This window comes from Euphorbia lathyris, chromosome 1 (genome assembly GCF_963576675.1).
Source record: "Euphorbia lathyris chromosome 1, ddEupLath1.1, whole genome shotgun sequence".
In the NCBI taxonomy this organism is placed as follows: Eukaryota; Viridiplantae; Streptophyta; class Magnoliopsida; order Malpighiales; family Euphorbiaceae; genus Euphorbia; species Euphorbia lathyris.
This window is the reverse complement of record NC_088910.1, coordinates 96,613,725-96,685,813: the sequence shown is the minus strand read 5'-3', so window position 1 is coordinate 96,685,813 and position 72,089 is coordinate 96,613,725. Positions and strand designations below refer to the sequence as shown.

Genomic DNA, 72,089 nt, shown 5'->3' with positions numbered 1-72,089 from the left:
TTTAAAATGGTTTTAAAACGATTTTCAGAAAATAGGAAAAACTATCATAGATTTTCCGTTTTATCTTTTAGAATAAATAAAACTGATTTTATTCATCTAACCATAAAGCTAATAGATTTTGTTATAATGATTATCAACCGAAATTATTAGGAACATGTGCACAATTTATTTTAATTAATAATTAATTAAAACTTATTTATCTTTTAGAACTAATTAATCAAAACAGTTTTGTTAATTAATCAAACTATAAATATTTATTCAATCTGATTGAAAAACTTCTAAATTTTCATATATGAAATAACGGATTTAACGATGGCTCTGATACCAATGTTGGAAAAATAGGCTAACGTATAGCAGCGGAAATATAAAAATTTTAACCTATTTCCATAAACCACAAGATCCGTTAACCGTTATTTCATATAAAGATGGATAAGCAGAAATACTTTTAGATGTTCTATCTACCGTTGCAAACGAAGTAACCACAACTCTTACTTCGAGTTCCCGAGCACAGAACAAAACAAATATAAAATCAAGTTAGAATCAACCGTTGAGTAGCAACCAAAATAGATTGCCTCTAATTAATCAACACAAGATCAAGGATAAAGAAAGAAAGATGAAAATCAATTGAACGGAAGAAAGCGGTAGAAAATCTTGTCCTCGGGCTAGGGGGGTTCAAAATTCTCTCTCTCTCTCTCTTAGTGTGGAATTTGGAATTCGAAATTCTCAAGGGTTGGATTTTGAAAATCCCTTAGGGGTATTTATAATCTTCCTTGTATCTAATCCTTACTTAGATAGAATTAGGTTATTGAATAAGAATTCAATTCGGAATAGAACTCTTAATTATTATCTATTAATATATCTAAATATAAAAGATAATAACAATAACCTTATTGGATAATAATGGGAGTAATTTAATCTAATTAAAACTCCTAACTTAGTTATCCTTTAATTAATTTAATTCATAATCCTAATCTAATTAGAATAGATAAAATCAAATTAATTATTTATGTATTTATTATACATAAATTTCGACCCCTACAGTCACTGGGCCTTATTGGGCTCAGTTGAGCTTCCGTCAATTAATTAACATCTGTCTCTCTTCTGGGTTCCAAGTCTTATGTGTGACCCATTAGGTTCTTATTGCTTCTAGCCGTATGCAACTTATTAAAATTAATTTTCAAAGAATTATATTTTAATCTTTGCATAACGGAATGATGTACAGAGTATGTGATTAGCAAGTCCGTAATCATTCCCCTAGAGCTATAAGAAGACAGGTTGATTCTGTTGTTGACCTTTCAGTATTAGTTACGGTATAATTCGATCCTTTATCAACTACGTCCTTGAACTGAATCTTATGACTATGGGTAATGTCAAGTCACATATAGCGAGACGTTCGTTTTACTTGTTCTTGGCCGAGTCAACTCCAATTAGATAGGTTAAGAGAAATCTAATTTCATTCTTAAGCTATCACCTTGCAAGGATTTAGAGTCAATACTTCCACAAGCGATCCATGGACATATCTCCCATTTATCGGGAGTGATAAATGCTCAATCCAATATATAATGATCCCGCAATCACTTCCTGTGATACCCAACCTCTGCTGTTCACACCCCAGAGTCATCTCTGTTAAGGATCGTGTTACAATAGGATCAAAGCGTCACATTCCGTAATCCAGAATAGCAATTAACATTCCTTTGAGTCTGAGGATTATTTATACCTATTAATACTAATGAGATGAACAGGTGACAAGGATGAATCTACCCATCCAGTTATCTCAAGTTGGGTCCCCAATCCTAATGAACTACTTTTCATCGGATCCATGTAACTGTCCAAATATCTATATATATGAAGTTTGTGAGATCAGCTTTCTGTCGGACAGAAGACATTGTTACATGCAAGTCTTAGCAGTGATATGTCAATCCTAAACATATTACTTGACTTGAGGTGGTTTTAAGTTTATTAGTTTATTATAAAGTTTTGTCTCACTTCATGCTTGTATGAACACTTTATAATCACTTTAAAACAAACTTACGGATTTCCTTTTATTAGACTTTAGTTAGTGCTTAAAAGGGATTGCCTTTATATAGTTATAAAACATATATCTCATTAAAACAAATGATATAAAGAACACTTCATTTACATTAAGTTTGTATCCTAGAACAATTGTCTATAGGACACTAAACCCCAACAAAGATCTCCTTAACCACAACCATTTCCTCAAAAGAAGCTTTGAAAAAAAATAAGAGAGTCATCTGCAAAGAATAAATGAGTAATAATCACAGGACCACCAGGACCCGGAACAATCCCATGCAAACATCTGTCAACTACTGCTTTCTTATCAAAGATGAAAACACTTCCACACACAACACAAAAAAATAAGGTGAAATAGGATCTCCTTGACGAAGACCCCGACTAGGCCTAACAAAACCTTTAGGCACCCCATTTATAAGAAAAGAAAAAGAAGTAGTAGAGACACATCTTAGCACAAGATCCACAAATCCACTTGGAAACCCCATCCTCCTCATCACAATTTCCACAAAAGACCATTCAACCCGATCATACGCCTTACTCATATCAAGCTTTAATGCACAATAACCCTTTCTCCCATGGCATTTATATTTCATAGTATGCAATTCAAAGGCAATAAGTGCGTTATCAGAAATCAGCCTTCCAGAAACAAACGCACACTGAGTGTGACTAATAAGACCATACAACAACCCTTTTAACTGATTAGCCACCACCTTAGAAACAAGTTTATATATCATATTACATAAGCTAATTGGACGAAGATCTTTCATAGAACCCGGAGACTAAACTTTGGGAATTAAAGTAATAAATGTATGATTGAAATTAGGAGGAAAATCAGAACCATTGAGATTACTCATGACAGCCTCAGATACATCCCCCCCAATAATGTCCCAATATGAAGAATAAAACAAAGCCAACATACCATCAGGACCAGGGGCTTTAGTCGGTTGCATTTAATCTAAAGCAACTTTAATCTCCTCATTCAAGAAAGGGGCAGCCAATATATCCACATCCGCCACAGAGAGCCTAGAATCAATAGCCTCACAAACCCGATTTGGACATACAGGATCAGTCGAAGTAAAAAGTTGTTGATAGTAAGAAGTAACAATATTTTCAATTCCAGCCTCAAACTCACACCAATTACCATCCTCATCTTTAAGCTTAAGCAAAGAATTACAACGACGCCTATTATTAGCTTTACCATGAAAAAAATCGTTATTGCGATCCCCCTCTGCCAACGAATCCACCCTATAACGTTTTTTCCATAAGTCTTCCTCTTTACCAAGCAAATCCCCCAATCTAACAGAAAATCCGTCTAATTTCCTCATCAACCTCCACCGACCCCCTCCGCATCTGAAGAAGACCCAAAGTCTCAGTTAAATCTTTAATACGCTTGCCCAAATGACCCACGAAATCTCTATTCCACACTCTAAGGTTATTACTACAATGTAAAATTTTGGCCATCACCCCAACATTAGCGTGTGCACCATTCTCCCCCTAACTATCAGCATTAATAGCTCTACAACCCGACTCTTTTACCCAAAATTTCTCAAATCTGGATAGCCTTCTTCCAGAATTAATCAAACCAGCCGTATCAAGCAGAATGGGCGCATGATCAGAACACGCCCGAGCTAAATGATATACACAAGCATTCAGAAACAGAAAATCCCAACCAACAGTCCTAAAAAATCGATCCAACCGCTCCTGAATACGACCTCCGCTACATCGGCCATTCGACCACATATAAGTTGCCCCTTTATAACCCAAGTCAAACAACTCACAGTCATCAAGAAATTCCCGAAAAACAAGTTGCTCTCGATTATTCCCCACCCGTGCTCCATCCTTTTCAAAAGAAAAAAGGATCTCATTAAAATCTCCAAAATATAACCATGGAGCATCCTCCTTATTATATAACTCCCGCATCATATTCCATGTACGATGTTTATTATTCCCTTCTTGCCAACCATACACCCCCGTGCCCCTCCAAATAATCCCACCAAGACTATAAAAAATGCCAAAAGGAATGCAATGATCAGAGAAGCCAAGAATCTGTACACAAATTTTTTTTCCCAATAAAGAATCAACCCACATGATCTTCCAACAACAAGAACAACAAAAAAGAAAAAATCCGTAAATCTCTTTCTTAACCCATCCACCTCATTCTGATTCAGTCTTGTTTCCATCAAAAATACAAGATCTGGGCAGTAACGGCTTAAGAGTCGCGCAAGCGCACGAACTGTCCAAGGGTTACCCAGCCCCTGGACATTCCAACTTAAAGTTTTCATAACACCAGGCGGGGCTGAACACCAGCCTCCGCCAAACCTTCAACACCATCAATCACCATAAGGTCCATCTTGGCCTTCTTATTCTCAGTCATACGCCCAAATTCGAGCCAATTATCACCATCATTCTGATCAATAACTTATTTCCTTTTAGAGCCCCCTCCTCCCCGATTCACCATCAGAACAATATCTCTATCACCTTTAGGAACCCCAACCAAATTCCTCTTTCCTCTAGCCAACTTTTTAATATTCAACCGACCACTAGACTCCGCACCTAGTGAGCTTACACAATTCACATGTCCCTTATTTATTCCCCCATTACACGCCATACCTATCTTACCGCCCAAATCCTTCACTTCAGGCACACACTCAATCACCCCACTCTTACCAGTTTTAGAAGCAACAATTTTAGACTCCCCCAAGCCTCCATCTTCTTTACCATTTCCACCAACTGATTCTGAACTTCAGAATGGCCCGGTAGAATTATCGAATCTTTCCCCTATTCCAGAATCTCCAACTCAACACCATCCATCACTTGGTTTTCAGAACAGCCCATCCCAGACTTATGCACACCATGATCATCAACATCAGCCAAAAGATTTCTAACCACCCGACTTCTTCCTACAACAACATCAATAATTACCTTGGATGCACACTCCACCTTAACAACTCTAGCCTTCAAAGGAGATGCACGCAATTAAGGTCCAAAAGGCCAATTTAATCCAACTTCCTCCTCAGGCCATTCCGCACAATCATCAAATCTGTGACCTAATCTTCCACACCAATAGCAAAAATTTGGAAGTCGTTCATACCTGAAAGATACCCAAATACGATCACCTTTACTATTCTTCACCACAACACCTCGCGTGAGGGGCTTGAGCACATCCATATAAACCATTGCCCTCACACTACTACTCCAGGAGCCAATATCATTCTCATCAATAGCCACAACTCTCCCAATCCGAGAAGCCACAGCCTGAATCGAATCCACATCTCTCATGTTTAGAGGAAGGTTCTGAATTCGTACCGAAAATTCACAAGAATCCAACATCTACTCTGTTGGTTGCTCATGACCTTTCACCTCTCTAAAAATAACCAATTGACGTTCAAAGTGCCATGGTCCATCCTTCAAAACGTTATCCATGTCTCTCTTGCACCCAAATTCACACAAAAACATATGATCTCCAAATTCTTTTAACTCAAAGGATTGAATTCTCCAAGCAATACTAAAAGCACTAGCCATTCCTTTGAGATTAAGAGGTTTATGAGATAAAATTCTGCCAATCAAACCAAACTTAGAAGCCAACTCACATGTACCCTGCGATTTTTGCAAATCCAGTATCTCACCTTCGACCTCAGACAAACTAATATTCTGCAAAAACTTGTCAATTTGATCATCCATATCCCATCAAATACCACAAGCAATCGAACAGAATTGAAGACAAAAAAAATAGAGAGGAAAAGCAAAAACCAGAAAAAACCCCAAAGTCGAACGGACTTGCAAGAAATCGACGAGAATTGAAATCAACAAGAAAAAGGAAGATAAAAAACCAATGAAATCGATCGGAATTGAAAAGAATAAGAGAGAGGAAAAGCAAAAAAACCCAGAGAAATCGGTAGAAACACCCTCACCCCCACAAGCCCTAGCAGAGAAGAGAAAAAAAACCACAAGGGTATTTTTCAGCTACGAGGAGAATATTTTACATTATATAATTAAGGATCTAATATTAATAAATGAATTAATTATGGACATCATAAAAAGTACAAATATTTCAATCTTATATTACCCGATTACATATCAGTTAGTTCAAAAATAAAGAATTTTACATTTTTTTTATGATTTAGGAATAGATTTGGAGATGAAATACTTTTAAACTTAACAGACTATTTAAATTTTTATTTTCATTTTTCACTTGTTAATATTATAACATCTTAAAATCACATATATCCTGGGATTTATTAGAAACGTGAGTTCGAGACACAAAGATAAAAAAATTGGGGAATGAATATTAATCCTTCAAAAAGAAAAAGAAAAAATGATATTAAAAGTTAAAATCCGAGTTCCAAATAATTCATAATTATTTAGGACCATATTGAAATTGCCAATATTTCTATAGGCAAGTCAATAATGAATTATTTGGAAGTGGGATTTTAACTTTTAATATCACTTTAATTAACTATCTTGCCTATTTAGGTATGTAATTGTTGGTGAAAATAAGCATATCTCCAGCTAAGCATAATCAAAATTGTTGATGATTCTTAATTAATGTTGCTTGACGTGCTATGCTTTTTTCTTTTTTTTCGTTCAAATTGTTTGTCAAATTTAATTGTGAACAACTTAATTAAGATTCCTACGCCACTTAAATACCACTTTAAGCCACTTTTTTTTTTTTTTTTTTTTGAGTCTAATAGTGTAGCTTAAACAAACATATAGAAAATATTGAAAGTAATTTTTTTTTTTAAACAAACAACGAACTATATAGAATCAGAAGCGATTACAGTAGAAAGAAATTGGGGTGGACTATCAATCCACTCCAGACGACCAGGCTGAGAGCCAGCTGCCCGGACTAACAAGTGGGCAGCATGGTTCACTGACCGACGCACGTAAAGTACGAAAAGTAATTAGTAGGTTAAAAAACTCTAAGATTTTTGTATTTATTCCTAATTCTTATATTTTTAAGGGATAATGTGCAAAAATATCTCTAACGTTTTCATCCAGGAGCAATTTTATCTATAACATCTAAAATGGTGCAATTTTACCCATAACATTGACAAATTAGATTAATTTCAAAAATTATTATAAATGCAGATATTTTATTTCTTATTCTGCACCAATTGCACGTGTGTTGATTCTAAAAAAAAGATTTCATAAATTTTTTATGATTTAATAATAGAATTGAAAATTAAAATTTTTAAATTCGGTGAAATATTTGAATATTTTTGTCCCTCTCGTACAAAATGCAGCATATTTTTTAATTTTTTTAATTTTTTCCGTTTAATCATATGTTTGTGACTTGTTACTAATTAGTGATAAAAACGATGCACACGTACGAACTGTAGATGACAAGATTCATGACCAAGAAATATAATTTGATGAATTATTTCTCAAATTGACTCTACTTATCAACATCAGGGGTAACATTGTTTTTGACTGCCAACATTAGGGGTAAAATTACACCATTTTAGATGTTAGGGTTAAAATGCTCCCAGCAGTAAATATTATGAGTATTTTTGCACATTATCCCTATTTTTAAAAGGCTTAATACATCATTTGCCCCATGAATTTGTCTAAAAAGTTTGATTGACCTCCTGAACCTTTTCAAATAGCTCACTCAACTTGCATAAAATGTCCAAATAGCCCTCTCAACTTGCATAAACTTTAATCATTTAATTACTCAATTGCAAAAAAGTAAGTTACATACATAAGGCGTGTTGCATGCGCCTTAAAATATTATTACATAATTCACATAATAGATTAAAACATATTAAAAAGGAAGTTCTTAATTGTTCAAATGTAAAACTTGTCTTCTTGAATATTAGAACCGCATACCTTATGCATATAACCTGGTTTTTTTTGCAACCGAGTAATTCAATGATTACATTGTACACAAGTTGTGAGGGGACTATTTGGATATTTTATACAAATCGATGAGGCTATTGGGATACTTTAAAAGTTGAAGAGGTCAATCAAACTTTTTGATAGTCTCTCATATTTTATTTTATCAACTCTTTAACCCTTATATTTGTGTCAACTATCAAATTAAACTAAATAAAGTTTAAAATATTAAAATTATACCCTTTACTCTTTGTTTTAATTATTAAACATCTATTTTTTATATTTGATTTTTTTTACATAATCATAATCTCTTCAAGTAATTGATTTATTAAATTTTATATATTTACAAAATTTTAATTTGATAGTATAAAACTTATATTTATTGAAAAAATGAAAAAGTGACTTAAAAATGATCAAAATAGGAACATAACTATATAAAATTATAGAAGTGAATTTTTTTTATCTCTAATAAACTTTATGAACGAAATAAATAAATAAATAATTTTAAATAATTTTATCAGAAAAATTTAATAATATTTAATATTTTTTAGAAGAGAAAACAATTGTCTTTAAGAATTTACACAAAGTAGCCTCAAGCCAAAGAGCAGCAATAAAAGAAATAAATAAAGCAACATTAGCTTAACGAGCAATACATTGCATCGCTCCATTAGCTAATCTACAAGCGAATGACACTTTAAAGTCCAATTTTTGTTGTAGTATTCCTTTATAATCTTGAGCAATACTTCCATACTCTGTCAAGTTCACGCGAAACGAAAATAAGCTATCCACAACCACTTTCGCATGCATTTCGACCAAAACATTAGAAAGATTAAGAGATTGTAACCATATCAAGTTATATCGCAAATTCAAAGCCTCAATCACCTTAGGGTCAAACGTACCTACTAACAAACTCACTCTGGACCGCAAATATAGAGCCATTCGGTTTATGGATAACAGCTCCTAATCTACTATAGTCTTCCCTATTAAACCAAGCACCGTCAATATCACACTTTAAAAACCCAGCTGGTGGCTTATCCCAGCGAACTAAACCACGAGCAACAGTCGAAGATGATGAACTGGTGTTTGTACCCCACTTGTATTGCGCATTGCTCCATCCCTTAATGAATAGAATCGACCAAGAAACAACAACTGGTGAATAAGCAGTATTGCATCGAATTAAGTCATTCCGTTGTGTCCAAATCGACCACAAAACAACAAAATTGATCAAAGGGAATCAGTCATTTCATGCTTTGCAACATTGAAGCACCTAATCTCTCAAAAATTCCATGTTAGGATTAGACGGTTCCATGTTCAATTTCGTTCAGCATTGAAAAAATAATAATATTTAATGTTAATAATAAGATAAAAAAAATGAAGAAAAATGATAAAACTTCAAGAGAATAAATAATAGAATTGTTTTTAATTAATACATACAAGTCTAGGAATTTCCATGTATATATATATAACACGTACACAAACTTTATTAAAACTATTTTGATTAAATTTGAAAACTAAAATATAGTTTTTTATTTATTTATATAACTTGGGATAATTTTGTATTTTTATAAAATAAAATAAAAATAAAGAGTTGATTAAGATAAAATTTATGAACCTCATAATAACACGATAGACCTATTAACATAACACAAGAATTTGTAATTGTTTAGCCTGCCTAAATAGTACTATGGGTATCTTAATTATCTAGTCATATTCTAGCTAGCTAGCACTGACTATATATATACATGAATTATATATGTGTACTGCTAAGAATTTTTGCAAAATATGGCTTATTCTTTACGAGTACACAAATTATTTATCGGTATATTTGGAAATTTTAATTATTTGATAACTTAAACTTCTAATTAACTAAATTGGAAGTTTTATCTTGATCTCCATAGATTAATTGCACTTAATTTCTAAATATTGATGGAACTTATATAGTGACAGTCAACATTTTTCTATATATAAAGAGGAACTCCCTTATATTGCTTCTTTATTCTTTCTGATTATGCTTTGTGAAAAATAGTGACATGGTTATTTAATCTTGAGCACAGTTCAATCAAGGACATAATAAAAGCAAATATCTTGAACATTAATTGAGATAATTAAAAATCATCCATCATAAAATTAGAATTACTATTTTATTTATAAAAAAAAAACCACATGTAACTATGTTTAACTAAAAATTCATACTTAAATTTGATAAAACCATAAGAATCTGCATACCAAAGATGAGATAACTGCATAATCTGAAAGAATTAAAAGTTGATTTTCCCATTAGATTGTTATCCTTTCAAATTTCATTAATTGAATTCTTATACTTCTTTTCTTTTTTTCTTTTTTGAATAGTGTTCCTAGATTTTTTTTTTTTTTTATTTAATTGGATCATATACTTATTTTCTTTAAAATTTTCATGTGGGCTGATTTTCGAGTAACTTAATTGCTATCTTTGTCACATAGATCACATCAAAATTTCATTCTTGAAATAATGACTAATTAGATTCCTATGTTATTTTATATCAACGGATTGTATCTCAGTTAGTACCATAAGATAAGTCTATGGGAAGAGATTTCAATTTCGATTCTCATTAATAGATGAGTAATCTTAACTATCACTAAGCCCCAAATAAGATTATCTTAATGAAGATACTCATAGTTTAGACTAAAAAGATCCATATGTTTTCTTCAAAAATAAAAAAAATTCATACGTCATTACATGTTTAATGCATTAGAAAGGATCTAAATAAACCATAAAATATAAATTTCAAGTGATCAATTCAAAAGAAAAATAATACTATATAAAAACATAATAAGTTCAAAAAATTCATAGGCTCAAAGGTGTATTTTACCAAATTGGTGTCCGTTCAGTTGTTAAAGACGAGCTCCGAGATGTGTTCGTTGGTTTGTTGCTAGCTTGGTGTACATGTCTTAAGAAGGTGGTTCTTAAGATGGACAATCAGCTTGGTTTAATTCTTACAAAGAAACTTCGGGACTATCCTATAATATTCTATGTAGCATTCTGCTACTGTTACAGAATTTGAAAGATTGGAAAACAAAAACACAACTTCACTTCTGGTTCGCGATTCCCTTATGGCTCAAGATGTTAGATCTATATCGGTTAGGAATTTGGAGGTGGAACTTGTACATATTCCTAGAAAGGGGAATCATTGTGCCGATTGGTTAGTTAATTATGTTAAGGTCTATGTGTTGGATTTTCTCTCTTTAGATCATCCTTCTCATTTGTTTACCAACTTATGTCTTGTGATATTCTGGATGATACATGGTTAGCTCCAGTATTTCAAAGGTCCTAGGTTTAACTTTCATTTTTTTATAAATTTAAATTTAATAAATAATAAAAATTAATTAATTTTTAGCTGGATCAAGAAGAAATAAATAAAGACCAAACCTTTGACACAATTTGTAGACAACGAAACAATTAGCTATATTATTATTAAGGTAAAGTAAAAAAAAATTGTAGAAAAGAAAGAGCCTAGAATAAAACGATCTCCATGTTTTCGAATCCTAACCTTATCTCCCCTTATCCACTGCCGGCGATGCAAAAGGTACATGAACCTTCTGACCCCATGGACGTTCTTTCCTCCTCTCTCAAGCAATTTTCCCAAATCATATCATGATACGATGGATAGTGATGAAGAAATTGAAGAACACCACCCAACAATCGTCCTACACACTGAAGGACTGATTGCGATCAATTTTGCAGATAATCTTCGGCTTGAACCTTGAATTGCACTCATTGTTTGTCCCTAATAAGCCATATTAATTTTAAAGGGGGGAGTGAATAGAACTATTGATTAAATTAATCATTTAAAAACTTTTCTTACTCAAGTCAATAAAATACAAAGAGCAATTTTTGGAATTAGAGGCAAATTTAGTCTACTGACCTTTTTCAGCGCTTCAATCTACTGAGATTGCTTAAGCTTCTGATAATTCCACTCAAAGTACAACTTTTTAACAGAGGCTCTGAAGAACTTAAGGCAAATGATGTTTAAGTTATGCACAGAATATTCAGAGTGTTAATGTGAGATAAATATATGAACATGCAATATTCAGTAGAAGTAAAAGGCAATAAAAGGGAAATAAGCTACTCAGCAGATTTATACTGGTTCGGCCTTCTCCCTACGTCCAGTCCTCAGAATATCTTCTTCTGAGTTTTAATCTACTACTGAACTCTTTCAAAGTAGATCACAAACCTTTTACAAAATAGTCTAAACTTGAGTAAAGTATCTCCCTTTACTACAACACTCAAGTAAATCACTCTTTGTTGCCTATAACCGAAGCAACAAAAACGCTACTGATTTTACAATCGAAAGGATTACAATTTCAGATTAAAGATGTGTTTGAACTAATTTCTCTCAAATTGATTACACATATATAAACTTGCTTTGTGTTTTTGCTCTTTGCTCTGCTTTTCACTTTCAAATATATCTCATGTATGTTTGATAATCAATTATGAAACTTGAGGTTGGACTTGGATTTTATAGGCGGAGCATTCAAACTAGTCGTTTGAATCAAAAGATGGCCGTTGAGAAGAAACAACTTCTGATCTTCTCTGGAGCTTCTAACTGTTGCACCCATTTTGCCATTTAAGGAAACTAGTCGTTTCTTCCTTCAGAATACCGTTGAGAACTTCGTCCAATGAGCTTTTTCTGAATTCTGAATCTGCAGACTATGTGTTTCTATATCGGTGATAACAGAAAGAGATAGGTTTCTGACAAAGTCTTCTGTCTTCTGAATTTTTGCCAGATTGGGAAAGTCTTCTGTCAAACTTTCAACATGGGCTTCTAGTTTCGATTTTGGGCTTTTCGGCTGGGCCTTTAATTTTTTTAAGGACTTTTGGCTATCTTTTTTATTTAGCCTTTAATGCCTTATTCAATATAAATCACTTAGATAAAAAATTGTTAGTACACAAGGACATTATATTTATTCTGAATTTTAATTACCTGGGGGATCTAATTCCCTAATTGTAATTTTTGTCATAATCAAAACTGTTGGTCCCGTGTGATTAGTTCCAAGGGGGGGTTAGGAACTAATGTAACTTTTTCGCTAATTAATCTTGCTGACTTAATAATTTTGGTGAGTTTATTAACTCAGCTTTGGTCAGCTTGGCCGATCTTAGTGTAAGACAGCTTTAGTCAGATGTTGACTAAGACTGTTTCACTTGTGAGTTGGGAATTTACACGTTAGTGGTCAGCTTCCAACTCAGCACTTTAATTTACTCAGTGTCAGCTTGAAACAGTTTATATGCTGAGTAAATATAACAAGCAACACATGCATATATATATATATATATATATATATATATATATATATATATATATATATATGTATATATTAAGAGAGTTGGAAATTACTCAGTATCACTTATCCTGGTTCGGCCTCTCCGCCTACATCCAGTCCCCAGACTTCTCTGGGCTTTTAGAATCCAATACTGAGCTCTTTAAAGGTAGAGCACAAACCGGTTACAAGGCAGTTGAATATGCAAGAGTACCTCCCTCTATTCGTCTACTCAACTTCTACTAAGTGCTCCAACCCAGCACCTAGATTTCTCTACCAGTGAGTATTTACAACCAAATACTCAGCACAATACTCTCAATTCACAATTGTTACAATTTGCTCTTTTTCAGCTAAAGAACACTTTAGATGATTACAAAACAATCAATATAGCATTTACACAGGAATAGAAAGTTGGTGTAAGATTTCTTTCTTGTTTTTGAGTGCTTTGAGCTTGTATTTTTCTCTCTTGTATATTCTGTAATTCAGTAATGATCCAAGAGGATTGCTTGTCCTTTTATAGTTGTATTTTGAGGATCAGATGATTTGAATTTGATTTGTCCATTGAATCCAAAACGGCTCTTTTAGGGGACAGCCTTCTAGTCAGCTTCAGATGTGCAGGCTAATCTTGTTTTCTGTTTTCTTCAGATGTCAGGCTTGTCTTCTTCCTACAGGCTTTGTCTTCTTGCGGCAGTTTGTCTTATAGCAATGAACAGTTGACCCATGCATCTCGAAATTTGGCCTTTGCGTAATTCCAAGGCTTCAATTATTGGTGCAGACAGTTGTCGGATTTGTCTTTTAGCTAACGGATCATTCATGATGTCATGAAGATCACTCAGCTTCACTTCGCTAGTCATTGTCTTTGATTGTCACCAATTCTCATACTGAGTTCTTTTTCACTCAGCTTCCATGGTCAGCTTCGTTCTGCAAGATCTAGTTCTGAAGCAGACTTCTTTTATGCTGAGTTCCGTTCCACTCAGCTTCTTTGATCAGCTTCATTCTTAAGCTGTTGTTTTGAAGATGACTTATCTTCTCTTGTGCTTAGTTGCTCTTCACTCAGCTTGTGTTGTGTTCTCATGCTGACTTTGTCGTGTCTTAATTTTTATTTCCTTTTGCATTTGTGTTTATACTCAATATTGAACAAACGGATTAGTACAATTAAATCAAAGCACTTAAATTTAAATGTCTCTTAATCATGGATTAAACTTAAATGATTTTATCAAATCAAAATTTTGTGGAAACGTGTTTCAACAAACTCCCCCATTTTGATGTTGGGAAATATTTAATTTATGGAACTCAGTATTGAAATTCCCCATGATTGAATTACATTTTATTCTTCTGAAATTACTCCCCCATAAGGGTTGCATATATTGTCTTAACTTAACTCTAAACCTTCTAAGATTTAATTGAGTAATAAGGGAAGACATGTTTATACTGACTTAGTTCAATCCTAGACTTTCTAAGATCTAATTCAGATGAACCAAGGTCGGCTTTCAGAAGAGTTCAATGTTTTACTCAGTTTGATACATGAATAGGTTTGGTATCAGAGTTTATGTGTGGATGTATCAGAGTTAATGTGTACTGAGTATATTTTTAATTTGCATTTATTTGTTTGTTCAATTTTAGACAGATCAGCATATAGCATAATAGTAAACATCACTTATGAACAAAGAAATGTGAATGAAAAGATGCTTAAAATGATATAAATGGTTAGCATACAAAATACACAAGTCAATCTTAAAGCTAATCTATTTTCTATTGACTTGAACTATCCCTTTGCCTTTGTCTTTCCTCTTTTTCTGACTGCTTGAAGTTTCTCCTGCCTTTGGCTGAGTTCCATCAGCTGGTTCTTTCTCCCCCGTTTTGCCACCATCAGGCGGAGGAGGGATGAAGGTTTCATTGAGAGCAGCACGAGTTAGCTTGACCGAATACGCCTTGAGACGTTTCGTGCTTTCAAATAATCCATCAAGTACTGGGACACCATCATCTAGAACTGAACCGGGGACTCGAACAGATGCGCTGATCATGCTGAGGATGTATTCCTGTGATTTAGTTAGCCATGATATTGCGTCAGTTAGCTGGGCATAAGATTGATGATACATTCGAAGTACATCCTTGTCGTAAATGTCACGCTGAGCGTTTGTGTGACGCAAATGACGAAATAAGCTTTGAGTAGTGTGTAGGATAGTATTAGTTTTGACCAGGTCAGTTTCCATTTCCTCTTTACTCAGGTTTAGAAGACGGACAGCTTCGCTAATTTCATCCATCGAACATTGGGAAGATGAGGAGAGAAGTTCACGAGTGTCAATCAGCTCAGAAGTCAACTTGGTAAAATAATGACTTAACTCAGTAGAGGTAGCATAGCCCATGTTGACTATAGGTAGAGCATTGATTTGGCCCTGAAGTGAATTCATATGATTCACCATCATCAATATTAGTTCAGTCAGCTTGACAAATGATTCTTGCTTGGGTTGCTGTGTTTGGACCGTGGTCATGACACTTACTAGATCTTTGAGATTTTTGATCTCATTGAGAAGCTGAGTGATAGACGAGAATTCTTGTGATTCAGCATTGGCAGACCCAGCAACATCGGCATGAGAAGTGTTTAAATCCTGGAGAAGATTTTGAGCCGAGTCAATGATGCGACGTCCAGACTCAGTTGTATGAAGATATGCAAATTGTGCCTCAGGATTTAACTCAGTGGCCAGGATTCTAGTAGCACCTGATTGAGGAGGGGTTTGGTGCTGTCCTTGATTGGAAGTGCCAGTATGGTCAGCAGCTGGACTTTGATTGGGATTAGCAGCAGGAACTGACTGCTCAATATTCTGCGAAATGTGATGGGAAGGAGGTGGATCTGCAGAGATATTTACCTGCTCAACATGGACTTGAGTTGGTGCAGGAAGAGGCACCTCAGGTTGAGCAGGATTTTCCTTAGCTTGCTTGTCTCCTTGAGCAGCTAGGACCTCGAGCTCTTGCTCGGCTTGGTTTGGATTTTTTGGAGTCTTGGCGTGTTGCTCAGTATGAGTAACAGAGGCTTGTTTTTCCTGTGTAGATGACTCAGGATGCGTTGAGAAGAACTTAAATTGAGTATCCATGAGGTCAGTGATTTGATCCCTCAGAGGCGAATCATCCAGGAGGTCAATGATTGGAGATTTGTAGGCCTTTTTTTAAGCCTTTTCAACTTTTTGGTCTTTGGAGGAGAAGGGTCAGCAGGAATGGAATCAAGAGATGACTCTACCCCGAGATCAGTGTTGAGGCCTTCCATCACCATTTCTTGCTCTGTGAGCTCAGCATCAACTGTCTTACTCTTTACAGCTGGACTTTCAACTTGCTCAATATTCCCTGTTTGTTCTTGCTCGGCATGAGCTTATTGATGTTGCTCAACATCCTCATCATTATCGTGCTGACCTTCATTGTTGCTTAGTTCTTCTGCTTCTTGATCAGCAGGAATTTGCTCAAGGTCCATCTTTTGGCTTCTGATGAAGTGGGAATCATCAGGAACTGCAAAGCCAAGAGGGACAGCATCAACTGGACTCAGATCCAAAGTTCTCTTCTTCTTCTTCAGAGGGGTTTCCTCACTTTCCAGTTCATCAGGCTCATCTTGCCTCTTTCTTTTCTCAGCTGACTTACCCTGCTCAACATCAACTTTCTTTCCCTTACAGACAATCCGAATTTTCTTCGAAACAACATCACCATCTTTTGAGCTGGTTTGGATTGCTTTGCGTTTCTTTTCTCGCTTGGTTTGGTCAGCAGTTTCGGCTATAGCGATGTTCTCTTCCTGAGGTTGTTCATCATCAACTTCCTCCTGAGCTTCCTCGATGACCCCTTTTCCCTTCTTGGGCTTGATGGGTTGGTCATATACTAACCCAAACAACAAAGCAGCCGTGATTTCAGTTCCTAAGGTTTCTGTTTTATTAATCAAATCGATTTGATGATCTTCGAGGATTCTAGTTATAAGGGAACCCAACCTGAGCTTGATAGTACTCCGTTGAAGTGCTCCTACCAGAAACACGGGCATATTGAGAGGGATGTAGGTCAGCATGTGCCAAATGAAGCACTGCTCGAAATTTGAGGCTGATGATGCTGAGTTGATTTTTGGGAAAATGAAGTTAGTGAGGAGATAGTGAGCCATCTTTTGATTTTGGCCATGCATGTACTGGGTATTTCCCCTTTGTGTTTCGCGGGTTTACAGAACGTTGCAATGTGGTCAAGATTTTCCTTAGTAGTTCTGAATTTCGTTCCGGTGTTTGGCAGATTTAGTAAGGTTGCGAGATAGGATGGGGTAATCGTTAGCTTCTTACCTTTAACGTGGGTTACCAGATGGTCAGCATCATTTCCATCAACACAGAGGTTGGAGTAAAATTCCCGTACTAACCTAGGGTAGGTTCTACCAGGAAGTGAAAAGAGCCCAGCCCATTCATTTTTCTCAATCCATTCGCAGAACGGTTGCTCATCTGTTATGAAGCTCGGAGAGAACCATCGACATCTAAGAACCTCATGATTCTTTACGCTCGGGTACACTTTAACGAAGAATTTTTCATTGGGCTGCTTGTCCTTCTTTTTCTTCTTCTTCTTTGAAGAGGTTGCGAGGTCAGCTTTAGGGTTTTTGCTGGGTGTTTGGTCATGCTGACCTTGTTCTTTAGTGGGAGTCTCGCTATGCTCCTACCGAGGAGGAGACTTAGGGTTTTCGTCGGTGTGGTCGTCGTTGTAACCACCACCGAAGAGATTTTGGGAATTCGTCATGATTACGAATTCTTTGAGAGGATTTTGGGTTTTTGAGAGAGAGAAATTTGAATGCCAAGAGTTTTGAGTGTAAAGAGTTCTAAGTGGGAATTCTTCCACTATTTATAGAGGTGCGATTTGATCCTATTCGTTGAACTAGCCGTTTTACCTCGAGATGATCAACCAACAGAGATTCTGGCATTTATGACACGTTTGGCGCATGGGCTTTCTAATTATTGTTTACGTTATCCTAGGTGGCTATTTAATACGTGTGCTAGCATTTAATGTTTTAAATGAGTTTTACTCAGCATTGAGAATATCAAACGTTTGAGATTCTGAGTAGTCAGTTTTACGTAAGATAGTTGTTTGTGGGACTAGTAACTTATCTTAGGATAATCGCTCAGCATGTATGTCTACTAAGCATAGGGTGATTTCATGTCAATTTTAACTCAGCATGCAACATTTACTAATTTATCACAAATCACTCAGCATGGTAATCACTCAACATTCAATTAAGCACATAGAATTATTGAAGAGGATTAGATATACTGATAGCTTCCCTTAATATGTTAAATTGCTCACGAGCCAAGGGCTTCATAAAGATATCCACAAACTGTTCATTTGTTGATACGTAGGTCAGCTTGATCTCACCCTTGAGTACATGATCTCTGATGAAGTGATGTCTTATGCTGACATGCTTCATCCTGCTGTGTTGGATTGGATTCTTAGATAAGTCAATGGCACTCTTGTTGTCACATTTGACCTCTATTGTTTCTGTTTTGACACCATAATCATCAAGCTATTGCTTAATCCTTAGGACTTGGGCCACACAGCTTCCAGCAGCAACGTACTCAGCTTCAGTTGTAGACAAGGCCACTGATGACTGCTTCTTACTAAACCACGAAACCAGACAGCTTCCTAGGAAATGACATCCTCCTGAAGTGCTTTTTCGTTCTAACTTATCTCGCCCATAGTCAGCATCAATATATCCAATCAGTGTGAAGTCATTTGTATTTGGATACCATAAACCTGCATTAACTGAGCTCTGTAAATATTTGAAAATTATTTTTACAGCTATTAGGTGAGATTCCCTGGGGTCAACTTGATATCTTGCACAATAACATACTGAGTACTGAATGTCAAGTCTACTAGCAGTAAGATAGAGTAGAGAGCTTATCATACCTCGATATAATTTGCTATCTACAGACTTACTTTTTTCGTCAGCACAAAGAACAATGTCAGTACCCATTGGGGTTGATATGGGTTTACATTCTTCCATATCAAACTTCTTTAGCATTTCTTTGGCGTACTTAGACTGATTAATGAAGATGCCATTCTTACCTTGCTTGATTTGAAGTCCAAGGAAGAAGTTGAGTTCACCCATCATAGACATTTCGAACTCAGTTTGCATCTGTTTACTAAACTCTTTGCACATAGAATCGTCAGTAGCACCAAAAATTATGTCATCTACGTAAATTTGTGCAAGTAGGGTATTTTTACCCTTTTTCTTAATGAACAAGGTTGTGTCAGCTTTGCCTCTGACATAATTCCTGGTCAGCAGGAAGTTGGTCAACCTCTCATACCAAGCTCTTGGAGCTTGCTTTAGGCCATATAGGGCCTTTTTGAGTTTATAAACGTGGTTTGGAAATTTTGGATCTTCAAACCCTGGAGGCTGACTAACATATACCTCTTCATTTATAAAGCCATTAAGAAATGCACTCTTAACATCCATTTGATATAATTTAAAGTCCATAAAACTAGCATAGGCACACATTATACCTATAGCTTCTAACCTAGCAACGGGTGCAAAGGTTTCACCATAGTCAATGCCCTCTTGCTGACTATAGCCTTGGGCTACAAGTCGGGCTTTATTTCTAACAATGTTGCCTTGCTCATCTAGTTTATTTCTAAAGACCCACTTGGTTCCTATGGTCTTTTGATTCCTAGGTTTAGGTACTAAATCCCATACCTCATTTCTTGTGAATTGCTCAAGCTCTTCTTGCATATTGTTGATCCAATATTCATCGTGCTCAACATCAGCGAAATTCTTTGGCTCATGCATTGAGATGAAAGCAACATTGCTGAGATACTTCCTAAGCTGATCTCTTGTCATCAGCTTGTTGTCAGCAGCATCAAGAATGGACTTCTCCGAATGTCCTCTTGGAATTTTTATTTCTTTGGGCAATGTTGAGTTGTTTGGAATAGGTGTTTCTACAATCTCTGCAGGAATAGATTGGTCAGCAAAGGTTATTTCAATTTCTTGCTTACCTTTGGTCAGCCCTTGTATTGATGACTCAGAGGCTCCATTTTGATCAGCGGAAGCTGAGCTTGGTTCATCTTCATTAAGCTGAGTTGACTTTCCTGCAGGGTCAGCTTCATCGAACTCAATATGGACAGACTCTTCTACAACCTGAGTTCGTTTATTATACACCCTATATGCTTTGCTGTTAGTTGAGTACCCTAAAAAGATCGCTTCGTCAGCTTTGGCATCAAATTTTGCAAGATTATCTTTTGTGTTGAGTATAAAACATTTACACCCAAAGGCACGAAAGTAGCCAATGTTGGGCTTTCGTCCTTTCCAAAGTTCATATGGGGTTTTCTTAAAAATAGGTCTAACTAAAGCCCTATTGAGAATGTAGCATGCTTTGTGGACAGCTTCACCCCAGAAATACTTTGGAAGCCTATTTTCACTCAGCATTGTCCTAGCTATTTCGACAATTGTTCTGTTCTTCCTTTCAACAACCCCATTCTGTTGAGGTGTTCTAGGAGCAGAAAAATTGTGGTCAATACCACTAGCTTCACAGAATTCATCAAACTGTTGGTTTTTGAATTCTCCACCATTGTCACTTCTAATATGAGCTACTTTTAGGTCTTTGTCATTTTCAAGTTTCTTAATCAATGTTGTGAACATCTCAAATGTTTCATCCTTGCTACTCAGCAAGATGATCCAAGTGTACCGAGAGAAATCGTCTATAATGACTAAGGAAAATTTCTTACCTCCCAAGCTGAGTGGCTGGACAGGTCCGAAAAGATCCAAGTGTAGTAATTCCAATGGTCTCTTGGTTGAGACAATATTTTTACTTTGAAATGACTTCTTAGTTTGTTTACCTTGCTGACAAGCATTACACAATTGATCTTTTTCGAATTTAAGTTTGGGCAATCCCTCAACTAGTTGCTTTCTAGCTAATTTGGCAAGAAGGTCCATGCTTACATGAGCAAGTCTTCTATGTCATAGCCAGGAGTTATCCTCTTTAGACACTAAGCATATATTTTTAGAAAACTGTTTTTCTAAACTCAACATGTATACATTGTCTACACGAGGGGCAGTTAAAATCAATTCGTTTGTTTTTCCCTCGAGTATTTGACACTGAGTATCATCAAATACAACTTTTCTGCCGCTCTTGCAAAGCTGAGCTACACTTAGCATATTGTATTTAAGACCTTTAACTAAGGAGACTGACTCAATAGTAGGGTTACCTCCGATAGTACTTGAGCCGACTATCTTACCCTTCTTATTGTCTCCAAAGCTTACACTTCCACCTCGTTTAAGCTGTAGTGTGATGAATTGAGTTTCATCACCAGTCATGTGCCTCGAGTATGCGCTGTTTATATACCACAGTTTTGATTTCTCCACGCATCTCAGGCTCACCTGCATTTTAGACTATTCATCTTTAGGTACCCAATTCTTTTTGGGTCCTCGTTTGTTAGCATAAACAGGTGCAATGTCATATTTTAATTTATGACGACATACTTTTATAGTGTGACCACTTTTGCCACAGAAGTCACAGTGAATTTCCCTTTGAGGGTGATGTTGAGTGTGGTCAGCATTATTGTGCTGAGCATGCCAACATACCTTAGTGGTATGTCCTTTCTTTCCGCAGAAGTCACATTGGACGATCCGCTTATTGTACCAACACATTTCTCTTGTGTGCCCCTTTTTCCCGCAACAGTCACACTGTGTGAACTGTTTATGCTGACTAGTACTTGAGTAATCGGCATGGGATTTATTTTTATTTGAGCCTCTTATTTGGCTCTGTAGGGTAGTGATATCCTTTTTCAGTTTCTTTGAATCTGATTGGACCTCCGAGACAAACTTATGCATAACTTCTATGTTACTGTGCAAAGTTGAGTTGTCTTGGAGAAGATATCGGAGGTCACTCAGCTTGACCTCTTCAATCTCATCACACCGCCTGCTGAGTGCCTTTACTTTCTTATTGCAATTTTTAGTTAGCGCATATAAATCACTCAGGGCATTTATCATCTCATTTCTAAGCAAAAGTAAGGATGTTACCTCATTATTGTGTTCCTCCTGGTCAGTTTCATCAGAGAGGTCAGCTTGCTCAGAATAAGTGTGGTCAGCATCATCGGCCATGAAGCATATATTTGCTGTTTCATTTGCATCAGCTTCTGATGAGGTTGACTCATCACTATCACTCCATGTGGCTACCATAGCCTTTCTATTGCCCTTCTTGTCTTTCTTCAGCATGGGACATCTTGACTTGATGTGCCCAGTTTGGTGGCACTCGAAGCATGTGACAGACTTTGAGCTGTCCTTCTTATATTTGTTGTCGCTGGGCTCAGCTTTGTATTTGTCATTTCTTCTGAATGACCTTTTGCTGTTCCTATCATTCTTCCTGAACAGCTTCTTCATTTTCTTGGTGAACATTGCCATTTCCTCATCATCAGATGAGTCAGCTTCGGTGGAGTCAGCTTTCATGACAAGTGATTTTTGTTTCTTGTCTTCTGACTTCTCTTTTTCTTCAAAGTTTTTCATTGATATCTCATGAGTCAGCAACGATCCGATCAGCTCATCGTACTTATACGTAGTCAGGTCCTGAGCTTCCTCCACTGCAGTCTTTTTGGCCTGCAGCTTTTGGGAAGACTTCTCAAGATCTTCTTCACATGTTCTTCCTCGGTGAAGTTCTTTCCAAGTCTTTTCAGCTCATTTATAATGTTGGTAAATCTAGCGTTCATTCCCGAGATGTCCTCATTATCATTCATCTCGAACAACTCGTATAATCTCATATGCTGATTTACTTTTGATTCCTTGACCTTGCTTGTGCCTTCGTAGGTTACTTCAAGCTTTTTCCAAATCCCCTGTGCTGACTCGCAACCTGAAATCTTATTGTATTCTGCAACATCTAAAGCACAATGAAGCATATTGATAGCCGAAGCATTGTTTTGAAGTTTTCTAAGGTCATCTTCTGACCACTCAGTTTCACTCTTAACAACTTTCTCATTGTTAACAGTTTTATATGGCACGTATGGGCCTTGAACTATTGCAAGCCATACACTCATGTTTGTGGCTTGAATAAATTTCTTCATCCTATTCTTCCAGAATGTATAATTAGATCCAAAGAATAGGGGAGGCCGACTAATTGATAATCCCTCAGGGAGTATCTGTGTTGTTTGGTTCCCGGGAAGGAAACGAGTGCTGTTCTCAGCCATTTATCGGGATCAGCTCAAGATAGTTATATCTTTGAGTAGTGAGCTTAGGCTCTGATACCACTTGTTGGTCCCGTGTGATTAGTTCCAAGGGGGGGCGTTAGGAACTAATGTAACTTTTTCGCTAATTAATCTTGCTGACTTAATAATTTTGGTGAGTTTATCAACTCAGCTTTGGTCAGTTTGGCCGATCTTAGTGTAAGACAGCTTTAGTCAGATGTTGACTAAGACTGTTTCACTTGTGAGTTAGGAATTGACACGTTAGTGGTCAGCTTCCAACTCAGCACTCTAATTTACTCAGTGTCAGCTTTAAACAGTTTATATGCTGAGTAAATATAACAAGCAACACATGCATATATATATATATATATATATATATATATATATTTTAAGAGAGTTGGAAATTACTCAGTATCACTTATCCTGGTTCGGCCTCTCCGCCTACGTCCAGTCCCCAGACTTCTCTAGGCTTTTAGAATCCAATACTGAGCTCTTTAAAGGTAGAGCACAAACCGGTTACAAGGCAGTTGAATATGCAAGAGTACCTTCCTCTATTCGTCTACTCAACTCCTACTAAGTGCTACAACCCAGCACCTAGATTTCTCTACCACTGAGTATTTACAACCCAATACTCAGCACAATACTCTCAATTCACAATTGATACAATTTGCTCTTTTTCAGCTAAAGAACACTTTAGATGATTACAAAACAATCAATCTAGCATTTACACAGGAATAGAAAGTTGGTGTAAGATTTCTTTCTTGTTTTTGAGTGCTTTGAGCTTGTATTTTTCTCTCTTGTATATTCTGTAATTCAGCAATGATCCAAGAGGATTGCTTGTCCTTTTATAGTTGTATTTTGAGGATCAAATGATTTGAATTTGATTTGTCCGTTGAATCCAAAACGGCTCTTTTGGGGGACAGCCTTCTGGTCAGCTTCAGATGTGCAGACCAATCTTGTTTTCTGTTTTCTTCAGATGTCAGACTTGTCTTCTTCCTACAAGCTTTGTCTTCTTACGGCAGTTTGTCTTATAGCAATGAACAGTTGACCCATGCATCTCGGAATTTGGCATTTGCGTAATTCCAATGCTTCATTTATTGGTGCAGACAGTTGTCGAATTTGTCTTTTAGCTAACGGATCATTCATGCTGTCATGAAGATCACTCAGCTTCACTTCGCTAGTCATTGTCTTTGATTGTCACCAATTCTCATACTGAGTACTTTTTCACTCAGCTTCCATGGTCAGCTTCGTTCTGCAAGATCTAGTTCTGAAGCAGACTTCTTTTATGCTGAGTTCCGTTCCACTCAGCTTCTTTGATCAGCTTCATTCTTAAGCTGTTGTTTTGAAGATGACTTATCTTCTCTTGTGCTTAGTTGCTCTTCACTCAGCTTGTGTTGTGTTCTCATGCTGACTTTGTCCTATCTTAATTTTTATTTCCTTTTGCATTTGTGTTTATACTCAATATTGAACAAACGGATTAGTACAATTAAATCAAAGCACTTAAATTTAATTGTCTCTTAATCATGGATTAAACTTAAATGATTTTGTCAAATCAAAATCTTGTGGAAAGGTGTTTCAACAAAAACTTCATCAAAATTGGGTTTCAACAACTCCCCCATTCAAAGAGCAACTAGCTCAACCATGGAAGATGCTCTCATTGTGAAGCTTATTGGTCGTAACATTGGGTACATAGCTCTTCGAAATCGTGCAATGGAGTTGTAAAAACCCAAAAGGGAGGTTAATATGATGGATGTGGGGAATGGTTTCCATATAGTGAAACGCAAGAATGTTGTCGACAGAGACAAAGTTATGAATGAAGGCATATGGACTGTTCAGGGTCATTACCTGACAGTTCGAATGTGGATACCTGATTTTCTACCAGCTAAGACCAAAATCAATTCATCTATGGTATGTATATGTTTTCCCAATCTGTCGATTTTGTATTTCAAATATATTCTATTAATGGTGATAGGCAATACTCTTGGCAAAGCTATCCTGATTGAGAAAAACACATCAAAAGCTTCCAAAGGTTGCTTTGCCAGAGTGTCTGGTGGAGATTGATCTACATTGCTCTTTAGTTGCTCAGTTTTGGATTGAGGATGAGCTATATCATGTGGAATACGAAGGACTTCACATTGCTTGCATTAATTGTGGTTTTATAGGCATGCTAAAGATGCATGCGATAGTCCTAGCATCATGTTAGGGAACAAATGCACCAAAGATAGTCCTAGTTTCATTCTTAGGAGTTTCATTGATGACCTTTTTCTTGCCATGTCCACTAACAATGTTTCGTATTTTAGGACCTTATGAATTCATCGGGTTTGATAACCTTGGTAAGAACCATGGAAAGAGTATTTGCATCCTCTGGTCTCATGTTAGACGCAACCTTTTGTAAGAAATTTTCAATAGATTATGCTGGTGTAGCCATGAGTATTTCAATATTGGAAGTTTTGTTCTCAGAGTTCCATTGATGACCCTTTTCTTGCCATGTCCACTAACAATATTTGTTATTTTAGGAGCTTATAAATTCAATGTGATTTTCTTAGCTCCAAGCTCATTCCAACAATGATAAATAGAGTAGATTTTATGGTGGTTTCTTCCTCCAAATTGATTGCTTCTTGAAAAAATAAACGAGTTGTTGGTGATCGACGAAGGACTCCATGATGCATAAGTCAATATCTTTCTTAGAACAGGTTATGTAAGTAGATAAGTAATGATGTATGTAACGTACCTGAGGGCTCCACAAGCCATACTTTATATAATCTGCTCATAGTCTTTATTGGGTCATGACTTCACTTCTATTCAAGAACTAATATCTTAATCAGAATACGTGAATATGTGCATGCCCAACGAATAATATTTACATGCGGGTATATAATATGTGAAGCTTAACTATGACTTATGCTTATTCAACTTCTTGTGTTTTCAACATTTCATAATAAAGAAAGTTGAGTAATGTAGATGGAGGATGATGATTCCAAAATAGTAAAATTAATTTTGACCAAAAAGGATGGTCCAAAAAGTTGAAGATAACATGTTTAAGAAAGAAGAAATGCATAAATCCCAATTCCAATCTAGTTGAGATTAATGCAATATTGTGGTAGGAATGGCATCAATTAATTTCCAAAAAATACATTGAATTTCATATTCAACTCAATAGAATGTATGCCCAAATGCATACAAAGCTTCAAAATACGAATATGTACTTAGATTAGATTGATTAACACTAAAAAGAAAGACAAACAACCATACACACACATCCAAGGAATATTTACATTAGTACTTTTTATGTGTTTTTCATAAATAAAAAAATTGGATAATAAATAGAAAGTCTTTCACATGTCAATGCTTTAATCCTCATCTTATGTGTCTCCACTTAGTACTTGATGAAGACTAAACATCTTTTTAAATATGGTTCAAGAATAAATACAATGTTTGCCTCTTTTTTAGCTTTTCTATGTCCTTATTAACTTTTTGTTTTTTTATTTTATTTTTACACAATTATTAAACTGAATTTTTTATTTTTCAATTTTTTTTGGGGTATGTTTATAGATATTTATGGAAAAGATATATTAGTTGGTTGTTTGTGAAAGATTTTCACAATGAGTTAATCTAAAAAAAAGGATGGGAAATTATTTTTTTGTAAAATAATATTTATTTTTATATAGTTTCTAGTTTTGTATATCTATCTTCAGCTTTGGAATTTTTATGTTGAAGGTCTTGACTACAAAATTTTAGTCTAAAGTTAGACATTTTTTAAAAGATTGTGTTTATTGATACCTAAGTGATAAGATATGTCTTCATTTAACATCATAAAATTGTAAAGAGAATACTCTCTCTTTTACATATTATTCATTGTCAATTTGTCATTGCAATTGAATGTAATCTTGTCAGGCCGGTCTTGAGCATAGACCAAAAATATGACTGATTAAGGGTTATGGTTAAAAAGAGCCCAAAAATATTATTTTAGCTATATATATAAAAAATTTAGAGAAAACTATATCAAAAATCAGATTTTAATTTTTATTTACATTTATGAAAATCATTTTTATTTATTTTATCATTATACGATTTTAAATCTTAAAACATCAGAATATCACAACTTTAATTTTGTTTTTATCAAATTTTCAGTTAGTCACTTATAGAGAAAAAAACAATTTTTTTTAAAAACCCATCAGATTTGACATTTTAATAAATTTGTTTAAGGAAAGGAGACACTTGTAAATAATTTATCAATCCTGACTATCATGTAATTTATCCTAACTTTTATTTATTAAAAATGTATTACTACTATTCAGGCTTAACAGGCCTAAACAATATAAAAATTCAATCTTAAAAATTGATTTTCATATATTTTAAATCTTTATATATAATTGTTTATATTAAAGGGATATTTCTCTTTTATTTTGTCCAGGATCCATAAACTGTCGGGACTTGCCATACCTCTTATTAACATTTATAATTTATTCATTTTCAGAAAGAGATGAGAAATTTATTTTGTTTGAACTCAACATCATTATCTATTACATAATTATATGAAATTTTACAAAAAAAATTAAGTTATAATTTATTAAGTCATGCTTATTTTTGACTGAGTATATTATTTGACTAGCTAAATAGGAATTTAATGTGTATAATTATAAGTAATACATGACCAAATGTCTCAATTTGAAAGAATAATCAATATAAAAAAAAATCTGAACCTCAATATGTTTTTCTTTTCAAGAAAAAAAAAGTATTATATAGATTACAAATAAAAAATAAACATAATAAATTCTAAAAATTGATATTGACAGCTTCATACAGCCACAACATAATATTCTCGGATAAATTTATTTTCCTTATAGACATTTTAGTTTATATTTACATCAAATGATACAAAATATTTTCTAGTTGAAGAAAGAAAAAAAGAAATTCAAAAAAGTAAGAACAACCAAGACCTGAATCCAATATAAAATCGACACGTGCGAATCCATTTTAAGGTTGGTGACGACCATCTACAATATCTAAGAGCATAAATTTTCATACAATAAAACCAATTACTCATCACCACTCTATCCTCCAGCGCGTGCAAACCACATCGCTTTATCACTGGCCCTTCAGTTGACAGCTAAAAGCAAGAGGAGCGCGTGTAGGTAAAGTCGAGTGAAAAGAGAAAGTTACATGGAACTAGAAAGAACAACCAACCCTAGAGCTAGCTGCATCTCACTCCTCTAATGATGTTTAGATTGAAAGCTGAGGGTAAAAATTGAGAGAAGAAGAAAGAAAGAAAACCCCAAATTACACAAACTTCTTTCTCTCTCTCTCTCCTTCTAGGGTTTCTTCAAAGTTTGAAACTTTCTCTTCTTTTTTCATGTTTTTGGTTGCATTTTAAGTTGTGAAAAGATCAAGTTGTTTCCAATTGAGGTAGAACAAGAAAGGAATACCATAAATTTATATAGAAAGAAAAGGAAAATTAGAGAGGTCTGATTTATTTCTTTTTGTGGTTTATAATTATTAGATAAGGAAATGGGGAGAGGAAGAGTGGAGCTCAAAAGGATAGAGAACAAGATAAACAGACAGGTAACCTTTGCAAAGAGGAGAAATGGTTTGCTGAAGAAAGCTTATGAGCTTTCTGTGCTTTGTGATGCTGAAGTTGCCCTTATCATCTTCTCTAACCGTGGAAAGCTCTATGAGTTCAGCAGCATATCCAAGTATGGATCTTTTCCCCCTCTCTTTCTTTCTGTTCATCCCTAAAAATTCTAAAAGGTTGAGAATTCACTCACTTTTATGATTCATTATTTCAATAAACCCTTTCTTTGATGATTATTTGCTTTGATTCTGATCTTTTGTGTGATTTGATCTGCTATTTCTGATTGTTTATTAGTGAGATCTACACCGAATTTAAGGATTTTTCTTGTTTGATGAAATAGAGGGTGGATTTTTTAAGACCTAGCTGCTCTTCTGAAATTGGATTTTGATTAAGACCTAGCTGTTCTTCTGAAATTGGATTTTGATTACTTTTCTATATCTTTCTTTGAAAAATAGCAGTCTAAAGGATGTAGAAGCACAGAAACTCTTGTTCACAAGCGTTTCCGCGTTTCGTGTTCATTTCGAGTTTCTATTACGGTTTCCTAACTAAATTTTCTTAAAGATAAAGTTTTCCGGTGACTGTTTGCCTTTTGTTCGATGATACTAAGAATATGAGAAAACCCAAATGTCAAAGTTGGAGTTTTTAGGGGAATTAGATAGTGGGGAGAGAGACACGCATAATTCTGAGAAGAATGTCATATCAGATGTTATCTGATAGGTATACAAGGTTTTTAGGTCATTCATATATGTAGATTAGATGTTTATTTAAATGAACCAAACTGTACTCATTATAAAATTAATTAATAATAGCTTTCTGACCTCCTTTGAAAAGGGTTAATATAATATTGGATATTGTGGATATTATGATTAACTAAACTTGATTTGATAGCTTTTATTATTACTTGCTAATTTCATTCCACTAACTTCAACCGGTAATCTAGTTTTCATTTCGTTTGCATGCAGATGCGCTGAAGTTTTGTTTTTTTATACTTGCATTTCACAAATAACAAGAGAAAGTAGAATCATATCCAAGTTGACATGGCAAGATTAGGTGTCAAATGTTTTGCAAGATTCCTAAGTTGAAGTATATATTGATTGGACATATTTATGTTTAAACAAGAACAAAATACAGATTCTATTTGAATTGACAACAACAGATACAGATTTTATATCTAAGAAATAATAAAAAAAATTATTTTTACATCCTACTTAATCAAGTTTTTGGGTCAAATATTTTGATATGTTATGACAGCTTGTTTACTTGATGTGGTAGAGTGTTTAAATCCTGATTGTGTACATTCTTTAAACATAAGGGTGGTCCACATAGATAGATATATTAAAAATAATAATAAAATTTATTTTTTTATTTTATTTATTAATCGGAGATCATACTAAAAACTATACTTTTTTTGAAACACTAAAAACTATACTTAAATCATAAGTTTAAATTTTTGGATCAAATGATTCCTTAATATGATTTCAAAGGTTTCTAGATTAAGTGACGGAAGGTTCAATCTTAACAATTTTGTCATTGAAATTTCAGCACACGATAAGATGTGCATGCGTTGTACATCCTTTAAGTGGTTATTTGTGTGCAGAATAATAATAAAAACCATTTTTAAACTTTATCTACCCGTTTATACTTTTGAATCAATAAGTTGTTGAACATCAATTAGTTTAAATTTTTGGATAAAATAGTTGGATAAGTAAGAAGAATTTCTATTTAGAATTTATTTTATAAATTTCATTATAAGAAGCTTTAAGCAGCATTTTAAAGTAATGAAAGCTGAGCAAATAATTCTACATTTTGCTGCATTTATTTAGTCCTGAGCTATGCTAATTCACCTCATATTTATACTCTGAGAAATCATAATGTTAGTATCAAGTATAATATTAAAATTTATTTTTGGTCTTACCATCAGTCAACTTTTTGAGTAATTATTGACATTGTATCAGAACATCTTGAACAAAGAATAATAGAGGATTACAATTACAATCCTAACAACTTCTTTTGTTAATAGGTATGCATTGTTATACTTCAAGTCACATTCACTTGAAGGAGTGTATAAAAGATAATAATAGTTATTTTTTGTGAATGGGCTTAAATTGGATCACTAACTGTTTCAGATTCTTATTTCTAAATTTTCTACTATTAAATCATTTTAACACTTCAAATTTACCAAAAGTTGCTACTTTTGGATGAGCCTAATAGAATAAACCTTATTTTTTAGGTTAAACCGTTATTGATATATCCAAAATTTTGATAATTGCCGCATCATCTTAATATGTATCTTTAAACTTAGGCTTAATACATTATTTGTCCTTTGAATTTGTCCAAAAAGCTTGATTGGCTCCTTGACTTTTAAAGTATCTTAATAGTCCCCTCAACTTGTATAAAATATACAGTTAGCCCATTGAACTTGTCTAAAATGTAATCAATTGATCACTCGGTTGCAAAATAAATAAATTAAATATGGAAAATGTTTTCCACGCATCTTAGAATGTTATTACATAATTTAAAAAATAGATTAAGTTATTACTTGTTCAACTATAAAACTTGTCTTCGCTAATATTAAAACTGTATACCCCGATTTTGGTCGTTTTACCTTTTTTAAGACGCATGCAATACATCTTCCGCATTTAACTTATTTTTTTACAACCGAGTGATCAACTGATTACATTTTGCGTAAGTTCAGAGGGCTAACTGAATATTTTATGCAAGTTGAGGGAGCTATTGTGACACTTTAAAAGTTCAGGGGATCAATCAAACTTTTTGGATAAATTCATGGGACAAATGATGTATTAAGCCTTAAACTTACAAAAATATTTGTTTTTACATTTTAATAGTTAAAAGGCCTAATACATTACTAGCTCATTAAACTTATCCATAAAATAGATTGACTCCTTAAATTTTGTAACTGTCTCACCACCTCTTTGAACTTGATTATTTCGTATCACGAACTCCCTTAACTTGTCCATATAAATTAGCTCCCTGAACTTTATAAGTGTCTCACCAACTCTTTGAATTTGTTTATTCCGTGATAACTGAATAAAAAAAAAACCTATTATTTAGAGAGTTGGTGAGATACGAAATAATTGGATGACACATCTGTAAAGTTTAGAAAACCAATCAATTTGTATGGTATTAGTTCAATGAAAATTGATAAAGTGTTGTGAATTGAAATTTTATTAATTGTGGTAAATAAGGCGACAAATATTACATTGATAGGGAAAAAAGAAAGGGACGAATTGACTATGCTCTTAGATGTTGGAGTTGTGAGTTGATTATCCCAAAGTTTAATCAATGTGGGCAGTTTAAGGGCCCACTTTGTAGAATAATGTTTTCAGTTATTCATTATGGCCTTTTTCGTGATCTCATTTGCAATCATTTATATTACAATTAATTAATTTACCACCCTTTTTCCTTTTAGTCAATCTTAATCTGCCATTGCTTTTACACACTAAGATTATGTATGACAATTTGAAAAGGACAAATAGAAGATGCTCAATGTTAAAATGGATTCTCATAAAGTACCAATAGGAATTTAAAATGGTCTTCAAGTTGGTAGAAATCACCACCTTATTCAAAATTAAATTAAAATTTAAGTATTAATTCAGTTTTTAAAAGTTAATAATATTTAACCAATTTTTCAGTATTCAAACTGATTATATTTGAATACTTTGTCAAATATTACTAATTTCAGAAATAAATTGATAGCTAAATTTCGATTTGAGCTAAAATGATCCTACATGTCAACTTTAGACATGGTCGCTGGTCTTGAGAATGCACAGGACATACGACTGTACATGACCTCCAAATAGTAGAGGCAAAAAGAAAAATTATTGTGACATTGATAGTTAAAAAATTTATGAACTATTTTACTAAAAGAAACAAAAGAAATACTATTTTAGTGTAAAAGATATTGTTGGACCTTAACTATCAATTTAAACTTTTAGTTCAAATTATTCCTTATCATGATATTAGGGCCGCTTAGACCAAGTGGTCATAGTTGGCATATGTTGTACGATATAAACGATGTTTTTAGCATTAACTATCAGTTTAATCTTTTAGTTCAATTGGTTCCTTGATAATATTGAGTTATTTAAGATTTGATTGTTTTTCAAATGTATTTATTTCTTATGAAATATTATTGATTATACCATTTACTGTTGAATCTACGTAAACGATTTTTTAAAAATTAAAATTACTTAAATCATATCTATGTCACAAGAAATATTAAATTGATTGACTTAATTATCTATTAAACATGATTTTATTGCATTTACAAGTGAAGAAGAAGTGCATATAATTTGACAAATACAATAATAAGGAAATCTTAGCCTCTAACTCTCATGTCCTATAATAAAAAAAATTCAATTACCCCAAAAAAAACTCACATATGTATATTCTAAAAGTACAAACTTCAAAACTCTTGACTGTAAATAAATAACCAAACAAGTCTTGCATATAAAAAGGGGCGGCCCGGTCGCATTACGCGTCCCCGCTGAGCGAGGGTCCGAGGAGGGGTCCCACCATAAGGGTGTATTGGGGGCAAGCCTTCCCTTGCCAATTTAATTGGCAAGAGGCCGCTCTTAAGACTCGAACCCGTGACCTCAGGTCACACGGCAACAACGTTTTACCGTTGCGCCAAGGCTCGCCCTCTATGAGCTTAAAAATATATGAGCTTAAAAATATAATCTTTTTTTTTTTAGTAGGATTCACTCAAAGAGTAAGTTTTCATTTCCTATTCTAATTAGAAACATCAAATTCAATAGGATTCTAGATATACCTTAACAAATTCCACCTTATTTAAAATTTTATTGAATATAAAACTTCTCTCAACCTTTACTTTACTTGAAAATTTTGGAGCTTCATATAATTATTCCTCCTCTAATAGTACATTTTACCTTCCCATGAAAATAACATATATTTTGTATTGTTATTGAAATTTCTCAAAATCAAATCATTATCCTACCAAGATAATTAACCCCTCAACTCAACCTTAGAATTTATACCACTTGCTAGGAATTAGATTGGTTGTGATTAAACATGCAATCACAACAACAAAATTGACAAGTTGATACAACAGTATAGTATCTAAATCACATCTTTTAGCATTTGATGGGAGTATGCAGTTTTTCGAATTTTGATTAGACATATGTATTCATTCTTTATACTTGTGTTGTTGTTTCAGCATGCTCAAGACACTGGACAGGTACCAAAAGTGCAGCTATGGGGCAGTTGAAGTCAATAAACCTGCTAAGGAGCTAGAGGTACATTCATTTTGGATTGGATTGAATGTGTAACTTGTTAAAGTTGTGCTTTTTATTTAAACTTTTGTTTTTCTGTAAGCAGAGCAGCTACAGGGAGTACTTGAAACTCAAAGCTAGATGTGAATCCCTGCAAAGAACTCAGAGGTATACATGAAACCTCAATAACAGACATCTTAAGGAGAATTTTGCTAATTTCTAAAATTTAATAATGAAGACTATGAAATTTTTTCCCATTGGCTCTTCAGGAACCTTCTTGGGGAGGACTTGGGTCCTCTGAACAGCAAGGATCTTGAGCAGCTGGAACGTCAGCTAGAGTCATCACTCAAGCAAGTTCGCTCCACTAAGGTAATTATACCTTCAAGACTAATTAATTCAGTTTTATATGATTTCAGTCCTCAAGGTTTAATTAAACTGATTTGCAGACTCAGTATATGCTTGACCAGCTTTCTGATCTTCAAAGCAAGGTACTTTGCAGGATCATTCAAAAAAGGAAATTGCTTTAATGTTTTTCAACCCTAATTGAATCTTTTTCGAGTACAGGAACAGGTTCTGCTTGAATCTAACAGAGCTTTACAAATAAAGGTAATGGTTTTTAGGTTTGATTTCCTGTGAGTTTGTCAGGTTCAAGAATACAGCAGTCTGTCTGTTTCTTCAGGCTTTGCATTTACAGAATGAATTAGGAGTTGTCTCTTCTCTGCCATGAGATTCAGAATGGTATTTCAATCACAGCATTGAAACATCTACTTCTGTTCAGGAATTCATCATCTCAATTTTATAAAACCATTTCTTATGATCATTAGAATCATTTCTGATTTCTTGCAATCAACCAATTTTTCTTACAGTCCAAAACTATAAAAAATAAAAATGTCCAAAAAACCAATTAGCCCCTGAATTTTAAGGATGTCCACTAGCCTCTGAACTTTGTTCAAATGATATTATTAATCCCCTAAAACTAGGTGGTAGAGTAAGAGCAGATTTCGACAAGTTGAAGAGGTATCACTTTGAACAAGTTCAAGTTGTCAATAGACCACCTTTAAGTAAGTTTAAGGGTTTTAATAAGCCATTTTTAGTGAGTTTAGAAGGCTAACGTAGACATCAACAATGTCTAGGGGTCAATGGGTTTTTGGATGAAGTTTGTCAAATTTACATCCTTGTATGACATATATGCCTAAAAGTTGAAATTGGTGTAGCAGCTGGAAGAAATAAGTGCAAGAACAAACCTCCGAATATCCTGGGAAGGAGGTGAGCAAAGTATGTCATATGGACAGCAGCAGCAGCATCAATCTCAGGAGTTATTCCAGCCTTTAGAATGCAATCCCACATTGCAAATTGGGTAAAATTGCAAACCTCTAAACATCAAGTTGAATTCATTTGCTACAGTCTAAACTTGATAAATGGCAATTACAGGTACAATCCAGTAGGTTCAGACCAAATGACAGCAACAAGTCATGCCCAGCAAGTGAACGGGTACATCCCAGGATGGATGCTTTGAGTTTTGTGGTTAATTTGATTATTTTGTGTTTTTATGGCCATAAGACTAGGTGACATCCTTTTGTTTCTCCTTACTTTGGCAATATGTAAATGGTTTCAACATCAACATTGTGGTCAAAAACTTTTTTGGAATTTGATGCCATCATGAGCAAATATGGCATGTAACTTGATAAATGTTGCAACAACTTTAGGAGATATTAATATCTCTACTCTTTTAGCTATATTTGTGGTTTTGCTTGCTATATTCTGCATTTTTGTTGATAATGTTTGAGAGTTAAAGTGAATTTTCCTTTGCATTAGAATTTTATCTTATGCTTAAATCAGTAAAAATGTCAATTTGTTGAAGTTGATGTTACATTATTGAACATTATCTTAATTAGTAGTGATGCTTTATTCTTTATTTTATTATAAAAAAAATTAAAATGATTTTTCCATATAGAACACTTATTTTATTTTATATTGTTGAAACAAACACTCTATCCTTTTGTTTTAGCTGTTTTTTTTGTTGTTGGAAAAAACTGTTTTTTTGAAAAGTGCTTTTGAAGCTAAAAGGAGGAAAAAATGGAGTAAACAAATACTGCCATCTGTTTTTATTGTTCATATTTCATATGAATATGATGACATTTGATAGTGTAATCTTCTCTTTTCTCTAATTGGTCCACCACAATTTAGGGATAATTACTAATTTGACCCAATCAAGGACCCCAATTTACATATCTAACCCACCTTGCCTCAAAGTTACCAAATTAGACACTTTCACCCATTTTGGACAAAACTAACCTTACTTCTATTCGATGAATCGGTCGATCTTCTTCTTCTTCTTCCTCCTCCTCTTCCGCTTCATCCGCTTCTTCTTCTTCTTCTTCTTCTTCTTCTTCTTCTTCTCCGTTTCAACTTCTTCTTCGGTTCATCTTCTTCAATTTCTTATACTAATCGTTAGCGATTTTTGAGATTTTTGACATATTATGTTCAATTTTCCGTACAAATGGTATATTTTTTGCTTATACGCTTGCTTTTCTCGTTGGTTTTGCCTCTTTCTTCATCTTTAATGGTATCGATTCAATTTCCTCTTTTTTCCATTTTCCTCCATTATTGTCGCATTTCGTCACAAATGCGACAAGAACGGTCACATTTGTCATTGCGACAACTCTTGTCGCATTTGCGACGAAATGCGACAGTTCTTGTCACAAATGCGACAACAATGGAGGAAAATGGAAAAAAATTATGAAAAATAGAGGAAATTGAAACGATACCATTACAGATGATGAAAGAGGCAAAACCAACGAGAAAAGTAAGCGTATAAGCAAAAAATATACCATTTGTACAGGAAATTGAACATAATATGTCAAAAATCTCAAACGATTGGTATCTGAAATTGAAGAAAATGAACCGAAGAAGAAGTTGAAACGGAGAAGAAGAAGAAGAAGAAGAACAACAACAACAACAACAACAACAAGAAGCAGATGAAGCAGAGGAGGAGGAGAAGAAGAAGAAGAAGAAGAAGAAGAAGAAGAAGAAGAAGAAGAAGAAGAAGAAGAAGAAGAAGAACGATTGATTCATCGAATAGAAGTAAGGTTAGTTTTGTCCAAAATGGGTGAAAGTGTCTAATTTGGTAACTTTGAGGCAAGGTGAGTTAGATATGTAAATTGGGGTCCTTGATTGGGTCAAATTAGTAATTATCCCCACAATTTAAGTCACATTTACTTATTTAAATTTAATTAATAACTAATTAGGTAAACTAGTGGGAGCTAAAGTAGTCTGAAAATTTTCGTAAATGAAAGAAGCAATTGCAAGTTATATTTCATAATACCTGCAAATCCATAGCTGATGCTCTTTTAACCTTTTTTATTTATTTATTAAGAACTAGATTTAAATCTTTAAAAGGATTTTTACATGACTAATTAAAAACATAAAATATTTACACGTACACAGCCAAAAAAGTATAATAGCAAAGCAAATTTTTAATGATTTAAAAATTACAAAAATATATCAAATTGATTGTAACACCAAATGATTTTCAGAAAAATAAATCAATTGATGAATTTCTGTAATTATTTATTAAAAAATGGAATTTATATTATGTAATTTCCTCTTCTTTAAAAGGGGTTAATAGTGTAAACAAACAGGGGTTGGGCTTCCACAAACAAATTGTAGCCCATAGTAAGCAAAAACATATGAAATCTTGGCTTTGATGAAAATCCAACCCACTGGTTGCAACTTGCATTGAAGCTTTCTACAAGACTATTAGGAAGACAAATTTGTGGATCAGGTGTAATTTGAAATATATTCAATGACAAGCTTTAACACTATTAGTTAGTTTAGACTGTCCTTGTCTCTTTAATTTCTTTTCCAATCCCCATCCCTAACCTTGTGAAAGAAAATCTTCTGTCCCCAAAAACTCTTTTCTGTTCCTCTCAAAAAAAAAAAAAAAACTTCAACTTCTTGTATATCCTTCTAACCAATATATTATTTTAAATGAAACGAGAGACAAAGAAAGGTCTTCCTAACCGTCTAATACCATAAGAATTTCATAACCACAACCCATATGTCATTGTAAGTGTGAAAGCATTAATAAGAAGCTCATAATAAGTTAAAGTCCAAGAATGATGATATCTCATAAGTCATAATGTATTATTTACAAGTTCACCATCAAGCAGATGGCTATTAATTTCAGTCATAACCATATACTACAACAACAGCATCTAGACTACATAGCAGACTACAAGTACATAAGTTTATACAGTATTGGGTTTTCCCCCATTCAACAGGAATTGGTATTATATACATCAACACAATGATCAGCAATCTCAAACCTCAATTGCTGCTACCATTCTTCCCTCTCGGGATCTCTTTATGTTCAAACTCCATTTCACCCCCATCAACCACGTGCTCCCTGCAAATCATCATGTCACAACATATCATTCAAACCTTCATAGATCCGTTAACCATATACGAAGATCAATACCTGAGTCTTCCACAGAGGCGTGCTAACGAATCTGCTCCAATTCTAGATGCAACTTCCTCAATCTGTGAAGCATTTGATAATGTCACATTATCTGCAAGTCTAAACTCACACAATTCTTTTAACGAAAAAGCATCAGTCAAAACTGCCGAATGCCCACCACCACCAGCTAGTTTTCGCACTTCCCCTACACACCTGCAAAATGTTACTACCATCAACTTCATGACTACAAAGAAGCTATCAAATAACAATAGCTATATATCAATATCATACCAGTCAACAGGAGATGGATACCAAGCGTATGTACTTTTCTCATTTGCTGCCTGTCCATAGCTATTATAACCCCATCCACGTATTGTTCCATCCTTCAAAGAAACAAGTGTGTGACAATGTCCACAGGCAACAAGTTGCACATTAGTTGGGAGAACCAATGCAGGAATATTTCGCAAGATTGGTTCAGATTCACTGGGAATGAAAGAAAAGGATCCAGCTTGGGGACCAAGGCCTAATTGGCCGGCTTGACCACCTCCCCAACCATAAAGAGCTCCTTTTTCAGTCACAGCACAAGTGTGTACACCTCCACATGCAACATCTGTTATTAAAATTCCGTCAAGGGCGACAACTCGCCTAGGCAGTAACTCTTTATCCCCTGACTGAAGAGAAGTGTGCCCAAGTTGGCCCATATTTCCCAACCCCCATGTATAGCTGCAAGGAATCAGCTAAGAGTCGTCAACAAAAGGAAAAGTGTTCTAAACAAAGGAGATATGATGTATAATAAAGTACCATTCAACAACAAACAGGTTTCAGATTACACTTGAATTGATGGTAAATGAAAAAATATAGTCAGATCTCCGCAGGAAAAAAAAATGGGGCGTTAACTATTGGAAAGAAAAACTAATAAGGTATCACAAAGGAGGAGAATAAAAACAGTAGAAAGCTAAGAAAACAGTACATTCGCCTAATTGTCCTCAACAACGACGCAGACCTCTAGTAAAGAATTAGCATCTGCATCCATTATAGGAATGCCACCACGTATGGCCCATGATCATGTGCCACATGGTTCAAAAACTCAATTTTTTCCACCTCCCTTCCTAAATTTATTGCTAATACTATATGCTAACTTTTATTTGCACACTGCAATTTTTCAGTCTATTATATCTCAAATCTCCACAGCTGACTGTAACCAAATATATCTTTGATAGTTACATATCTAAAAGAAATCAACTCTCTTTCTGATACATTAAATAAATATTTGGCAATCTTGAGTATCGTTAAATGCAACTCTCGACTTTCATAAAAAAAACTAAGTAAACATGAAATGTTCTGCAGAATGCAGCTAAACAGCGGTTATGAATTCCTATCATACCCCAGAAACTCGGATGCAAGAGTTAAGCAAATTGCTCATAGCAAGTGATCTTTAAATGCAGTAGTCAGTATATCAGTAATTTAAACTTCCATTAAAAGAAAATTACACACTGTTTCATATAATCCCGAGATAACTACAAAGCATGTCCAGACATCGGTTCATTTACAATTATATGCATACATACAAGTGGTCATGAACAATATCTACTTTTGAATTAGTGCTAACAGTGAATTATCACAAAATAGAATGTCCAATTCATAGCAAAATTTGTTATTTAGAACCAAAAGATAATTGGTAATATAAGAAGCCAATGCTAAAACTGACATAACACATTGAAAACAAGGAAGTCGAAAAGAAATTTATGTTTTTCATGGCTTGACTAAGCTAAGGGAATAGAGACTTGCATATTAGAATGCATCGCAATTCCATTGCATCCCATCTCCAGAATGGACGTGAGAATCCCACAAGAAGATTTTTTCCAACCTTCAAAGACAGTTACATATGTCATGTGGACAACCAGAATTATCATACTTAAACATAGAAATTATCTCCACTTAAGAGTTCCTTCAGATAACTTACACCTCGCCTTTTTCAGATACGGCAGCCGTATGATATTCTCCGCATGAAACTTGGATAATTTTCACAATCTCAGGAGCCTCATCAAGAAACTTTGCATAAGCATTTATCACACGAGCCTTTTGTAGTCCTTCACAAGTAAAACCTCTGCCAAGCTGACCGTATTCATTATAGCCTGGTATAGCAAAAGCATGAAAAGTCTGATTAAAACTGGTTTAAATAGCTTGTTGCTTGCTTCATTTAGATAAATGAAGCATACTTACAGACCAATTTTAAACAATAACATGTGTTAATGTTGCTAGATTGAGCATCACCGATAAAAGCATATCTTCATAAAAAAAATTAAGCAGTTCACTAATAACATTAAGCATCTAGAATGGGATTTACCCCAAGCTTGTAGCAGCCCATCCTCAGATAAAGCCACCACATGAACGGCACCACAGGACACTTGTTTGATAATCTAAAAAGAAAAATTTAAATCTAATTAGTTCTTAATATTAATGACAACAAAATTAAAAATAAAAATATGCAAGTCTACATTGTGAGTTCTCAAAAAATTTAATTCCTTCACGAAGGTGACATTTTGACGTTTGATTGTATCTAGTACTTGGAACCATAACACTAGAGAGCACAAAATTAAGCATTAAGACCTATTATATCCAGCAACTCGTTATAAACAAAAAATCCAAACACAGTAGCTGTTCCAACAGCAACGAGCAATGAAATATAATTCTGATTATTTCTTGCTTAAAAAATAATAACAAAAAAATCAAAATGTAAAAATTAACTCTAACTTTAACAACTCAAAAATATACAGGACTCAAAATATGATGAATATAAACACTTGAAAACCCTTAAAGATGTTCACTGAACGTTTTTATTATTATAAAACAAAAAAATGTTGAACCTGATAAATCACATACCGTGTTTGGCGCAAATGCCCCCCAAAATAATCGTGGATAATTTGATCCCTGCAATGATTAGTAGAAAATTTATTGAAAAAAAGCACAACTGCACCCAAGTCACAGAGGAAGAGAAGGCACGAACAAGGATATCTATATTCAAACTGACAATCATATTTTTCATAGGGTAAAATACCTGGTTTTGTCCCCAAACCCAAAGTCTACTTGTTGAGATGGTTCCGTCATTTTTACGAGGTTCCGCAATAGCAGCAGTACAGTGTGCTCCACAAGATACAGATTTCACAAACTCTGTCTCCAGTTGTGTTACTTTAGTTGGGTATTTCTTACCATCCTCCGTGCCATCTCCCAATTGACCAAATTCATTACCACCTGGTCAAACATTTAAAAACGTTCTTTTATTCCTTTGATGTTAAAGAAAGTTTAACATTCCTATTTTTCTTACATTGAATGGGTGCCCAATACAATGATTCATAAGAAAATGAATAATCAAGTATATGCCACGAACAGAAAGATCAAACAATTATGCAACAAATTTATTATGGTGTGTCAAGTTTAATTGTTGTAACAAATATAACAACAGATGTATGGGCAAAACAATATCTAGATCCATGTACTCGGTCAAATTTGACATTCGGACTTTGATTACAATTTGGTGAACTTTGGCCCTGGTCTTCGATTTTAGTTAAAATGTACCCCTTAATACATTATGTCATGTTTGAACACCAAGAGTCTTAACTTGATGTTTGTACCCCAAAAGTTTGGATCTTTCTCCCCTAACCTTTAATTTCATGGATCCTGGCGTTCAAGCATTGATAGCATAGCACCATCCACTAATAAGCACATTTTATCCAAAACCAAATCTTAAGGGCCAAATGTCACCAAATGCTCTAAAGTCAAAATATAGCCAAATAATGAGGATGCAAATATTGTTTTCCCTAAGTGTATGCCATAAGGATCAATGTTCACAAACTAACTCCATGTTAGACCAAAAACTAGAATTCAGCACTGAATTTTTTTTATAAATTCTGGGAAATAAGAAAAACCACATTGGCTTTGAAACTTCTAAGAGAGCACAACACAATGATCAAAATCATAAGTAACAAGTAACCATGAGAAGAACACACATACTATTTGTGAAAATCAATCATAAAAAACAAAACTATGTGCTAAAATGAACAACAGCATGCACAATAAAACAAGCAATGACGATGAGTAAAAGGAACCAAACCCCAAGTGAAAAGCGAGCCATCAGAGGCCACAGCTGCAGTGTGCTCTCGGCCACAAGCTATATCAAACCAGCGAGCATTTGCACCAGTTGGACACCCAAATAACTCAGGAGAAAGTTGCTTCGGAATCCGCAATTGGCGGACCTCGCCCTTCCTGCCTGTTTGCCCACTATGGTTATATCCCCACACATAAATTGCACTTTTTCTCGGCAATTTCTCGGACCTTGGGGTCTCTCCAACAATACCATCAATATCCATTTAATAATGTATTTACCGAACAAAAACCCTATCAATTGCAATCAATAAACAGAATGCATGAGACTGAAGAGTACAATTTTAAGAAGGGAAACAGTTTCTGTTTTCAACTGCAATTGCAGATGGAATTAGCTATCCGCTGACTCAATTTGACATTAAGATGCCTAAATTCGTGCTTGGTAGATGAGAAAGTCGAAAGAGAAGAAAAGAAAGGAATTCGGTGCGTAAAGGAAAGATGGAAAATAAGAGGAAAAAATCTGTGGCTGAAAGAAAAAGATTACCTTTACCCTTTTAATCGGAGAAATAGGATGTCTGAAGTTTGAAATTGGAAGTAGATTGAGCTTTATCGGGAAAATGTATGTAAGAAAATGGTCAGGTGTGTAAAACGAGAATTGAAGGCATTGACGAAGGGATGACAATTTTCCAAGCCAATGTCCACGAATCTGGGAGATGGGTCGGGTCAATTTCCGAACCAAATCATTAGCACGTACGTCACCTCCTCTCGATTCTTCTAGACCCGGTTTGTTCAGCCGTTGACATTGTGTCACAAATACTTTATAATAAGATTTTCTATTATTAATTACATAAGCAGCTCTAATGGTTTATACTCACAACCACTCCATATACATATAACATCATCAATTTAATAAACATCATTTTATTAAACTATTTAACTTTAATGGTTGAACTCTATAACCACCCAATTATAATGGATCTACCAATCATAAAGGATTCACCAATTAATTAAACAAATCATATTATTTTAAAAATAAAAAATAATATATATATAAATAATCAAAAGCTCAATAAACATTGAGTGGTTGATAAAATATCAATATATTAAACTCACTTTAATGGGAGTAAGTTTATTAAAGGAGTATAATGAGTGGTTCATTATATTCCATTGGAGATGCTCTATTCTTTTTCTTTTGAAAATGAGAAACCTTAATAATGAATAAGGTGAATCATTATAAAAGAAACTAAAGCATTAAGGGCGAGTAATCATATCAGCCACCCCATTTGTTAATGGTAAAGCATAAGACACTTGAAAATTCCAATGAAAATTATCCTCAACCGACTTGTCATCTGATTCAATCACCACATTCATAAGATTGAGTGAACAAAGCCATTTTAGAGCAAGACGAAAGAGCTAACGTTTCAACAGTCCTAACATCAAGCAAACCATCTAGATAAAAGTTTTTATATGTTACAAAATTGTTGTTTTCCCTTCGTACCACGACTCCTGTACCATAACAATTCTCAAATTGAAAATAGAAGCATATATGTTGCATTTAACAATACCATTACTAGACGCATTCCATCGAATATTACGCTCACCAATTGCTGGTCACATTCTCATTGGAACTTCATCGCTAGCCTTCCAATCAATTAGAAAGCGTATAGTTGCGCGAACAACAAAACCAGTAGGTGTAACCTTCTCATTACATATTGTATTGTTCCTCTCATTTCAAATTGTCCAAAAAACATCAGCCACAAGGGACAAATAATCACTAGATCGAGAATACACAAGCATTAAAAAACCAATTGCTAATAGTTTTGATAGTGGCGTTTGGAACAGTGATTCCATTCACACCCTAACACGAAACATTAAAAGGGCAAGAAACAAGCATGTGCCAATCGACTTCGTTATCCTGCCAACACAAAGCACAAGTTAAAGGAAAGCATTGTGCATAGAGTTTCCAGAGAAAATCCTTAACTTTTGGAGGAATTTTTAGTTCCCAAAGCTTTTTACAACCATCCTCTAAACTACCTTCCTCGTGCCTCCTTTCAATAACCTTATACCCTAACTTAGATTTGTAAATACCATCTTTAGTCAAACTCCATATAAACAACCTTGTATACAATAAGGAAAAATTATTTGACAAACAGCTCTAGCCTCCACTGGGTTTAACAACGAATGAATCTTCTCTTTGTCCCATGTTCGTGTGCCATCAATAAAAAGATCATCAACCTTGTAATTCTCAAGCTCAGCTATACAAGATGAACTAATCATGAAATTAGAAGCATTAGGCAGTCATGGATCCCTCTAAACTCGAATATAAGCACCATTCACAATCCTACACCTCAAATCTTGAGCAAGAACCAATTTAGACTCTCACATATTCCTCTAAACATAACTAGGATTAGTGTCTAGTTTGGACGATAAGAAAGTATCCTGACGGTAAGATTTGGCTTTGAACACCTAACTAGCCATTATGTGTGGTTTTGTAATAAATTTACAACTTTGCTTTCCAAGAAGCGGGACAATGAAATCTCAAAGATCCTAAAACCCTAAACCTCCTCGCTTTGTTGACTAACAGAGCTTACTCCAACTAAACCAATGAATATTTCTTCTATCTCCACTCTTCGTACCCCACCAGAACGAATTCATCATCTTTTGGAGCTCATCACAAATAAACCCTAGAAGGAGGAAAGTACTCATGAAAAAAGACAACAAAGTTAGAGCTACTGATTTCAAGAGCACTTTCTTATCCGTCATCGATAAAAGGCAGAGACGACCAACAATAAAATTGAACATAAATGTCCAAAATTTCCAATTGAGCTCATTTGATCCATCGATGTCCTCCTAGTTTTCAGACATTTTCGTCTTCTCTAGTTTCTTCACCAGTCAGACTTCCTCATTTCTTCTTGCTCGTGTGCTCTTTTGTGTCATTTCTTAGTTGCATAGACCGAAATTCCCTTGTAAGCATAATTCTAGAAACACCCCGCGAGTACGTTTACAACAGATACCCTAATGACATCGCTTTTACAAACACGTTGCCAAATTCCAATATCATTCATGGATCCTTGGTATTGTCTATGTTCCTCTCTCTTTTCCCTCTCCTTCACCGTGCGTCATTTCCTTCGTCACTCTTAAAATCTTTCTAATTACGTAGTCGTAGTCTGATCTCCTAGCTGAGATAAGGTACTTTCAAATCCACACCACTCTAACGCAATGCAGTCTTAGCAGTCTACCACAAATACTACGATGCATTGACGTCCGTCATTTGTTTGGATGCACACATTTAACCCAGTAATGTCAATCTGTTTGGCGAGCTAAGCGAAAATGAATTCCTAGCTCTCGTTGATCGTTAATGCGTGTATTTGATTTGTTGATTTCTTGGTTTTATTTTAGAGGGGGTTTAGTTCAAACTTCGGAATCGGAATTGGAATCGAAATCGGAATGCTATGGCATCAGAATCAGAATACCTATTTATTTCTTTCGTTTGGTTTTATCTCAAATCAAAATTCAATTATTTTTAAAAGTGTTTGGTTCAAATTTTGGAATCGGAGTTAAAACGTGATAAAATTAAAATTAATTAGATAATAATATATTTAACAGGTAAATAAAAATAAAATTATTAATAACTAACAAACCTGAAAAATAAAAATTAATTTGTATTATACAAAATAGTAAAAGTATATTAATAATAAAATAATCCTTCACAATATACTAATATAAATTTGCAGTGACATGATTAAATAGGAAATAGAAATAAAATTATATATAAAAAACCTAAGTGGAATGAATTAAATTTAAAAAATGAAAAAAAAAAAAAAAAACTCAGCACCAATTGAGAAGAAGAAAAAAATATTAGGGAGGAAATGAGTCATTTCTAGTTTAGACGAATCACATTCTCATTTTCTAATTAAATTTGGTTAACCAAACACTCTAAATGAAAATAACTCATTCACATTATCATTCCCCTTTCATGATGCTTTTTTAGCTAACCAAACACTGTAACACTCTGGTCCAATACCATGTAGATATTGTCCGCTCTGGCCCAATTCCAACACATTGGGCCTCACGGCTTTAAAACGCGTCTGCATGCATTGGATTCTCATCTTACTAATAAGCCTCAATCACTCCCTCTCCACTTCCGATGTGAGATTCAGTTCATTCCTGCCCCCATCGTCATCCCTTAGGGCCGCTCCTTGCTCAGGTCTTCTTACCCCGGCGCCACCCACTCCGAATCGGGTCGTTACAAACACTCTCTCAGTTATATCAGCCTCTTATCCTAATAATGTCCTTCCGTCGGTCGCTTTCATCACAAAGCAACTTCAACTCTCTCATTAATGTTCGATCGTGCCTTCAAATTGTATTTTACTATTAACACGCTTCTATGAAACAACATTCAACTTTCCATGAATGGTGTTTTAAGGTTGAACAACTTTTGTCTCTTACCATATTGTTCCAATTTCATCCAACATGTTTGGCGAAAATAGTCTTGCACCCTCCTATTAATCGTTAATATGCTTTCGTTCTCTTGATCCCTGTTATACCTGTAGCGGTGACAACTTTCTCATGAAAACGACATCCGTCTTTCCATAAATGGGTTTAAACTCTACTAGGTCGGTTTTATATTACATGTTCAGAATCAATTTATGGCATATCGTACATCTAATACTTCATATGCATTGAATATTATAAGTGTTCAACTCGTTAGAACTCGAACTCGACAACTAACTTAAGTAATATGTGGCCCCTAACTACTCAATCAAACCTTACTTGGTATGATAATTTAGCAGCTCACTTTTTTATTGTAATTTTTGAAGATTTTTTTTTTCGAATTAAAAGTATCATGTGTTTAAATATGTGGAATTATTATTTTTTTTGGTAGGATAAAAGTTTAGGTAATGGTAGGTCTATCCACTCTCAAGGTCAGAGTAAACCACAGACTTGGATGAACGTTTACAGTGGAATTTACATATCAACTACTAATGAGGGTGAAATTTTGATGGGGTTGGAAATCGAATTGAACATGTGGAATTATAATGTACCTTTTTCTTGCAATCAATATTTATTTATTTATTTATTTAAAGAAAAAAGCACTTCTATTCTGGTAATGGGGTAGGTAAAGAAATGCTGAAATGGTCAAACAGACAACGAACGAATGAATACCTTTATCCAATAGCTAAGCAATTTCATTTCCTTATAATTTTCCATTGCCAATGCGTTTGGTACCTCTTCACAAAATCCCTGCTTCATCATCCTTATTCTTCTTCACGGTAAATATAAACCCCTTTTTCTAATTCCTGCTTTATTTTCATTTATCGATCTTTTCTATATCATTTTACTCCCCAATTCTCACCATGTTTTGATCTTTTTCTTTGTTGGTTGCTGGTTTTTATATTCTAGGTCTTCTTAACTGTTTTAATTCATTTCCTTTACATTTCATTGTTGATCCTGCGTTTTGATTGCAAGTAATATTGCCAACTCACAATACGCCTCCAATGTATCTCCCTAACTGCAGGCATACATTTAGCTAAAATTCGCTTGTTAGAGATAATAAAAATTGTTTGAGGATTCTTCTTGAGTTAGGATTCGCCTGTTACAGATGAAAAAAAACTGTTCTTAGAGCCTTATCTATCTGTATAGACTTTTGGGTTAAATAGTTCTTCATGGCTTCTAGTCCAAGATGTCTAGAGTTAATGTCCTGATAACTCCCATTTATTGATTAAATTTCAATACAAGGTACAGAGGGCTGGTGCTAATAAAAATTATTCTTGAGTCTTAACTATTAGTTTAAGCTTTTGGGTTAAATGGTTCCTTGACAGCTCCCACTTTGTTTTAAAGCAAATCAATGATTCGTCTTCTGTGCTGGAAAGATATAGCGGAAATGGTGAAGTAGACATCAGTTATAAGTATTTTTAAGGATGGATAGAATCAATAGTTAAGAGACAATTTTGCTCCACCAGGATGTGAGATTACAGAATCTGATATTAACCGGGTTTACTAGTTCAAACTATCCCCTTATTGTGTTTCTTAATAGTTAATTAATTTTGTGCAGTATTTTTCTGTAACGACTACTGAGATCTTTTGATCATCTAATTATGTTTTCAGTAGAATTTAAATTGAAGAAATAACTTTTAAATCTACTGATTCACAACCTGATTTAGCTTTTCTGTTAGAAAGGCTAGATACTCGAGAATCATGGCTCAGCCAACCAGCACCAACAGTGGGAAGAAACCTATTCGAATTGATATCAGTTCAGACACTGTATGCCCATGGTGCTTTGTTGGCAAGAAAAATTTAGACAGAGCATTAGCTGCTTCAAAAGATCGATTTGATTTTGAGGTCATTCTCCTTCATTAAGGTCTCTCTTTTTTTTTAAGACATTGATCTGAATCTGATAAGCTTCAGTCTAACTTTATTCCAATTTAGTTTGCAGATCAAATGGCATCCGTTTTATCTTAACCCTTCTGCCCCAAAAGAAGGTGTAAATAAGTTGCAGTACTATAGGGAAAAGTTTGGATCTCGAACAGAAGGAATTATGGCTCGAATGACAGAGGTTGCCTCTTATTTTCTGGTTCTTCTTTATAAGTTATCTATGCACACGTTATCATAAGCAATGCCATTTTGATTGGGCTGGTACTTACTCAAGCTATTATGATAACTGCAGATATTTAGGGGTCTTGGTATGGAATACAACCTATCCGGTCTCACGTAAGAACGAAATTTCATTTCGTATTCATATATGGTCACTATGTTTATCAGTTAAGTAACCATCAACATTGTTTCTGGATTTATACAGGGGCAACACTTTAGACAGCCACAGGCTTATATATTTTGCAGGACAACAGGGCGATAAGCAGCATGAACTTGTGGAGGAGCTCTTCCTTGGTTACTTCACGCAGGCTAAATACGTTGGTGATAAGTAAGTGCAGGTTTGATGAAACAGCTAGGTTTATGTCCAACTAAATCATAAGCTTTGATATTTATCTTTTTCATGATATTTCATGTTCTCTTTATTTAATTTGAACTGGAATTGTAATGCACTAGTATGAGAATCTGGAAATTAGAGTCTTCTGATAACGGATTCACTTTGACTGGTCAGTCAATTGGTAATCTCATGAAAGTGAATTAGTATTTGCACATAGATGAAATAAGCTTCATGAAAGCTTTGTAAGGTTAGCTGCTACAAGATGAGAGCTTTTTACATTCTACAATTCAGCTATGATTTATATCCATGGTACAGTTAATTAGTTCCTGATTGGGATAATAATGTTCAAAGTGAAAAGTAAAATTTCACATCCTACACGCAACAGAGTTATCTCGTTACATTAGACAAGTTGTTCTTTTGTTCATTAAACGTTCTAAAACAGTGAGTGCTTGCTGAAACTCATGATTAATGCAGGGAATTTCTTCTAGAATGTGCTGCAAAAGTTGGTGTACAGGGAGCAGCAGAATTCCTTGAAGATCCCAATAACGGAGTCAAGGAGGTTTGTACTCTTCTAATTTTTTTTCCCCTCCAACGGATCATCATAAAGACACCTAAAATTATGTCGTCGTCGTTTACTACAATGTCTTTTGCAAACTGTTAAAAAAAACTGTTCAATGTTTTTACGTTTGTTGCTTCTTTGGTTGATAAGCATCATCAACATAGAGAAAAGTTTCAATCTTGCAAATCATAACACGAAATTCTGTCCCTCCCGTACTTTATTAAAGCAATCAAACAGATCGTGACCTCGATCTGTCTGGTTCTTGCATTATTTCTTTGACATTGCATCTCCATTTGAACACTATTACCTGATTCTGATTGATCTTAAAAGTTTGTGCTGAACTTGTGCTTGATGATTCTTTGAAGGTCACTGAGGACCTTGAGAAATACTCAGCGAATATCACAGGAGTACCTTATTACGTGGTATGTAATTAGTCTAATTTTCATATTATTTGTTGTACTATACACGAATTTGTATGAGCTGAGAACTTTCTTTTGAAACAGATTAATGGGAAGCACAAGTTGAGTGGTGGACAGCCCTCAGAGGTTTTCCTGAGAGCTTTTGAAGTTGCTTGAAATTAATCTATTTGCAGCAGTTGTACAATAAAAGGGATATTGGCATTCAAAGTTTCGCTTCATCATACTATGTATCTTCTTATGCCTTCAACTATATATACATATATATATACATATATTCTGTCAAATGTATACATAACAGATATACAGGAAATAAAATGTGCTTTTATCACAAGATCAAATTGTTTTTTCCTGTTGTTTTAATATATTTATTTTCCATGGTCTAGTCTTATAAACACCTAAAATTGCTGCCAAAATTGAACTATTGTGCTGATCATTTGGGTGTGTTTATGATATGCAGTGAATTTAGTTAAGCGTTTAATTAACTGTATTTTGCGTTTTGATGGTATTAGTTAGTTAGCAGTAAGCTGAAAGGTACACACATGTCAATCAGTTGTTAGCTCAGTTAGTTATCGTTGGGGGAGACCCCTATAAGCTGTAATTTGTGGTACTTTCTGTGATGAATGAAATGAGCAGCTTCTTCTTCCTCTGAGTTTCTCTCCCTATCCCGCATCTCTTTCTATTCTTAGCTAAGCAATTTACCATGTGATGAAGCATAGGGGCTAAAAGCCCCACGTAAACTTCTCACGCGCACCATCTGCTCGTTGCCAAGCCTCCTTACCCGCCGCGTTCGCGTGTACTCAAGACCGCTCTCGGCGTAGATACCAAGGACTAGACCAGAGACAAGTCCAGCAGGTGACTCCTTGATCCTAACTTCTCATCATTTGGTGCGGTGAGTATAGATTAGACCATTTGAAACTCCTTTAGATCCATCTAAAAAGCAAGGATACAACAACATGGTAGGAACGCCTCCCCCAACAGAGCCAACCCCCAACAAAGAAATGGTTGGCACCAGCCTATGAAGCATGGAAACATTGTTTAAGCAGCGTTTCTACATTTCCACAAGATGTGGGAAATGGAAACGCCAAACGAACAGTTTCCGGGCACGTTTCTGTAAATAAAGAAAATTGGATACACGTTTCCAAAATACAAAATCTGAAAGAGATTCAAAACTCAAACGGTTGCAGACTTGAACGCATGTAACTCCATGGTTTCTTCTTCTTCTTCTTCTTCTTCTTCTGAGTTTTGCGACTTTGAGTCTGGTCTGGGTTTTCTTCTTCTTCGTGCGGGGATTGCGATTGCTTCTTCTTTGACTGGTTTTGGAAATCACAATACCAGTTTGATATCAAGTTCCTGCGTCGTTGTTCTCAGTTTTTTTTTCTATGCATCCTTGAATGGTGTGATGGAGAGAGGTTTCTGGAATGTTTGAGTTGGTTGCACTTAGCTTTTATATTGTTTATTATTTTAGTGTTATTTCCTTTTTTTTTACTCTCTAGCTAAAGACTTTAATTTTACAAGTTTTGATATTTACACAAATTTGTTTTTATTAATTAATTGTTACTTGATATTAGTAACATGTTTATTTTATTAAATTGGTAGTTTTTTCATTAATTTGTTTTCATTTTACCAATAATTAGTTTATATATTTATAATTTATGATTATTTTTATATTTATTATATTTTTTAATATTTATAAATATGCTTCTATATTTTTAATATTTACACGTTTCCCCCACGTTTCCGTTTCCTATGTTTTTTAGAAATCGCGTTTTCCGTTTCCGTTTCCGTGCATCATAGGCACCAGCCAGATAGAAAAGCAAAAGGAAGTCGAAGCAGCGATGGTTATCCTCAACTTTGAGGATAGGGTAATTGTAGCAACTGATTTCGAGGATGAGTCTCACAATCCCACGGTGAGGCTAATGAAAACAGCATTCCAAATGTGGCAAGCCGAGGCGCAGCGAAAAATGATGGCTACCCAAAAGGCCATACAGGAGGACAATAAGAAGATGTGGGAGCTCCTCTAGGCCAAAAACCTCATTAGCAAGAGGACGCTCCCACGGAAATGGGCAAAATAGGAGCCACCAATACCCTCCCTAAAGGAGAGCAACCACCGCCCTTAATGCCAAGTGTTCCCGAAACACCCAACACGACACACAAGGCACCCTTCGAATTAGTAAACTAGAGGGAGGATTTATTTCTACAAAAAAAACACAAAAGAAAAAGGCAAGTCAGTCTTTAAAAATTTATTTGTGAATGACTCATTCACATCGAGATCATGAATGTTTGGAATCCATATTATGCAAGGAAACATTGCTTTTGCTAATTCGAATTGAAGGGTGGGGAGTACGTCTGCAAAAATGAAACTCAAAGGAATTGATGGGAGATCGCACAAGCGGTGGAGCATATGGTTTAATTCGATGCAAAGAAGAACCTTATGAGGGCTTGACATGCCACAGATCCTTTTGAAAGAGAGTGGTGCCTTCGGGAACGCGGACGCATATGGTGCATATGGCTGTCATCAGCTCATGCCCTAAGGTGAATAGAAGATATTAGGCCTAATGCATACCCAGCCCCCTAAAATTGTCCGTTTTGTTCATTTAACCCCCTCATCTTACGGGACAACCCTTTAACCCCCTAAACTCCATAAAAATGGTATTTCTCACCCCCTTAACTTGTCCATTTATCCCCCCAACTCATAGAATGTTCTATTTACCCCCCTTAACTCCATAAAAGTGGTATTTTTCACCCCTTACAATCCGTTATCGAAGCCTAAATTGATAACTTTTTTTAAACGTTAAACCTATATTTATGTTTTCCATAAAAGTGGAACCTAAATTGATACTTCCCCAAAAATCATAGGCCCATTTCGGTACATTATCCCTACATATAATGTATTTAACTTGTTTATATTAATGTTCTTGTTATTTGTATTTTTTATTCGTTCTTTCTCCATTCAACTTTTTTTACTACTATAAAGGGATAAGAAATACCATTTTTATGAAATTAAGAGGGTAAATAGGATTATAAGTGGTGAGAAATACCACTTTTATGGAGTTAAGGGGGTAAATAGGATATTCGATGAGTTGAGAAGGGGTAAAATGACAAATTTGGACAAGTTAAGGGGGTGAGAAATACATTTTTATGGAGTTTAGGGGGTTAAAGGGTTGTCCCGTAAGGTGGGAGGATTAAATGAACAAAACGGACAACTTTAGGGGGCTGGGTATGCATTAGGCCAAGATATTATCATTTCTCGTGGATTTGTTAGTCTAAGCAGGAAACAATATGCTTTGCTATTATCAATTATTTTTTATTTAAAAAAGGGAAAAGTACAAAAATAAACCTTGTGATTATTTTTTATGTAACCACAAGGTTTATTTTTGTACTTTTCCCTTTAAAAAACTATTCCATCTTACTTGAAAACGTAGATACTTTTTTGGGAAGAAATCAAGCTTTACTTAATGAGAGCAAGAATTTCCATGAGCATTTGGAGCATTTCATTTCTGAGCAAAAGAGTCATTTTCTTTTTCAAGTAGTGTTCTATTACTTTTTAAGTTATTAATTAACTTATTGGGATTTGATGGCAGACTTAAAAATCCACCTACAGACGTTTTATGCCCAATCATTCCGGATAACGCTCGCATCCTCTGTATACCATGGTTGCTAGCATAGAGTTAGCTGATGCTTATTCTCTAGATGTCGCCATTGCTTCGTCTCCAAGAAAAGAAGCTCACGGCTCGTAGGCCTTCTACCTCCATGCAGTATTGCTCTATCAAGCTTTTACCCATATGTTCCCCATCTTCCAGGTCAATCACAAGGAAAACAAAAACACAGATTTGCTTTATCCGGTATCATATAAGAGTTGTAGACAAATATAACTCCTTTCAGAAGTATCAATATCGTCACATGAATCGTAAATGCATGAATGTGATTCCCTCCCTTTCCTGCTAAGATTGATGTATTTTACATATCCATACGATTGAATCCTTGGGTTTTCAAAATAGTGTAAAAATAAGTGCTTCAAACCATTGCTATTTGACTCGGACTTGTCGAAAAGTGCATAACCGCATGGATAAGCTCATAATAACCCGTCAATTTTGGATCCAATTTCGGATTTTCCTTGGGAGGTGTCGGGAAGGAATTGGAATGTAATAATATCTAGCAAGACCCCTCGAGTTCAACGAATCATAGAAGCCAACTTCCCTAGGAACTGGAAAACCCCATGTCTCCCCTCCTACATATGAATTGAGGGCCCTAACAAACATTGCGCCACGTTCATGAGCATGAGCAACCTCTATTCAAAAGAGGACCGTGTTATGGGCAAAGTCTTTCCAATGGCCTTTGTTGGAGTCACCTAAGAATGGTACCGGGGGTTAGATCCCAGGCCCGTCAACTCATTCGACTTTCTCAAAGACCTATTCGTAGCCCGATTCATCAGAATAGTCAAAGCCAATAGGATTAGATCCGACCTGAATGATGTAAAGTATCAACCAATTGAGCCACTAACGGGATACCTCATACAGTTTCATCACATGTCGTCCCAAGTGAAATCTATGAACGTAGAAGTGGTTATATCACCGCCCTAGCAAAGAGGATGACATGCCAACCACTCGACTGAACTGCCAACCAATCCCCCCCCTAACCTTCCAAAAGCTAATGGTCGTAGGGCAAAGCTTCGTCCGCTACGACGGCAACATAAGGCCAGCATACTAAACTGATTAAGAACAGTCACATCTCAGAGCAAATAACCATTCCATATTGAGCTGAGTGTTTAATTGCAAGTTTGAGAATATAATTGAAATACTAACTATATTAAAGAATGATGATTATAAATTTCTTGCTTTCATATTATGAAGAATATGCAGATAGAATGGCCAGGAATGATAGTGAACATGCACTTCTCTCCTTGAGTTTAATGTATTTCCAAGCTTTAAGAATAAAAGAGCATTTAAGCACTAAGTAAAAACTCTTAGCATACAGTTATCCATGTCTCCATTTCTAATTGTATGTGCTTAATGGGGGTTCAGCTTTCCAATTAGAGTCTACTCTTAACTATTTAACTACGGTAATAGGTTAGCTACGCCTATTAAATTTAATCAACCATTAAACAACCAACATAAAATATACTTACTTAAAAAAGGAGAAGAGTTAACCCATTCCCTACCTATTCTGGACCAGCTTCCACCTGTTTGGAAGTTTACTCACTCATAATTAAGTAATTAAAGACAAAAGATGAATGAAAATAAACCATTATTATAAAAATAAACTTCAAAGTAGTAGAAACAAAATCAGAAACTAGTTTTTCAAATATCCAAATCTGATGCAAAATCATTCCACACAGGGCTCTTTAAACAGCCTTTTTACATAGACAATAATTGTTCAGAAATCATAGAGGTAATCGTTTAGAAATCAAAGAGGTATGGGATTCGTAGAATATTCTGACACAACAGAAGCTGCCTAGTAGACAAACATTTCCCACTCTCTATCATTGTTATCTTTGTTCACAATGAGACACTGCTAATTAATTCTTCAATCCAGAAAGGTCTTTGTATGGGTGAAGATCGATTACAGAATATTGGACCCATGCTTCACCTAACTAGTGGTTCTCAATCTTCACCATGTTCTTATTTTTGCTCTCCTTTTCCTCCTGCAAACATTGTGGACTCATCCGACGAGCAGGCATAACCTCTCTAAGAATAGTCTGCACAATAAACATGTTTTATTAGATTTTAAGCCTTTTAAATAGATTATTCGTCCTTCAAACATTAATACAAGTTGTTATTTATTATATACTAATTTCACCTATCACCAACAAAACTAGCTTAGCAACTACAAGGACCCCTACTCAACCCAAAACCATATGTTTAACTGAGGCAGAGTAGCAAAGAAGAGAGCTAAAAACTTATGATTTTGGTGTGATGATAAATTTGTGTTAAGACACCAGTATGTGCTCAGTATAAGTTATGAACTTGTGGTTACAACATCGCAAACTTCATCACCGTGCTCACTTTTCAACGAGTATAATCCAAGTGGCAAGTATATTGTAAAGGGTTATGTATGTGCATTGCTATGAATGTTCATTAGGCATGTAGATGATTAGGCATAGTCTAAAGCTATGAATGTTCATTGTCATATGGGAATACTTTTATACCTATGAGCTATACTGCTAGAACTGATTGAGTATGAGTATGTGTATAAAGCATATTTATGTTTTATGTTCTGTTTAGGAAGCTAGAACTGATTGAGTATATGTATGAATATTCATTGGGCATGTAACTGATTAGTTACATATATGATGTTGTTGTGGGTGATGCTGAGATAAGTTTACGATATATCTTCCACTTGGCTTGTTATCTGATTGAAACCATTCAGAATAGTGATGGATTTTCGATGTTATCAGCATAAGTTATGAACTTGTGGTTACAGCATCGCAAACTTCATCACCGTGCTCACTTTTCAACTAGTACAATCCAAGTGGCAAGTATATTGTAAAGGGTTATGTATGTGCATTGCTATTAACTGATTGGTTGAATACCTTAACCATGCATAAAGTGATTGGTATGAATGTGAGTTATATTGCTATGAAATGATTGAGTATGTGTATGTGTATGAAGCATGTTTATGTTTGATGTTCTGTTTATAAAGCTATGAACTGATTGGTTGGATAGAACTGTTTAGGAAGCTACAACTTATTGAGTATATGCATGAATTTTCATTGAGCTGGGCCATACTCTTATACCTACGGGTTATACTGCTAGAACTGACTGAGTATGTGTATGTGTATGAAGCATGTTTATGTTTGAGATAGGTTTACGATATATCTTCCACTTGGCTTGTTATCTGATTGAAATCATTCAGAATGGTGATGGGTTTTCGATGCTAGCAGCACAAGTTTTGAGTATGTGAATGAATCATATGATTGGCCATAAACATGATATGCCTTGCAAACAATAAGATGTCTTTTGATATGACTTGAATATACATATACATACGAACTGAATAACAAGCTCTACGTTATATTACAAAAGGAGGGGATGATTGTTGCCTTTCGATTATAATTGAAATTCCAAATCTCCTTTACTATGTGATTGTGATTTGGAGTTTCAAAGAGAACCATATTTGGAGCTCATATCCATATTGCATGCTCCTTAGTCCATCTCCAGGCGAGCCCCTCATAATCTGCCATGTTGCTGAGGTATTGCTCAGCAACTTCTTCTTGCCCAGGAAATGATGCCTCAATGTGGGGTTGTAGTAGTGGATCATATATGTGCCACAACAACTACAAAATGCATAGAATAATTAGATCACAAATATGATTAAGTGTTTATCAAATGAACTAGATAAATGGTGGCATATCTATACCATGGCAGTGGGATAGGGAGGGTGAGTAAGGAGACGGGGAAGATAAATCATCCCTCGGGAGCCACGTTAAGATGATAGATCTTATTCCAGAAGCGAAACTGAGAATAAGAGGAGACATTGATTAATGTATGTGTATACAATGTTATGTAGGTTTATATATCTTAATGAGATAAGTTAATATTACTGTTGGAGATCTATTTAGGAACTCCAAAGGGTAGCTGATTCTGATTTCAAATACACCTTTTTCATATGGGGTGTATTGGGGCCTTTTATTCGGACCGCCCATTTTAAGAAGCTATCATCCAGAGGACCTGTTATCATCCAAGATAAGAAGAATCATTACAAGTAGAAAGAAGAAAACAGGAAGAGTTAAAGAAGAAAATATGGATTGACATACCATCGATGGCTAGAAGCCACCCTGGGTTCTCCATGTACAATTTCTCCATGTCAGAAATTACCTGTTCCTGAACACTCGCAAGGGGAGCCATTATACAATGTAAGTTTTCTGGATTGAATATATGGATACTGAATGATAGACATGCTTATTATTTATACTGATATGATAGTGGCTAAGTGAAAGGTCATGAAAGGGGAAGGGTCCTTAGTGCGTTTAGGGTTTTGTGTAATGATGCTAGTGTATTAATGACCAGCTTTGGGTTTTGCAGATATCAAGACTTTAGGATTATAGGCCTAATAATGGCTCCAAGATATGGAGATACATCAAGATCGATTTGTTTCGGAATTTGGATATGTATTGGTTATTTTATTTTAGTTTTAATTCATAAATTTATGTGTACAAATGTAAACAGATTATGTGCATTGGTCTCCAATAAAATTAAAACCATTGATATACATAATTTCATGTTCATTTGAGTATGTTTTATTATTCAGGTAAAAACCAGAAATTCATAAGAAGAAGAAGGCAAAAAGTGACATTTTATTTTTAAAAAATGTCATTTAAACAACAATAAAAAGACATTAAAATAAACGAATCTGTCATCTGAAAATAAATCCATTGACACGATTGATTAAGACCTATGCCATCTAAAACAAACTAGAACGACAGAAATTATTACACGAACTGTCATCGCAAATTCAATATGCCAATTTTCCACACGTCAACTTGATGATTTTAATTATTAGTATGTCATGTGATGACATTAAAGGTGACGGTGGTAATAAATAAGCTGCATCGTAACAAGAGTAAGATGACAGTACGCAAATAGGCTAATGTCATGTGTCGTGTCTTCACATGACAGAACCTAACCGTCGTCTGAAGGTGCAACAGACGGCAGCGAGCCCCGTGACAGTTTTATTTCGCGCGGGATGATGGTTTTTAACCGTCGTCTAAGAGGCTATTTGGCGTAGTGACTTAAACATGATCATGGTCTAATAATGTCCAGATGGGGAGCATAGGCAAAAATGGAAACTTTAGAGGGCATGATTGAAGTTCCTATTATTTCTCTATGTTCCATAGGAAGCTTACATGAGGCATCTCCTCAAACAATGAGACTGGTAGGAGGTTACAAATGAAAATCTCTCTATGTTTTAGCAGACTAGGGTAGTACACACAACTTTTAAGATTCCACAATTGCTAAAGGAGTGGGGTGCAAATTGCTAGCTATTGAACAGGTTAGGATTGCAGTAGCTAATGGACAAGAAATGGTATGTCATTACACGTGTGAACAATTTAAGAGGAAGGTCCAGGGGTGTGAATTTGTAGTAGACTTCCTAGTTATGACATTTGGGGGTTGTGAAATGGTGTTGGACATTTAATGGCTACATACTTTAGGAGATATTACATGGAACTTTAGCTCTTTGAGTATGGCCTTTACCTTAGGTCACTAACCTTATCAATTAAAGGGGGTCACTGATACTACTACTGTCAAAGTGATATCAAAGAGCAATATGCTTAGAATGTTAAATCATGGTTACAATGCCTATATAGCTCAAATTCAACTAGTTCTAAGTAAAGTGAATAAGAATCTTTTCCTATCCCCAAGAACTAGAACCCCTACTTGAAGAATTCAAATCCATATTTAACAAAATAACAACCTTACCCCTACAAAGAGCTCATGGCCACCAAATTCCCCTAATAGAGGGAACTTGACCTATCAATGTGAGACCATATAAACACTCCCCTAATGGTTCAGAAATTAATGGATAATGGAACAATAAAGCATAGTATAAGTCTATATTCCTCGCATGTGGTACATAGTAAAAAAAAATGACAACACTTAGAGGATATGTATTGATTACATGAAGCGCAACAGTAAAACTATAAAAGACAGATTCACTATCCCTGTAATCGAGGAAATCTTAAATTTCTACTCGGTGTCTTGCTTCTCGAGATTATTAGGATTTTTCTACCTTCGGCAAGCCGACCGTTTTCGATGTCATCTAGGGACGGACAGTAATCGTTACAATTTCTACTCTAAAGACATTATTAACATTAGATTCATGCAAGTTTTTGTTCTGATTACCATCTTCTTCACCTTCTTTATTGACAGACAAAGTACAATACTCATGACTATACCCGTACATCCGACATCCATAGAAAATGTTATGGAGACCCTTATATTCAATCCAATAAACCACATTCCTTAGTTTATACTTAGCAAGCATGGGTTTATTCACATCTATCTCAACACACATTCTAGCAAATTTACCTTGTTGCAATTCGATTATGTGTTTATCCATATGATGAACCTCACCCATCATTCAACCCAATTCAGTAAGAAAGAGTGTTATAGTACTGAATAGGTAATCCGAGAAATCTAATCCAAATAAGAATCATGTTAACTTTACATCCAAGAGACCAAAGTTAGGCTTACACGGTTGGATTGTCAAAAAACATGGTCCACTATCCAATAAGAGCCCCATTAATCGCTCTTTAATAATTAATTTTTGTTCTGAAATTATTCTTGGTATTTTCTATAATTAATTTATAGTATTGGTGGTACACCAATGTCTTGGAAAACGATCCCACAACCAATAAACCGAAGAAAATAGGATAAAAATTGAATCATTATTGGACACAATAAAGGAAAATTAATTGAATGCATTACTATATTCTACATATCATTTTCTAACATACTTGGTGAACACTTAATCTGTTATAAAGAAAAGAAACATCATATTTTAACCCTTCTTTACTTTCTAATTAGAAGACTTGACTAAGATAATTATGTCATGAATTGAATAGTAGATTGCATAGAAAATTGATGACCCTAGGAATTCTAACATTTATGCATTTCCAGTTCACACTAAATAATTGAATTAAATCAACCTGAAGCCCTTATCTTTTATTTTTACACATTGAGGTTTTAACAGTTCATAATCCTGTACATTGAGCCGTCAATAATTGAGCCCTTGATCAAAGGGCTCAATTAAGCTTTCTGAGGATTCAATGTTTATGTTTATAAACGATCAAGGACTTACCGCATAAAAATAAAATATTAAGAGGCCGATGTGCAAAAACAGCAAAATATTTAGGGACTTGAGGATATATTATATACACATATTATTTCCCTTCACTTCACCAATCTATTTATTTACCAATTTTATACATTTGTAGGGGAGATTGAATGTCAAACACTAGATAAGAGCCAAACCAGATTGACATGTATGAAAATTTTGAAGACATTTTGTTGAGAGAATATTTGTTGAAACAAAAGTTATCAGCACAAGTTTTCTTTTTATATTTACCAGGGATAACAACAAACACTTCAACCTTCTATATTCACAAAGTACTCTACTATTGTCTTTCTGGTTTTCTTTCTTCTTCTTCTGTAGCTGGTTTCATCCACGACACTTACCTTTGAAGCAGGATCAAGTCGTCTCATCGAATACCATTACCTGCAATACCACCCAAATCAATTGCTGAATTCAGTCAAACAACATACGTTTAGGCAAACATGATGGATGTACAGCTTAAAAACACAAAAGCTACTGTTTTGATATTTGAACATCGCGCAATTATATTATGAAAAATATAATTAGCAAATGGTAATGTAATAAGAAATTGTGTACAATGTGGTTATTGTAAGAGTATTCCTAAAATCCTAGAAGATCATTCCTACTAGACACCAAATCAATGGAAAAGTTCAAAAAATAATGCTGTTTAGTGTTTTCGCTTTGAGGAATGTGATTTTTTTTCTGAGAATATACTGGCTAATGTTATAAAAATTAACATAGTAGCTGTATGGTGTTTAGTAAATCATCGTGAAACCAAAAGATGCCAGAAAAAAGATACAACAAATGTTATTTTTATGTCATAGCAATATTTTCGATAACCAAAACTGATACCTAGCCACATTTCAAATGCATCAAGTGCCTGATCTGACAACCTCTGACTTTACTTACATGTGAACTAGAATGCTTTTATTGAGCTAATTTGGTTGTTTGGCAACAAATATGGGACGCCATTGTGGCATGATTAGTTAATGTAGAAGTTAACACCTAGCATAATATCACAATGGAGAATTTTACAGTCAATAGAAGGCGCAGAAACATTCATAATTGTAGGAGAATATAATATAATTGTAACCGCTAACTTTTAAGAAGCCATAATAAGAGATAATGGAGAATATCATATACATGGATCAACTCCTATACCAGCTAAAAACCTCAAATTCATAATTTTAATTGAATGCATTACTAAATCATCAACAAGATTTACATACAAGCAGACATGACAAACGGTTTGCAACTGATCCCATGCACTGAAATCAACGACTTCAGCTAAGGCATAAAAATGTAAATGATACTGAACTTTGCAGATATGCTGAAGCAGTAAAAGGATGTGCCTGGTTAATATCTTGGCATGAAGCCTATATACCCAAGAAAGACACTAGATTCAGGACCCCCAATAACTAGGGAACAGAAATAGCTTAAAACTATTTCCATTTTTAAGGGCCAATTAAGATGTTCTAAATAAAAATTAAAAAAAAAAAAGGAGTTCAAACAAAATAAATGAGCAAATAGAAGAAAGAAAATTATTAGAAAGCTCCTCTATAGCAGGCTGAGAAGTATAAATTCTGAAAAATAGCCAAGCAAGCCAAGATAAAGCAGGTGTTACCTTGCCACAGACTGGGCAGCTGTCACTTCTCTCCATCCACTCATAAATGCAACCAAGATGGAAATGGTGTGAGCACTTTGTCACTATCTTAGGATTCTCCGGAGTATATTCTGCACACGCAAGGAAACAAGGGTAATTCAATACCTCTACTATGCAAAAGCAAATGCTCATAGCATAATAAAACAGTTTATATCAACAAGCATTACATCATAAAGACTGCAACTTCATATTTCAAGATTGCAATTTTAAGTTGCCAATCAGTAATTACAATTGTTAAAAGTTACTAGATTAGGGAAGAAACACACATTATAGGAACATGCCTCCTAAATCAGGTGCTTGTCATGCTTGCGCTACCAACACCAGGCAACAGTTGAAAGTTTCCATCTAACACATCGGAATGGTATTGGCAAAACTTTCAGTGTCCAGTGTTTAAGATGATAGCTGAGGAGAGGAATTTTAACCAGTTCATAAGTTTTTGTTCAAAACCGTACATCATGAGAACTTGTTTTTTATGCTCTAATAACTTAGCACTCATTGTTCAACTAATTTGTCTTTTTTGGCCTGGAATTTAATACAGTCATGATATTCTTTCACTAACAAATTGCTGTGATAATAATAATAAAAAAATCAGAACCATAATAGTCATTCATAACTGAATCCAAGTTTCTATTCAAACGAAGCAGTGGGGTCCAGCACCCAACGCCTCCTCCAACTTAATCAAAAATTAGTTTCTTTTCAGAGACGTGTCAATATGCTCAGAGGAGTTGGACATCACCAAAGGATCCAATTACAGTGAAACTATAACCCTTACCATCAAGACATGTTGGACATACATCCTCTTCCTCTGATGATGAATAAATGTATCCAACTCCAACAGGTGATTTTGCTGATGACAGCTTCAGTGAAGATCTAGCTTGCTGTTCTTTGGATCCTTCTTCGCAAGTGGATGGAGTCCATTTGTCTCCTGTACTCAAGGAATCTGAATCAGCATCAAAATCGCCTCTTAACGGCTCTGATTCTTCATGTGCATGACTTGAGCCCTTCTCACGTCTTGAGACCAAACCATCACGTTGCAAGCGAAAATATCTGGGATCGGCATCATAAGGCAATGGCCTTGGAGGAGAGCGGTACATATCTGAGAGAGAGTTGTCAAGTGATGCAGAAGAAGTCATAGAAGCTGCCCCCTGAATAGATGAAGGGACAGAATGGACTTCCCCTCTTCGAAATAATGAGGAATACTACAAATGAGAAAACCAAGAGGAAAAGGAAAAGGAAAATGGTCGGAAGTCCTTTCTAGCGAATACTTAATGAAAAATTCTTACTGTTAATTGTTAAATAAATATAAGTTCAAAGTGCATTCAAATAAAAATGTAAGCCAAATTGCAATCCTTTTCTACTACGCAAAGATCAAAAGAAGCAAACATCAATAATCCTTCACAAAGAAATTATGGCCTAAAGTGGACACACTTCCAGCTACAAATAAAGATTTGTAAAAGATGATTGATGCTATTTTAATTAGAGACAGCTATCATATCTGCTTTCTTGTCTAAGAGCCCATACTAAATGATTTGCACAGCTATAATGGCTTACACCAGCAACAAGAGGAGTCAGGACTTGGGATCAAACCTTGGAAAGAATAAATTATTCAAATAATAGAAAGCTCAAGCAATCTTATTCTGCAACAATGGCCATACAATCACAAGTCATCCAGAGATAATAGCAATTCCTATGTCAATTGCAGAAAACCTCAATCAAAAGCGAATATGAGAATTCTTTTGCATACTCAATAATCAATTATTTCGACCCACTTTCTCTCCCACATGTTTTTACTCCTGAACCTCTTTAGCCGACCATAAACGATATGTGGCACAATCAGATGTCATATTGCAACACTAAGGGGACAACTTTCTAATCTACTCTATTTTTTTCATGCTACAGTGAACATGAATTGGATCCTTGATATATTTGAATTATACTGTGAACATGAATTGTAAAGATGCAAACTAGTCATGTGAAAAAAAACATGAGATTCTTGGTTCTGCGCCATGAAGTGAGAGATTCCGAACTTCATTCAAACGTTACAAATATAAGCATGGGGATGGGCATTTGATAAGAATAAAGGAACATACCACATGTAGAAAATTCTGAAGAAAGCAACTGAGACACATGCAGTTTCTATATACAGAACTGTTAGGATTCATATAATCCTCAAAATCCTCAGGATGTAAACAGCAACAAACAGCACCCATGGCTTTCAGCTCAAATCTCTTTCTTTCACTTAATCTTGCCTGAAGTAATCCTCAACTCGCACCACCAAATTTTGATGCCACAAAGCATAGCATCAAGAACTACTGTCTTGAATAAATAAATAAGTAAATAAATAGAGAATGAGAGAGGACTCTAAGCTCGCAGAAGTTTAATTGCCTCTGCGAACCAGTACTCTCTCTCCCTTGTTGAAGTGCCAACTACTTCCTTCTCAATTTGGTAAGCAATTATCTTCACCTGTAATTTGAAAAAAAAAAAAAAATTGAATTGGAGAATATATGGCAATAATATCTCAGAAAGACTTGGTGAATAAATATGATCAAAACCCAATTTTGAATGGGAAAAATAAAATTTATGAACAAAACATCGATCATCTAGTATTAATCAATTCACGCTCTAATAGAAATTATCAAATTAAGTAATATAATGAGTGCTGTTATAAATAATAATGGTAAGAACAATTATAACTCCGCAACAAATTTTGTCTTGGATAATGATCGGTCCTTGTTACACATGGAAGTTACAATTTATATCCTGTACCAAGGTATTCCTTCAGAAAAAAGAAAAGGGTACTTCGCTTTAGTTGAAAGCAAAATTCAGAATAACAAATAGAATTGAATTTGACCAAAAATAATCCTAAGCAAACAATTCAACCAGAATGGCTAAATTTTATAAAAAAATCAGAAAATAGAAAGATCAAACAAAAGAGATGCACAGATCATCCAGATAAACGGATTTGTGAGCTAAAAATTTGAAAAAGTGGCAAGGAAAGTACCTGCAGCAAGCTGAGAGAAGGCGAGGAAGAAAGGAAGAAAGAGGATCGATGGACTATGTTGATGAATGGTATGGGAGAGAGAGAAACCTTAAATTCGGGGAGAGAGAGAGAGTAAAGAATTCGAAAATCGGAATTATGTTTTGGCGAGAAAAGCTATGAATGCGCGATATTAAAGCTGCCGTCTCTCTCTTTGGTGGTGGGGTGATACCGTCATAGAATCAATCCACTTTCATTATTACTTTTCATTATTATAGAAAACCGCATATACATACTAATCCTAGTTTTAAATGTATAAGGTTTTGAAAATATGTAATTTCAATTTACGAAATAGTGAAATTTTCAAACAATCAATTTAATTATATTTTAACACTTGAAAGAACTTATTTAACGTGTTAAAAAAAAACTTATTTAACCGGTTATTTGATTGTCACACAATCTATTAAACAGTGTTGTATATTTTGATATATTGGTCTTGTTTGGCAGTTAGCTGATTATATTAGCTGATTATCTTTTTAGTTAGCAGATTTCACTAGCTAATTTAACTAACTTGTGCGAACTCGTTAGTTAAAATTTAACTGATTTTTAATAACTGTTTGTATAAAATGATAAATAATGATATAATAAAACATTTATTTGGGATTAACGAATATTAATCAATACACATAAAAAGAGTTGGAGCAAAAAGCTAATTGAAAAAGATGCTAAAATGACCTTTTTCAAAATTTCGCTTTTTTTTATCCAATAAGTTCTTTTAAACCCTTCTTCACCAAACACCACTATTAGAGGTTTGAGTAGTCAAAACCTCTAATTTTTCTCCAAAAAGCTCTCTACCAAACATAGGGATGGCAACAGGTAGGATACCCATGGGTAGTGTCAATCCCAAACCTTTACCCTTTTATTTTTTAATTACCCGTACCCTTCCCATTACCCTAACGGATATATGTTTTGCATCTCATACCCTTCCCATTTAATTCATAAGTACCCGCGGGTACCCTTACCCGTTAAGAATCAATAAATAAAATAAAAAATATTACAAATTTAACAAAGTATAAATTTAATAAATCATCGATTTAAAAATTGAACAAATTGAACGTTAATCAATAAAAATAAAATATTTTAGTGGTATAATGGTTAAAGAACAAAAGGTTAGTATTCAAATCTCACATCTCACATCTAAAACACAATAATATTTTTTAATATATAAAAAATTTATAACGGGTACTGGGTACCCTGGGGGGTCTTCCCATACCCGTCCCATTACCCTAACAGGTAATAGTTTTGATTTCATACCCGTCCCATACCCTTTTATACAGGGTACGGGTAGTCCCATTAGGGTCGGGTAGTGTCGGGTACCCGCGTGTAGAGTACCTATTGCCATCCCTAACCAAACAGAGCCATTGGCGATGAGTCTCGAATTCTAACATATGCGGAAAGTTTTAATTAAAAGAGGATCCACTCAAAATGTGTCTGATGAGTCTCGAACCGAGAAACCGGATAAAATATCAAAAAAATACTTGAAAATCTTTATTTTTTTTGGTAGAATAGGAAGGCACACGGGCCCGAACAAAAAAAAAAAGAAAAGGAAAAGAAATAAAACTAAAACTAAGCACGAACAATTCTGCTCAAAGCTGAACCTCTACTGTCATCAGCAAGGATTCCCTGGAGGCCTGCAGGAGGCACACCAAACTCATGGTGACCCAAAGAACAAGAACCTGCGTAGTTCGCCAGCCAGTCAGCCGCCCTGTTACCCTCTCTGTAAGTATGGGTAAATCTAATCTCCCAGTCTCTGTCGCGGTAAGATAAACACCTCTCAATTAACCAAGCAAACGGATGATGTAAGTTGACCTCCCCAGTCATGAGTCGGATAACCACTTGTGAATCGAGTTCAAAAATGACCCTCTTGAACCCCCGAGTCCATGCTATGTGCAAACCAAAATAGAGACCCCAGATTTCCGCTGCTACTGAGGTGCAATACCCAATATTAGCTCCAAATCCCCCACGCCAAGCCCCATGGTTGTCCCGGATCAAGCCTCCAGCCGAGGCAAACCCGGGATTTCCTTTGCAGGCACCATCCGTATTTACTTTGACCCAGTCCGCTTCTGGAGGCATCCATGTTACCCAGATCGTTCTCGGTGAGCCATGGTTGCCTAAGTACGGGTCCGAGTTGGCCTCAACGAACTCCTTGCAATAGCGCTTGATAAAAGACAATGCATTTCGGGGAAAAGCCTTACCATTAAACATGAGATCATTACGGATTCTCCAAAGCCACCAAACACCGCAAGCGAACAGGAGAGGCCATGGGATTTCACCATCTTGGTCCGTCGATTCTAAGTTCACCGTCATCCAGTCCTTGATATCTGCTGCAAAAAAGACGTTATTCAGCCTCTGCGGAACGACCCCTTGCCATAGCTGCCGAACCTACTGGCAGTCCCGTAATAAGTGTATCGCGGTTTCAGTACCGCCGCACCGGGGGCACTGAGTCGTGGATGAAAGATTCCTCCTAGCTTTCTCAACATTACACAAGATACTGTCATGCCCCAGCAGCCACATAAAAAGCTTTATTTTCTCAGGAGCCTTCGTGTTCCAAATATGATTCCACACCGGGACTGACGGAATGGGCGATTGGTCGATTAGCGCCTCATGGCCAGATCTGACCGTATACTCTCCTTTCGAACATAGCGTCCAGAACCAAGTGTCGGATATCTCACTCGTCGGACAAACAGCAAAGGATGCAATTTTCAGCAGAGTAGAGGCATTTACAAGGGAGCGAAGAGTATCCCAATCCCATTGATCCGATCCAGACATCCAGTAATCAATTACCATTCGATCAAGGTGGTCCAGTGGTATCGGGGTGTCAGTGACACGGGCTAACTCAATAGATCCGCACTAGACGTCACTCCAAAAGCGTGTTGTTCTACCATTAAAGATCAGCTTGCCGGCCCCTTTAGCAATTACACAGCTTCCTGCGACTATATGTCTCCATGTAAGTGAATGAGAAGCATTTGAGGCAAAGACTGACATACCTTCACGTGAACCCCCATATTTTCCTCGCAGAACCTGTATCCAAAGTGGCTCTCTCTTGGTCAGCACCTGCCAACTTAGCTTAGCAATCATAGCAAGGTTGGTTTGCCTCGCAGTCCGTAGGCCAAGGCCGCCCGCCTGTTTCCTCCGGCACACAGCTCCCCAGTTCACTAGATGAATTCTGCGAATGGTACCATGTGAACCCCAGATAAATCTTCGACTGCAGCTGTCCAGCCGTTGGCAAACCGCAGCAGGAAGAAGCGAAGTCTGCATGATGTAAGACGGGACAGCACTCAAAACGGATTTAGCAAGTGTGACTCTACCAGCAAAGTTAAGGCAGCAAGACTTCCATCCTGCTAGCTTATTATGGACTCTATCCAGAACATGCTGAAACGTCTCTTTGGAAACGTGATTATGGTGCAGAGGAACTCCCAAATACATCCCAAGGTTCGATGTTTTTGCAAACCCAAGGATGTCACAAATGCCATTACCTCTCAAATCTAAAATGTTGGAGGAGAAGAAAGCTCGGGATTTAGCAAAGCTAACCTTCTGACCAGAAGCTTCGCAAAACCTGTGGAGAATATCTCTAATCACAATAGCTTGCTCCGTAGAAGCTTCCGCAAGGAGCACAATGTCATCTGCAAAGAACACATGTGAGAGAAGCGGTCCCTGTCTAGATAGCCAGATGGGCTTCCAAGAGGCATCGGCAACAGCATCCATAATCAAATGAGAGAGGCACTCTAAGCATAGAACAAAGAGGTAAGGGGAGAGGGGGTCCCCCTGTCTAAGCCCCCTGGTAGGGCTAAATTATTGGAGCTGCTCACCATTCCAGATAGGGCGGAGTTTAGAACCTGAGACACAACCCATGATGAGATCGATTAACTTGCTATCAAGGCCAACCATAATCAGTGTATCTCGGAGGAACTGCCAAGAAACCCGGTCATACGCCTTTTCAAGGTCGAGCTTAAGAACCATTGCCCCTTTCCGGCCCTTCTTCCTTTTAAAAGAGTGAATTATTTCCTGAAGAAGGATTACATTATCGGTAATTTGTCTACCTGGAACAAAGCTACTCTACATCGGGCTAACCAGCTTGTTCAGGAAAGGCTTGAGCCTATTCACAATACACTTCGTTACAGTTTTATAGAGAACATTGCATAGACTGATAGGTCTAAATTGGGAAATTAGCTCCGGGTTGCTGATCTTGGGAATAACAGTGAGTATAGTGTCATTCCACCCTGTAGGGATTACTCCCGTACTAAAATAATTCTTTACCGCCTCACAAACCTGGGTATCCAGCTGATCCCAGACTTTCTGAAAAAACAGGCTTGAAAGCCATCAAGGTCGGGGGCTTTGAAGGGGCCCATGTCAAACACAACACGTTTAATTTCCTCATTGGAGAAGTCTGCAATCATCCTATTCCTCACACGAGTTGGAATGGTAGGGAAGCAGTTGCTAGTTATCAAGGTGGGACGCTCCGTCCAATCCTCCGTATAAAGGTGACGAAAGTAGTTAACAACCATCATTTTAACCTCAGAGTTGTCCCAGACCCAAGTCCCCGAGTCGTCCCATAGCCCGTCGATCTTGTTTCGGCGGCGCCGAATAATAGTAGAAGTGTGGAAGAACGAAGTATTTCTATCCCCAAACCGAAGCCACTGAACCCGAGATTTTTGGAACCAAAGGACTTCTTCCTGAAGCAAAACTGAGTTAAGTTGATGGAGAAGCTTAGCTTCAAGCCGAGCCAACCCTCTCAAGAATCCTTGGCTAAGCCGTATCTGAACCCTAATAAGTCTCTTAATAAGACGTTGCTTGTTAAAATGAATATTGCCAAATACCTCTAAGTTCCACCGTCTCAACTTATGAGTAAGAAGCTGGAGACTTTCCTCAATGGGGGCGGATATAGCCAGACTGAATCCAAGAATTGACGAAAATCCGAGTGAAGCAACCAGGCTGCCTCAAATCTGAAAGGTTTTCTAGCAGGCGCCGGAGAATGGGGGCGGAGAGAGAGCATAATAGGGGTATGATCAGACCTGTTTCGAGGAAGATGGCAGATAGCGGCCTCAGGGAATAAGCTGCGGAACTGTACATTGCAAAGAGCTCGGTCCAAACGGCAAGCAATTCGAGTTCGGTTTGTGGAGCCACGTGACCAAGTAAAGCTGGGACCAGAGAAGCCCATATCAATTAGCTGCATGCTGTTAATCCAATGTGAAAAAAGAGAGCATCTGTCAAGAACACTTGGAGCCCCTCCCTGTTTCTCATCACTGCTTTTAATGCAATTAAAATCGCCCATAATGACCCAGGCATCCTGAACGGTTTGAACCATGTCGAGCATTTCAGCGAAGAACTCCCTCTTGTGACTCAGTTGGGGCCTAACATAAACAAAGGAAGCCAGGAAGGAAAGATTGTGCCATTGCCCTCCGCATAGAGTAACTCGGGTGTACAGGAACTGACGATCCCTAGAGATTATCTGGATAGTGAATTTATCAGAATTCCAGAACAGCCAAATACCACCACTGAACCCTTCTGTATCAACTACTTCCACATTAGAGAACTTAAGTTTTCTTCGCAACTCCTCCGCCCGAGTCGAGGGAAGACGGGGTTCAAGAAGAATTAAAGCCTCGGGTTTGAACACAAATAAAAGGTGACGAAGAGCCCGGTGAAACTCATTACCACCGGCTCCAAAACAATTCCAAGTGATAAACATGATAAAATTAGTAAAAACAGCAACCGGTGACCACAGCGGATCAACTTCACTTTGTATGCAGACGCCCCTTAGGGACCTCTTCCACATTCGTATCTCGTGGCCCAAGAGGGAACCTCACACTCGTATCTGTTCGAATTCTTTTAAACCTGCCTGTAGGCTTCTCATTATGTTTGTCGTTCTCCTTGCCTCTAAGGGCTTTGTCAACGTCCATGGAGGCATCGGCAACGTCATCCCATAAGCTTAAGAAACTGTTATTAGCTTGCAAGGATAAGACACCTA

At 35.5% G+C, this 72,089-nt stretch overlaps 4 protein-coding genes across 7 annotated transcripts; 2 read left to right on the top strand and 2 right to left on the bottom strand.

Annotated features, from left to right (window-relative positions):
* The first annotated feature begins 28,526 nt into the window (after positions 1–28,526).
* Positions 28,527–35,903, top strand: LOC136208092 (agamous-like MADS-box protein MADS2). Of its 2 annotated transcripts, none has more exons than XM_065998929.1 (9): positions 28,527–28,731; positions 28,826–29,018; positions 34,092–34,170; positions 34,253–34,314; positions 34,416–34,515; positions 34,593–34,634; positions 34,711–34,752; positions 35,361–35,503; positions 35,578–35,903. In XM_065998929.1, exons 2-9 carry the CDS (start codon positions 28,834–28,836, stop codon positions 35,660–35,662), a joined length of 738 nt encoding a protein of 245 aa, XP_065855001.1. In that variant the 5' UTR covers positions 28,527–28,731; positions 28,826–28,833; the 3' UTR covers positions 35,663–35,903. The 2 variants fall into 2 exon arrangements, with proteins under 2 accessions (XP_065855001.1, XP_065855002.1); XM_065998930.1 differs by having other exon boundaries at positions 28,530–28,731; positions 35,364–35,503.
* Positions 35,904–38,247: 2,344 nt separating this feature from the next.
* On the bottom strand, positions 38,248–43,367 carry LOC136208084 (uncharacterized). Its single transcript, XM_065998922.1, has 9 exons — positions 43,251–43,367; positions 42,717–43,000; positions 41,664–41,857; positions 41,489–41,536; positions 40,953–41,025; positions 40,569–40,740; positions 38,897–39,328; positions 38,627–38,818; positions 38,248–38,554 (listed from the first exon to the last, which is right to left on the bottom strand). Exons 2-9 carry the CDS (start codon positions 42,970–42,972, stop codon positions 38,476–38,478), a joined length of 1,446 nt encoding a protein of 481 aa, XP_065854994.1. The 5' UTR covers positions 42,973–43,000; positions 43,251–43,367; the 3' UTR covers positions 38,248–38,475.
* Positions 43,368–47,823: 4,456 nt separating this feature from the next.
* On the top strand, positions 47,824–50,943 carry LOC136208069 (uncharacterized). Of its 3 annotated transcripts, none has more exons than XM_065998916.1 (8): positions 47,824–47,979; positions 48,887–49,048; positions 49,143–49,262; positions 49,374–49,417; positions 49,506–49,628; positions 50,109–50,193; positions 50,559–50,615; positions 50,697–50,943. In XM_065998916.1, exons 1-8 carry the CDS (start codon positions 47,923–47,925, stop codon positions 50,766–50,768), a joined length of 720 nt encoding a protein of 239 aa, XP_065854988.1. In that variant the 5' UTR covers positions 47,824–47,922; the 3' UTR covers positions 50,769–50,943. The 3 variants fall into 3 exon arrangements, with proteins under 3 accessions (XP_065854988.1, XP_065854985.1, XP_065854979.1); XM_065998913.1 differs by having other exon boundaries at positions 48,883–49,048; XM_065998907.1 differs by having other exon boundaries at positions 48,871–49,048.
* A 10,605-nt stretch (positions 50,944–61,548) lies between these two features.
* On the bottom strand, positions 61,549–66,313 carry LOC136208061 (E3 ubiquitin-protein ligase At3g02290-like). The gene is made up of 5 exons (XM_065998900.1): positions 66,089–66,313; positions 65,178–65,550; positions 63,860–64,286; positions 63,049–63,158; positions 61,549–61,826 (listed from the first exon to the last, which is right to left on the bottom strand). The coding sequence occupies exons 2-5, from the start codon at positions 65,295–65,297 to the stop codon at positions 61,800–61,802; spliced, it is 684 nt and encodes a 227-aa protein (XP_065854972.1). The 5' UTR covers positions 65,298–65,550; positions 66,089–66,313; the 3' UTR covers positions 61,549–61,799.
* Between the last annotated feature and the right edge of the window lie 5,776 nt (positions 66,314–72,089).

Bases quoted from the DNA above. Each gene is read 5' to 3' on its own strand.
- LOC136208061 (XM_065998900.1), bottom strand. From the start codon at position 65,297: ATGGGTGCTGTTTGTTGCTGTTTACATCCTGAGGATTTTGAGGATTAT. The intron at 64,287-65,177 runs GTATGTTCCTTT...TCTCATTTGTAG, and splicing joins TTCAGAATTTTCTACATGTG to TATTCCTCATTATTTCGAAG. The intron at 63,159-63,859 runs GTAAGGGTTATA...TTGCGTGTGCAG, and splicing joins ATGTCCAACATGTCTTGATG to AATATACTCCGGAGAATCCT.
- LOC136208084 (XM_065998922.1), bottom strand. From the start codon at position 42,972: ATGGATATTGATGGTATTGTTGGAGAGACCCCAAGGTCCGAGAAATTG. The intron at 41,026-41,488 runs GTATGTGATTTA...TTTTCTTTTTAG, and splicing joins GGGCATTTGCGCCAAACACG to ATTATCAAACAAGTGTCCTG. The intron at 38,819-38,896 runs GTATGATATTGA...AACATTTTGCAG, and splicing joins TATCCATCTCCTGTTGACTG to GTGTGTAGGGGAAGTGCGAA.
- LOC136208069 (XM_065998907.1), top strand. From the start codon at position 47,834: ATGCTGAAATGGTCAAACAGACAACGAACGAATGAATACCTTTATCCA. The intron at 47,980-48,870 runs GTAAATATAAAC...AACCTGATTTAG, and splicing joins CATCCTTATTCTTCTTCACG to CTTTTCTGTTAGAAAGGCTA. The intron at 49,629-50,108 runs GTAAGTGCAGGT...TGATTAATGCAG, and splicing joins GCTAAATACGTTGGTGATAA to GGAATTTCTTCTAGAATGTG.
- LOC136208092 (XM_065998929.1), top strand. From the start codon at position 28,834: ATGGGGAGAGGAAGAGTGGAGCTCAAAAGGATAGAGAACAAGATAAAC. The intron at 34,171-34,252 runs GTACATTCATTT...TTCTGTAAGCAG, and splicing joins AACCTGCTAAGGAGCTAGAG to AGCAGCTACAGGGAGTACTT. The intron at 35,504-35,577 runs GTAAAATTGCAA...TGGCAATTACAG, and splicing joins AATCCCACATTGCAAATTGG to GTACAATCCAGTAGGTTCAG.